The sequence below is a fragment of the Natator depressus genome, chromosome 10 (assembly GCF_965152275.1).
Source record: "Natator depressus isolate rNatDep1 chromosome 10, rNatDep2.hap1, whole genome shotgun sequence".
In the NCBI taxonomy this organism is placed as follows: Eukaryota; Metazoa; Chordata; order Testudines; family Cheloniidae; genus Natator; species Natator depressus.
The window spans coordinates 37,160,177-37,216,843 of record NC_134243.1 but is presented as its reverse complement, the minus strand read 5'-3'; the positions used below and the strand labels follow the sequence as shown (position 1 = coordinate 37,216,843).

The 56,667-nt window shown below is 45.8% G+C and overlaps 1 protein-coding gene across 1 annotated transcript; it reads right to left on the bottom strand.

The window, feature by feature from the left end:
- Positions 1 to 21,242: 21,242 nt before the first annotated feature.
- On the bottom strand, positions 21,243 to 42,574 carry ATP6V0C (ATPase H+ transporting V0 subunit c). Its single transcript, XM_074965749.1, has 3 exons — positions 42,182 to 42,574; positions 23,939 to 24,122; positions 21,243 to 22,114 (listed from the first exon to the last, which is right to left on the bottom strand). The coding sequence occupies exons 1-3, from the start codon at positions 42,255 to 42,257 to the stop codon at positions 21,910 to 21,912; spliced, it is 465 nt and encodes a 154-aa protein (XP_074821850.1). The 5' UTR covers positions 42,258 to 42,574; the 3' UTR covers positions 21,243 to 21,909.
- Between the last annotated feature and the right edge of the window lie 14,093 nt (positions 42,575 to 56,667).

The window sequence follows — 56,667 nt, the reverse complement described above, 5'->3', positions numbered from 1 at the left end:
AATGAAAAAGTCAGACAGGGCTGATGGGTCATCAGCATAGACAATGGACTGTGAAAGAGCTTAGTCTTCATGTGGACGCTCCAGACAGCTTGTGAGTAATGGCTGCTATGACCCTGTAGAGATATGTGACTGAGTCACCTGGTACTGGACCCCACCTTGGAATGCCAGTGTTTTTTCACTGGAAGACAAAGGGTTCCTGTCATACACAAAAAGCTATATAAGGCAGGGGAGTGACATCATCGTGGTTGTCCTCTGCCTCCCCACCCAAAAAGATGCTGGGAAACACCTGAAAATAAGAACTGAACTTGGGGGAAAAGAGTAGAGCCCAGGCTGGAAGGGTGTCTAGCCTGTGAGTAAGAATACCTGAAGTTTCACGCTGCATGCCAGTACAGCTGGCTTCCAAGAACCTTTGCAATCTGCCTGAAACAACATTTAGGATAAGTTTCATAGTTTCATAGATACTGAGGTCAGAAGGGACCATTATGATCATCTAGTCTGACCTCCTGCACAATGCAGGCCACAGAATTTCACCTACCCATTCCTGCGAAAAACCTCTCACCTATGTCTGAGCTAATGAAGTCTTCAAATCGTGGTTTAAAGACTTCAAGTAGCAGAGAATCCTCCAGCAAGTGACCCGTGCCCCATGCTACAGAGGATGAGGAATTACTATTTGTAGCTAATTTCTTTAGTGAATCAAACTTAGTTTATGTGTTTTGTTTTATTTGCTTAGTAATCTGCTTTGTTTTGTTTGCTATCCCTTATAATCACGTAAAATCTGCCGTTTATAGTTAATACATTTGTTTTGTTTATTATTAAACCCAGTTTGTGCAATTTCTAACAGGGCGGGGAGGGGGGCAAGAAGTTGTGCATATCTCTCTTCACATTGAGGGAGAGGGCGAACTTTTATGAGCTTGCCCTGTACATAAGACATATTGCACAAGACAATATACCTTAGGGTCTGTACTCCAAGGGAGGTGGGCACCTGAGTGCTGGGACAAGTCCCTTAAGATGAATCTTCTCAGAGCTAATCTCAGGGTATGTCTACACTATGAAATTAGGTCAATCTTATAGAAGTCGATCTTTAGAAAGCGATTTTATACAGTTGAAGTTATGTCCCCACTAAGCATATTAAGTCGGTGGAGTGCATCCTCAATACTGTGGCTAGCATCGACTCATGGAGCGGTGCACTGTGGGTAGCTATCCCACAGTCCCCACAGTCTCTGCTGCCCATTGGAATTTTGGGTTAAACTCCCAATGCCTGATGGGGCAAAAACATTGTCACGGGTGGTTTTGCGTATATGTCGTCAGTCTCCCCTCCCTCCTTCCATGAAAGCAATGGCAGACAATCGTTTCACACCTTTTTTCCTGGGTTGCCCATGCAGACACCATAGCATGGCAAGCATGGAGCCCGCTCAGCTCACCGCTGTTGTGAGCATTGTAAACACCTCGCACATTATCCTGCAGTATGTGCAGAACCTGACTAGGAGACACCAGCACAAGGATGATTGTGAGGAGGACATGGACACAGACATTCCTGAAAGCATAGGATGTGGCAATTAGGACATCATGGCAGCATTGGGGCAGGTTGATACAGTGGAACGCTGATTCTGGGCCCGGCAAACAAGCACAGACTGGTGGGACTGCATAGTGTTGCAGGTATGGGATGATTCCCAGTGGCTGCGAAACTTTCGCATACGTAAGGCCACTTTCCTGGAACGTTGTGAGTTGCTTTCCCACACCCTGACACGCAGGAATACCAAGATGAGAGCTGCCCTGACAGTTGAGAAGTGAGTGGTGATAGCCTTGTGGAAGCTTGGAATGCCTGACTACTACCGGTGAGTCAGGAATCAATTTGGAGTGGGCAAATCTACTGTGGGGGCTGCTGTGATCCAAGTAGCCAATGCAATCACTGAGCTGCTGCTGTCAAGGGTAGTGACTCCAGGAAATGTGCAGGTCATAGTGGATGGCTTTGCTGCAATGGGGTTCTCTAACTGTGGTCAGGTAATAGATGGAATACATATCCCTATCTTGGCACTGGACCACCTTGCCAACCAGTACATAAACCGCAAGGGGTATTTCTCAATGGTGCTGCAAACACTGGTGGGTCACAAGGAACGTTTCACCAACATCAACAGGGGATGGCCAGGAAAGGTGCATGATACTTGCATCTTTAGGAACTCTGGGCTATTCAAACAGCTGAAAGAAGGGACTTGCTTCCCAGACCAGAAAAATTAACGTTGGGGATGTTGAAATGCCAATAGTTATCCTTGGGGACCCAGCCTACCCCTTGCTCCCATGGCTCATGAAGCTGTACACGGGCAGCCTGGACAGTAGTAAGGAGCTGTTCAACCTCAGGCTGAGCAAGTGCAGAATAGTGGTAGAATGTGCCTTTGGACATTTAAAAGCTTGCTGGCGCAGTTTGCTGACTAGGTTAGACCTCAGTGCAGCCATTATTCCCATTGTTATTGCTGCTTGCTGTATGCTCTATAATATCTGTGAGAGTAAGGGGGAAGACATTTATGGTGGGGTGGGAGGTTGAGACAAATCACCTGGTGGCCAATTTTGAGCAGCCAGACATCAGGGCAATTAGAAGAGCACAGCTAGGTGTGCTACACATCAGAGAGGCTTTGAAAACCAGTTTCATGACTGGCCAGGCTAAGGTGTGACAGTTGTGTGTGTTTCTCCTTGATGCAAACCCGCCCCCTTTGTTGATTTTTAATTCCCTGTAAGCCATCCGCCCTCCCCACTTTGATCACAGCTGGCAAAGGAAATAAAGTCACTATTGTTTTGAAACCAGGGGGAGGGACAGCTCAGTGGTTTGAGCATTGGCCTGCTAAACCCAGAGTTGTGAGTTCAATCCTTGAGGGGGCCATTTAGGGATCTAGGGCAAAAATTGGGGATTGGTCCTGTTTTGAGCAGGGGGTTGGACTTGATGACCTCCTGTGGTCCCTTCGAACTCTGATTCTTTATTAATTAAAAAAAAAAGTGAGATAACTTACAAGGTAGCCCAGGTAGGGAAGGGGAGGAAAGGATAAGGTCACATTGCTTATTGAAGCCACACTACAAAATCAAAGCTGTTTGAATGACAGCTCTCTGTTGCTTGGGCCATCCTCTGGAGTGGAGTGGCTGGGTGCCTGGAGCCTCCCACCCTGCGTTCTTGGGCATCTGGGTGAGGAGGATATGGAACCTGGGGAGGAGGACAAGCGGTTATACAGTGGATGCAGCGGCAGTCTGTGCTCTTGTTGCCTTTCCTGCAGTTCCATCAGATGCCTGAGCATGTCCGTTTGCTCCCCCATTAGCTTCAACATCTCTTCCTGCCTCTTCTCATTGTGCTCACGTAATGCTTTCCTGGCCTCTGACACTGAATGCCTCAGTGCAGGAGGACTGCACAAGCTCAGAAAACATGTCATTGCGAGTGCGTTTTTTCACCTTCTAATCTGCGATAACCTCATGGAGGGAGATGATAGGGGGAGCATAGAAACATTTGCACCTGCAGGGGAGATAAAAAAAGGGAGAGTAAAATTTATGAGGATGCATTTCTGAGAACAAAAGGGAGACTTTCACAGTAAATCAGGCAATTCACAGCAGACAGCACATGTGCTTTAAGTACAAGGTCGCATTTTGCCTTTTATATTGAGTGCCTGCTGGTATGGTGACACATTATACACAGCTGGGCAACAGAATTCAGTTTCCAGACAGCCATGGTAAGCCAAAGGCTATGTGGGGTTGGCTTCTTCTGCCTTCATAACATGTGGGAATGGCTTCTGTCCTAAATATAAAGGGAAGGGTAACCACCTTTCTGTATACAGAACTATAAAACCCCTCCTGGCTAGAGGAAAAACCCTTTCACCTGTAAAGGGTTAAGAAGGTAAGAACCTCGCTGGCATCTGACCAAAATGACCAATGAGGAGACATGTTCCTTTCAAAGCTTGAGTGGGGGGAACAAAGGGTCTGTGTGATGCTTTTGCCAGGAACAGAAAGGAATGCAGCTCAGAACTCCTGTAAAAAGTTAGTAAATAATCTAGCTAGAAATGTGTTAGATTTCCTTTTGTTTAATGGCTGGTAAAATAGGCTGTGCTGAATGGAATGTATATTCCTGTTTGTGTCTTTTTGTAACTTAAGGTTTTGCCTAGAGGGATTCTCTATGTTTTGAATCTGATTACCCTGTAAGGTATTTACCATCCTGATTTTACAGAGGTGATTCTTTTACCTTTTCTTTAATTAAAATTCTTTTAAGAACCTGATTGATTTTTCATTGTTCTTAAGATCCAAGGGTTTGGGTCTGTGTTCACCTGTACAAATTGGTGAGGATTTTTATCAAGCCTTCCCCAGGAAAGGGGGTGTAGGGCTTGGGGGGGTATTTTGGGGGAAGACTTCTCCACGTGGGCTCTTTCCCTGTTCTTTGTTTAACCCGCTTGGTGGTGGCAGCATACGTTTCAAGGACAAGGCAAAGTTTGCATCTTGAGGAAGTTTTAACCTAGGCTGGTAAGAATAAGCTTAGGGGGTCTTTCATGCAGGTCCCCACATCTCTACCCTAGAGTTCAGAGTGGGGAAGGAACCTTGACAGTTTCAAACCGCAGCGCTCTCCTTTCCCATAGCAAGCCATGCTGGTTGAGTTTGCCATTTAAAAGGAGGGGCTGCGGTTTTCAGTTGGATGTGCAGCACACTCCTCTCCACACCCCACCGTGTGGCTATTCTCTGGGATGATCCCTTTTAGCCAAGCGCAAACAGCCCAGCATGAACGGGGTCCTTTTACTGTTCCCTTACAAAAATTCCCCTATTTCAACCAGGTGACCATGAATGATATCACTCTCCTGATGCTGACACAGAAAGATAAAGACCGAATGTTGCTTGAATGCGACCAAAACCCAGGATCATTTGCTGCCATGCTTTGTGCTGCAATGATTCCACACTACTTGCTACTGGCTTGGCATGGTAAAGTGTCCTACCGTGGGGGATGACATAAGGCAGCCCTCCTCAGAAAACTTCTGCAAAGGCTTTCAGAGTCTTTTGGACGACTGGAAAAAGGGCTAATGTAGTGCCCATCTTTTAAAAAATGGGCGAAGGAGGATCCTGGGAACTACAGGCCAGTCAGCCTCACCTCAGTCCCTGGAAAAATCATGAAGCAGGTCCTCAAGGAATCAATTCTGAAGCACTTGGAGAGGAAAGTGATCAGGAACAGTCAGCATGGATTCACCAAGGGCAAGTCATGCCTGACTAATCTAATTGCCTTCTATGACGAGATAACTGGCTCTGCGGATGAGGGGAAAGCGGTGGACGTGTTGTTCCTTGACTTTAGCAAAGCTTTTGACACGGTCTCACACAGTATTCTGGCCAGCAAGTTAAAGAAGTAAGGGCTGGATGAATGGACTATAAGGTGGATAGAAAACTGGCTAGATTGTTGGGCTCAATGGGTAGTGATCAATGGCTCCATGTGTAGTTGGCAGCCGGTATCAAGTGGAGTGCCCCAAGGGTCGGTCCTCAGGCCGGTTTTGTTCCAGATCATTTATGAAGATATTGAGGATGCTGTGGATTGCACCCTCAGCAAGTTTACAGATGACACTACACTGGGAGGAGGTAGACACGCTGAAGGGTAGGGATAGGATACAGAGGGACCTAGACACATTAGAGGATTGGGCCAAAAGAAATCTGATGAGGTTCAAGAAGGACAAGTGCAGAGTCCTACACTTAGGACGGAAGAATCCCATGCACCGTTACAGACTAGGGACCAAATGGCTAGACAGCAGTGCTGCAGAAAAGGACCTGGGGGTTACAGTGGACAAGAAGCTGGATATGAATCAGTGTGCCCTTGTTGCCAAGAAGGCCAATGGCATTTTGGGATGTATATGTAGGGGCATTGCCAGCAGATTGAGGGATGTGATTGTTCCCCTCTATTTGACACTGGTGAGGCCTCATCTGGAGTACTGTGTCCAGTTTTGGGCCCCACATTACAAGAAGGATGTGGAAAAATTGGAAAGAGTCCAGCGGAGGGCAACAAAAAACGATTAGGGGACTGGAACACATGACTTATGAGGGAAGGCTGAGGGAACTGGGATTGTTTAGTCTGCGGAAGAGAAGAATGAGGGGGGATTTGATTGGAACCCCCTTTCAGGTAGTTGAAAGCAGCTTCCAAAGAGGATGGATCTAGACTGTTCTCAGTGGTAGCTGATGACAGAACAAGGAGTAATGGTCTCAAGTTGCATTGGGGGAGGTTTAGGTTGGATATTAGAAAAAACTTTTTCACTAGGAGGGTGGTGAAACACTGGAATGCGTTACCTAGGGAGGTGGTACAATCTCCTTCCTTAGATATTTTTAAGGTCAGGCTTGACAAAGCCCTGGCTGGGATGATTTAGTTGGGGATTGGTCCTGCTTTGGGGGGGGGGGGGGGTTGGAGTTGGACTAGATGACCTCCTGAGGTCCCTTCCAACCCTGATATTCTATGAGAATCTCCAGGAGAGCTTCATGGAGATGTCCCTGGAGGATTCCCGCTCCATCCCCAGACACGTTAACAGACGTTTCCAGTAGCTGTACTAGCCGTGAATGCTTCCCAATTCTTCAGGGCAAATCAAACATTAAACAAAATTGCTTTTAAACCCTGTACTGTAGTTACAAATGTGCACTCACAAGAGGTAATTCTCCAGCTTCAGGGTCCAGGAACCTGCCTTGGGAGGGTATTGGCTCCAGGGTGAGGAAAAGGTCCTGGCTGCGTGGGAGAACAGATTCTCCACTTGTCTGCTGCGCATTCTCCTCCTCCCTGTTGCGAGGGACTCCCCCCTTGCAGGTGTCTACAGACAGTGGTGGGGTAGTGGTAGAGTCCTCCCCAGAATGGCATGCAGCTGATCATAGAAGCGGCATGTCTGGGGCTCTGACCTGGAGTGACCGTTTGCCTCCTTTGTCTTTTGGTAGGCTTGCCTGAGCTCCTTAACTTTCACACAGTACTGCTGTGTGTCCCTGTTGTATCCTCTGTCCACTATGCCCTGTGCGATTTTGGCATATATAGATAGCTTTTTTTTTTTTTTTAATCGGAGTTCAGCCTGCACAGATTCTTCTCCCCATGCAGCAATAAGATCCAGTGTCTCCCATTCGCTTCGTGCTGGAACTCGTTTACGATTCTGGGACTGCATGGTCACCTGTGCTGCTGAGCTCACCATGCTGACCAAACAGGAAATGAAATTCAGAATTTCCCCGGGCTTTTCCTGTGTACCTGGCTAGTGCATCGGAGTTCAAAGTGCTGTCCAGAGTGGTCATATTGGAGCACTCTAGGATAGCTCCTGGAGGCCAATACTGTTGAATTGCATCTGCACTACCCCAAGTTCGACCCAGCACGGTCAATTTTAGTGCTACTCCCCTTGCCGGGGAGGAGAACAGCAGTCGATTTTAAGAGCCCTTTAGGTCGATGGAACGGGGTTGGTTGTGTAGACGCATTGCTTATAATATCGACCTAACGTGGCTAAATCCGGCCTAACCTCATGGTGTAGACCAGGGCTCAGTGTCTGTGTCTTTCTGCAGCTGGGTGTCGCCCTTTCTGTGTGTGGGGCAGAGCAGGCTTAAGAACCTGGCTCAGCAAGACAGGTTAAAGGGGCTCAGGCCAGCAGAACAGGCAGGCTCAGTGGTATCTCAATACATCAGGTGGTACCTTGAAGGGGGGCAACCTGTCGCATCGGTGTTCCTGATTTTTACCAGAATCAATAGAGTTCTGCCCACTGGTGCCTAGAACATCCACTGAACATTTTGGATTGATCAGATATGGTTTCAAAAGTTATCATGTTACACCCAGACAAATAGAGAAATGCCATTGGATTGAGCATAGGACCTTGTTTCATTTGGGCAGTTGTCATTAGTATAGTGATAGTGCTGCTATAGAGCCCCAGGCATACTCTGTTGTGCTAGGCACTATACAACTACAGAACAAAAAGCTGTGTGTTTTATATCATGTAAATGCTTAGAGAGCTGGCTCGCTATGCCCACTAATAAACAGAAATAATTCAGTGAAATGTTAGCCCTTTCTTTGTTTATGGATGTACGGAGTTGGGATTCACCACCACAGCGCCTCCTGCTGTTCACTCGGGGAATTAGCTCAGTTCATGCAGAGCACCCTCTGCAGGTGGTGTCCCGTCCATCTCTCGCCCTAGATTGGCGTCTCAACCCATGTTGCTCCCAGATTGCAGCGTCCTCTTCAGGACACTGCCCTCCAGCAGTGCCCACTGCTCCAGTCTCACCCCCTTCCAGGGGTTTGGTGTTATGAGCAGTCCTCTTCCTCCCAGCCACAATGGCCAACCCACACCCCAAAGTCTAACCTTTTTGGCAGGGGTCTGGTGCAGTCCGTGATGACCACTCCAAACGGCCAGGTGGAAGTGCAAGGGGGGGACCCAGGTCCACCCTCTACTCTGGGTCCTGGCCCAGGGACCCTTTGGCAGCAGCCTTCCTGCCTACCCTCCTTCTCTCCCTTTTTCCGTCTCTCTCCCTGGGCCGTTTCCCCTTCAGCCCCTTTGCACCGGCTAGGCCATTTTTCTCAGGGCCTGCAGCCCTTCTGCTCCCCTTGCCCACCGACTTCCCAGATCCCAATAGGGCTAGTCTCCTCACACAGGAGACTGTCCTTCACCCTCTGAAGGCCTGGGAGAGACTGCCTGCTCCCTTCCTGGGCAGCCTTTATATAGGGCCTAGCCTAGCCCCAATTGGCTGGCTGTAATACTGGCCCTGATTGGCTCTAACAGGCCCTCCCTGATTGGCTGCTGCCCTGCACAGCTGCTCTGGTCTGTTGTAGCCCAATCTGGCATGGGGGTGGGGCACTGCCCCACCACACACCTCCCCCCTTAAGACTATTCTCACAGGAACAGGGGATCCCTATCGCCCCAGCTTCCCTCACAGCTGGGCCCGCAGGGCATCCCTCTCCTCTCATAGGCCCTCCACACTCTGGAGCCACCTGCTTCCCTCTTCTAGGGTCTGGGTTCTCACCATAGACCACGCTGGTTCTATGGGGGTTCCCCTCTCCGTTTGGGTCCTCACTGTAGCCCTCCTGGCCCCAGTGTAGGTTCCTTGGTTTAGGCGGGGCCTCTCTGCCCCAATCTCTTTCTCCCTCGTGGCCCCAGTCTTCACGACCCCTTCCCTGGGGCTGGTCTCAGACCAAGCCCTTGTCTCGGACACTTCCCCCTTCCTGCCTTAGGGAGCAGCATCCCTTTAAGTGGCCCTCTGTGGCAGTGGAACCACCACTTGTGTCTTCCCTTGGCCACGGCCCTACCACAGCCTGTTTGGGCCCTAGCCGTTCCCTCTGGGCTGGCCCGGGCCTTGGGAGCCCTGCAGGGGCACTCCCTCTTGAGGTCTCCCCACAGACCCAACAAGCTGAAGGCCCCCTTCTTGCCCTCACAGGGGGCACTTTGTCTGGGTGGGGCCTCTCTGCCCCTTCTCAGTGGGGATACTCCCTCCCAAAGCGACCCAGTTGCCCACAGGCAAAACAGTTCTTGAGCCCAGGCCCTAGCCTCCCGCTCTTGGTGCCTGGTCTCTTATAGGGCCTGGGTGCCCACCCCCGCAACAGCCAGAGCAACCCTCTCTGCTGCTCGGCAAGCTGGGCCCCCCAATAAAAGTCCAAGTTCTCCACCATTTTCTCCTTTCTCTGTTCTGTCCCACAGTCCATGCCCTGCCCCTTGTAGTGGGGTAGACTGCTAGTGCCTGCATTCTCCACCACTTGTAAAGGAGCAGACTCACCCCTGTGGCGCCTCCTGCTGGCCATTGGGAACTAGCTCTTTTCCAGCTGGAGCACCCTCTGCAGGCTGGTGATCTGCAGAGCTCTGGCCCTCATATCCCTCACAGACCCCAGTGCCCCTTTCTCTGGGGATCTGCCCCCTGTCAGTACCTGTACACTCTGCCTCTGGGTCTCCCCTTCCTGGGGAACCCCCAACCCACTAGCCCCACCTTGCCTCAGTCTGGGCTACTGCTAGTCATCACCAAGCCCCCACTCCCTGGGGCAGACTGCCGTGTAAAGGCCACTCATCGTAGGCAAGGGGGTTCAGACCTGCTGCCTTCCTCTCAGTACCACTATGGGCCTTGGACCAGGCCCTACAGGCTGGGGAGTTACCAGCCTGGAGCACCCCTGCTCAGCCTGCTCCTTGCACTGCACTGCACTGCACTGCACTCTCCCAGCCTGGAGAGAGACTCCTTGGGCCTCTGGCTCACAGCCTTTTTATACAGGCCAGCTGGGGCCTGACTGGGGTGTGGCCCAGCTGCAGCTGCTTCCCCAATCAGCCAGCCCCAGCCACAGCTCTCTTCAGGGCTGCTTTTAACCCCTTCTATTTTAGTAGTAGGGTAGCCACCCCGCTACAATGGAGCAGAGGTAAATATATGATTCCGGAATCTCTAACTTCATTTCTCCAAGAATTTTAGGTCTTATTGGAAAAATATTACACCTTTGAAAATCATGCCCACACGTGGTGTCTGGAACTTGGGCAAGGCAAGTTATTTTTCAATATTATTTTTAACCTGACCGTGTCCCTTTAATAGTGACTTTACCTGAGGTCACACAGTGAGTCAGTGATAGTCTAGAATAGAATCCAGGTGTTCTGACTCTCAATTCTAACTTCTAGTTACCTGCTCTTTTCTCTCCAGTGATTATGATGATAACAGCAAAAGGGCTCACTTTTATAATGTTTTCAGTCTTTCCATTGACTTCAGTGGGAGTTGGATCAGGCCCCAAATATTTCAAACAGATAAATTACAAGCTGGGGACACTTGGGAACATCATCCATATTTCCCTTCAGTTTAAGCAAATGTCCCAAATAGTCCACCTGCTAAATCCTTCGTTTCGTTTATGTTCTTCTTGCCCCTTAATTGATGGCTCCCTGCATGAGATGGTTCCTTCCTTCTCAAGAATTCTTTAATATGTAATTTTTGCTTGTCCATTTGCCTGTTGGTTCACACTCCAACAACACTGCATAGAAAGACAAGTTCCTTAGCAAGTTTTGTATTTGGACGGGGCACTGATGCAATCTGCTGTTTAGTGAATCACATTGCACACAGATAAATGATAAGGAATTGAATTTTGTGTGTGTAACATCTCAGGCTGGCCAGCAATCTAATTTAGGTAAGGTTTTATATTGCGCTCAGCACCATAATAGCTGACAATAATGTCCTCATCTACACTAGTCCTCATCTACACTACGAAAACTACCCCTTGCTGTCAATGGGTGACAGCAGCAGGGCAGCTACAAGTTCAGCCAAGGAAAAGCCATGCTCAGCAGCGTGTTGGAAATCCTTAGTTAAGAATTGCTCAGAGCAGGTTTGGAACACAGTTTCTGAATGTGTGTGTGATACAGGTTGTTCCTGCCCTAATAGGTAGTTAAACCATGTTCAGCGGCACCCATCACTGACCCTTCAGGACTTTTACAGTGGTTTAACCCATTACTGAGCCCAGCTGTTGTCAGTAAGGGTTCATTTTCACAGCATGGTCATAAACTGAAGAAACAGCGCGGCCATTTGGAAGAGAGAAAATGCCATCCACAAATACATTCCAATGCCAGGCTGTTTGCTCAAGAGGGAGAGCGCCTTCTGAAGGTGCAAAATTGTGTGTATGCATAAAAAGGTGAGTATGGGTTCATACTCTACTATAAGATCAAAAGGAAACCTTGGTATACGCAAATAAGCATGAATAGGCTTGTTCTACCTCCAGAGCCAATTTGGGGAGAACTTCCCAGATTATGGAAGAGAAATGTATTTAAAATGTAAATATTCATTGTTTAAAGATGTTTAAACCGCTGTCAGGAATGGTCTAGATATACTGAATCGTGCCTTGGCGCAGGGGGACAGACTAGCTGTAATCCCTTCCAGCCCTACATTTTAGGATTCTGTTTAATATCCATTGATTAAGGATGTTCTGACTTGATCTGGCATGTTAATAAGGCTTTTTTTGACACCTGCATGACATGAGTTCTAAGAAGAGGATGCAAGCCAAAGGGTGATTCACTGAACCTGCTGAAGGGTGCATGCATAATAGCTTGAAACTTCCTCCATGCTGCTGGAAAGAGCAAAGCAGTCTGTGCTTAGATGTAAGACTTTGAATCCTGCCTAACCACTAAGTTGTAACTACAGGATTCAACCTACCTTTGCCCAGTTTCTAGAATATTTGATTCTGCTTAACTTTTATCAGTGTAAATTTTCTATTTTCAATGCCACATTGACTTTATTTGAGAGGATCAGAACTGCCAACTGTTATTGGAAGTTTCTGAAAGACCCAAGATTAATTTATCAGAGGATGCCAATGAGAGAGAAGGATGCTAGCGTGAGAATGGGTCAAAAGCATGGGGGGGCTCATCTCCAAAAGGTACTGATAAAGCTGCGACCTGAATTCTAAACAGTTTGCAATTTGTACACTCTGGATTGCTCAACAATTCCAAACCAACCAACATGCCAAACGGATCTCAGCTTCTGATCTCTCATGTACACTCACTCAGGTATCTAAAAGAATAGTCTTAATCCTTAATATCTCGTCTGAAACTGATTTCATGGATGACCCGGGGAATACATCAGTCTGGGACTCATGCTTTCATGGGGTTTCATCTCAGTATGCATGACCCAAAGGGGAAAAATAGGCAGTAATTATAATTTTTAGCCACTTGGGGTCACCCCTTGTCTCCACAAAAGGAACAGAGGCTGACAGTCAAATTGGCAGCCCCTATGGAGGGAATGGCATAAACATGGCAGCCTGACGTGCTGACAAAGAACCAGTCAGCATAGCTGCTCGGCAAGTCAGAATGAGAGGGAGGATTTCAGCCTACGCTACATGCACCTGGTTACCTCTAGAAAAGATTGGACTTAGCTGACTCTTAACCAAGAGCCTGATCCTTTGAAGTCAACGAGAGTTGCAGATGCTCAGCATTTTGCAGAAGGCATTTTGGACTCCAGGATTGGGACCTGTAAGAATAGCTGTACATACTAGATGCAAGGTGTTGCATTATTAAGCTTTCTCAGGGTTTTCTAATGCTTTTATTAATGTTATTTGTCATTTATTATTTGTATTATCATACCGCCTAGGAACCTCAGTCATGGACCAGAAACCTGTTGTGATAGGTGCTGTGAAAACACAGAAAAGCCAGTCCCTGCTCCAAAGAGCTGACAATCTTGGATTTGGAACATCAATACCAAAACCAGCTTGACCTAGAAACTAGACTCATTCAAAAATTTTAAGGACTTAATGTCTTTAGCCAAAGACGCACTACACCTGGGGGAATTCTGTGCCACTGCGCATGTGCAGAATTTATGTCCTCCGCAGATTTCTTTGCTTCCCTATAGAAAAATGACTTTCTGATGGGGAAGCCACAAGAATGGTCATGCAACCCTCCCCAGCAGTATGTTTCGGTTGCCAGGGACAGCTGGCAGAGAGGTAAATCATTGTGGGATAGGGAGCGGGACTGCGGAAGACCTAGCTGGTGGCTTCTACCCTGCGCCAGGCTCAGCTGCTAGTCCCAGCTGGGCTGGGGAGGATGGGATTTCCTCTTCCCCTATCCAGAATCAGTGGCGGGGTCAGACCCACCCCCAGGTTTCTCCCCCAGCTGCAGGAAGCTCTAGAAACTCCCCCCTTTCCTCCATGTTTCCTGCAACCATCACTCCTCAGCTGCAGGGGGAGGGATCCCTGTACAGGGAGCTGCTCCCCCATCCACCCAACCCCATGCATCCAGACACCCTCATCCCCAGACCCTCCCACCGAGCCTCACCCCCCTGCATTCAGAACCCCCCACGATGAGTCTCACTTCCCCTACACCTGGACCACCCCAAAGAGCCACCTGGATTCCCACCTCACCAAGCCCCAACCAGCTGCACCTGGATCCCCACCCCACTGAGACCCCCACACCCAGACCCCCCTGCCAAGCTCTATCCCCCCCACATTCAGACCTCCTGCAGTGAGCCCCAGCCACCTTCACCTGGACCACCTTCACCTGCAAAGTCCCATTACCGTTGCATCTAGAACGCCCCAACAAGGCCTTGTGCACCCAGGTCCCCACCAAACCTGGATACTCCACTGAGCCGTCTGCACCCAGATTGCCCCACAAAGAACCCTCTCAACCCACAGCTGGCTCCCCCCACACTAAGCCCCTCCACACTTGGATCTTGCCTCGCTGAGCCTGCCTGCCCACACCTAGTGCACCTGGCAAGGAGGGGCAGGGCCCTGGGGTGTTTCTGGGGCAGGCCTGGTTCTTTCATTGTGTCACAGTTGTGTGCAGCCTCACCGCTGAGTCTGTGTCCCAGCGGGGCTGCACAGTGATCTCCCATCTCTGTGCAGCCAGTGGCCTGTGCTCTCCAATGCCATGATGAAGCCTCCACATTTATTTGACAAATAAAATTTGCAGAATTTTAAAATATTGTGTGCAGACATTGATTTTTACAAATTAGAATGTTCTAATGATTTTTTCCTTAAGTAAATTTTCTGACTTTCATCTTAATGATTTCTTGTCTGAAAATTTCCTAAACTTGGGATAAATGTATCAAGGAAGATTACAGGACCCTGCAATGCACAATTATTTATATTAGGTAAATTAGATAGCAGTTAGTCCTATGCATTTCTTAGTCTTTCAAACCAGGCTCTTTACTCCTGAGGGCATTCTGCACCAAAGAATTAAAAATTCTGTGCCAAAAAAACCCCAAAATTTTAGCCTGTGAAACGAATACCTGGGGTGTTAAGCTGCAAGCAAGGGCAGCTGGCCCCAAGAATCACCAAAAACTGCTTTAACCATCATTTAGGGTAAGAATTTGCTACTCATATCCAATTTCTTTAGTTTATTTATTTCGTTCTTTCATTTTGTTTATTTGCTAGGTACACTTCTTTGATCTGTTTGCTATCCCTTATAATCACTTAAAATCTCTTTTGTATTTATTAAACTTGTTTTCATTTTTTCTAAAACCAATGTGTGGACATTATAACTTGGGGCAGAAGCTGTTGCATATCTCTCTCCACACTGAGGGAGAGGGCAAATTTAATGAGCTTACGCTATAGTTCTCTGTGAAGCACAAGCTGGTATAATTTTGGGTTTACCCTCTAGAGGGGGTGTGTGCCTGAGAAGCTGGTAAGTGCCCTAGCTGTATAAGCCTTCCCATGTAGGGGCTGGTCAGAAAGCCTGACTGCCTTTCCAACAGCAGGCTGTGTCCCTGTGTGTATACTGATTGAAAGAGCAAGATTGGAGAATTTAGCAACTTATCACAGCAATTCAGTGTGAGAGGGATCCCAGGCTGGTGGGTCAGGGAGGCTCAGTGGTACCCCAGTTCCAGGCAGCACTCTGGGGGGAACCCATCACACCCAGTAGCACCGGAAAACAGAAGTCCCCCTGCCCCCATTCCCCATCTGTGGTAAAGCATCAGCCACAGGAACACCTCTGTACCATGATAAAATTAATGGCCATTTGTCTGAATGGGAGTTTTATTTCCTTGCAGCTCATTTTAAGAGCCTTTTTAGCCCAACAAAGGGATCCTGGAAAAAGCACAGGGCCTGGTCAGTCACTGACCAAAGTTCTATTAAGCTAGTCTCCAGTGAGACCCATGAATAACTTATTTCCTTTGCCCTTTCCTCCTGGATCTCTAGAGAAGTCAGACACCTGGAAAGAGTTAGAGAGAGGAGGGATAGTCAGCTAAACAAGAACATGGTGTATGTAAGCAGTATCTGACACCCACCATCTCTCAACCTGGCCTAGCCAGAGCCTAGGCTGACTGTTAATGGATGTTTATCACCTCAGATCCCTCTGTTCTATTCTCTCTCCTATCTCTGCAGGGCTGACTCATGCTGCTGTACTCAGAGAATGGCTGAAGTATAGGTTCACAGGCAGGTAACCTGCTGTGGTAGAAAGAACTATTTATATCCCCCTTTAAAATTGGGCACTCCAGAGCCTGTGTATTCTTTTCCAAGGGTCAGGGTGGAGTCTCTATCAGACAATTGTTCAATCAAGATGGATGCTTTGCTAAAAGCTCTGCTCTAGGAATTATTTTGGGGCAGTCTCTGGCCTGTGTTATGCAGGAGGTCAGCCTAGATGATCACAATGGTCCGTTCTAGCCTGGGAATCTATGAATCTAACTAAACTCAAACTCCTCAACACCTCATCCAAACCCTGAGTCGACAAGGCTTATCCCTGGCAGGTAGGTAGGTCAGCATGCTGATGGGGTAGATTGCTGGAGCCTGTTGGGGGTAAAGGAAAGTGAGGGACTGAATGATCCTATAGTTCTCAATGGTCTGAATCATTAGAGCCATCTGCTGATGCAACACATGAAGGACTTGAACAAGCTTATTCCTGCCTGGGAGTGGTCAGTGACAATCACCACAGCGAGGCAGTTAGAGGAACTGCCCTGGCCAAAATATAAATTCAGAGGCACGCCTCTGAACTTGTTTTTCTTACTGCTATTTAACAATTTGTAGGTACACAAAATAAATTACCCTCACCTGGTATCCTCTGCTCTCTAGTCATATTGATGCATGCATACTTCAATATCAATTACATACCATGGGAGATGCCTGGCTTTCTAACCCATTTGAGGATCACAGCTATGTTTAGTTACACAGGAGTCATACTATAGACTTATTATACCTGGTCCTTGTAACCTTTACAAGCTCTTATAAGAAGGTACAACTGAGTCAGAAGCAGTTAAGTTTTAAGACTTCCCTAGACCAGTGCCTTCAGTTTGCTGTGGGGCTCGTTTCATATGCAGCCATTACAGATTAAAGTTACTCCCGGCATTTACTATTGCTATTTCATGTGCAATTTGCTAATATGCTTTCCAATTGTCTAAATACCATCCTGACTCTGTGTATTCCCTGAAGAGCATAAATGTGAAGGATCTTGCATGCATATCCCTAACTACTTTTAGGCCCTCCTCTAACTCTGCCATATGAGCTGTATAAATCTCTCTAAGATGGCTGCAGAGACCATTTTTATATTTATTTTAATATTTGGAAGATTAAATTTAAGCAGCTTGAGATGAGAACATTTTTAAAAAATTCATCTTAGTCACAGTTCTGAACTGATATTCTATGCAGAAGGGTGAGAAGAGATGATGCAGTTATGCTGCTGGAAATGTATAATATAGATCCTGTGCAACTTGAAGACCATTGGTCCAGCAGCAGTTTGAAGATTAGGACTCTGTCTTGGTGTTCTCACTTGGTCTGTTCAGGCTTCAGAAATGTCAGAAAGAATTTTTCTTCATGCAATCTGGTGCTCCTAGTAGAATTGTGGCATTTTCCACATTTTTCTTTGCCCCTACAACCTATGTCCAGGTCTACACTACAGAGTTTTGCCAGCACAACTATGTTGGTCAGGGTGTGAAATTTGATCTCTGACCAACACAGCTGTGTCAGCAAAAGCCCCTAGTGTAGACAGTTATATCAGCCAAACTGCGCTTGTGCCCATATAGCTTACAAGGGGCATGGGGCTGGAACAAACTATGTTAGCAACAGTGCTGCATCCACACTAGGGGTGCTTTGCTGGTATAATATCAGTATCGCTACACTGGCAAAGTGGTCCTAGTATAGATCTGGCCTAAATGTACACTGCAATCAGAGGTGTAATTTGCAGTTTGTGTAGATGCACTTATGCCAGATACTATCTCGCTACCTTTCTGAAAGTAACAGTGAGGATGTGGCAGCAAGGACTTCATCCAGCCCCCTGAATTCATAACATGCATTGCTCACTAGTGCTTGAGCCCATGACACCGTGTCCTCGTTGCCATTTTTAGCAAGCTAGCTCTCTTACAGCTAGTGCAAGTATACCTACACACACTGCACATTACTCTTCTGGGTGCAGTGTAGATGTAGCCAAAGCACACACTTCACCCCAAGAAAGGCACACAGCTACAAAGCATGTGCCTGTAGTGGAAAACTTGTCCATTCCATGTCTTAAAATCAACAAAGACATTGAAATGAAAGCAACTGGAAGGGAGTCACCCCTAGAGCTGTAGTTATAGGATATCTAGTCAGTTCCATGAATCCAGACACAAGTCAGCTTTTAGCAAAGAAGAACTGATTTAAATAACTGGTAACTTAATCTACACACTTGATTCCAAGTCAGGAGCAGTTTGTAACAAACTCAAACATGCCTTTGTGATGAGGCTGTTATTCTTTAGATTAATTAGAGCTTGGTTTTTAAGTCCTCTAGTTAGGATGGCAATTCTATTACTCCTTGTAATCCAGTCACCTTCAGTACAAGGAGTCAAATTTTAAATGCAATAAAAGTTTCTGCATCTTGGCTGAAGGCAGGGCCAGTGGTTAGGACTCTAACTTGGGAAACTGGGGTTCAATTCCCTGCTCTACCACAGATTTCCATGTGACCTTGTGCAAATGTCTTTGCCTCTCTGTGCCTCAATTTTCTCCACAATGTGGATAGCAGCACTGCCTTGCCTGACCTCACTGGTGTGTTGTGAGGATAACTACATTGACTGTGCAGTGTTCAGCTACTATAGTGATGGGTCCAGATAAATACTCAAGAAGCAGCAGCTATCTGAGGTAAGACAGTTGGGAAGCTGCAGCCATCCTTAAAGTATTATGTACATTGGATTCAGAATGTACAGACCCTCAGGGATGGTCCATGCGAGGAAATGTTTGACACAGTAGCTGCATGCATATAAAATCAGGGTTTGAACCAGTATACCTTAATCTGGTTTGTACTGGTGCAGCACAGCTACCATGGGTGCACAACACCCACTACAGACAAGCCCTCAAGTGGCAGAGATTCTGCCAGGCTAGCTCAGAGATTCACTTCACAGCTAAGGTAAAAATGGAGGCGATACCACTTATTAGCATCGTAGTGTCCAGGAAGTGGATCTCGTGTGGACTGGTCCAGGCTGAGGTTGATGGTGGAGATCCACTTCCTGGGACACTACGATGCTAATAAGCGATGGACATAACCACCACCCTATACCAGAAACCTACTGACCGCTATTCCTACCTACATGCCTCCAGCTTTCATCCAGACCACACCACACAATCCATTGTCTACAGCCAAGCTCTACGATACAACCACATTTGCTCCAACCCCTCAGACAAAGACAAACACCTACAAGATCTATGTCAAGCATTCTTACTACAATACCCACCTGCTGAAGTGAAGAAACAGACTGACAGAGCCAGAAGAGTACCTGGAAGTCACCTACTACAGGACAAGCCCAACGAAGAAAACAGAACGCCACTAGCCATCACCCCCCAAATAAAACCTCTCCAACGCATCAAGGATCTACAACATATCCTGAAGGACAACCCATCACTCACAGATCTTGGGAGACAGGCCAGTCCTTGCCTACAGAGAGCCCCCCAACCTGAAGCAAATACTTACCAGCAACCACACAACAGAACCACTAACCCAGGAACCTATCCTTGCAACAAAGCCCATTGCCAACTGTGCTCACATATCTATTCAGGGGACACCATCATAGGGCCTAATCACATCAGCCACACTATTAGAGGCTCGTTCACCTGCACATCTACCAATGTGCCAGCAATGCCCCTCTGCAATGTACATGGGTCAAACTGGACAGTCTCTACGTAAAAGAATAAAATGGACACAAATCAGACGTCAAGAATTATAACATTCAAAAACCAGTCGGAGAACACTTCAATCTCTTTGGTCACTTGATTAGACCTAAAAGTTGCAATTCTTCAACAAAAAAAACTTCAAAAACAGACTCCAAGGAGAGAGTGCTGAACTGGAATTAATTTGCAAACTGGATACAATTAACTTAGGCTTGAATAGAGACTGGGATTGGATGGTCATTACACAAAGTAAAACTACTCCCCCCCACCCCCCACTGTTCCTCAGACGTTCTTGTCAACTGCTGGAAATGGCCCACCTTGATCACTACAAAAGGTCCATCCCCCCCCTCCCCCCCCCACTCTCCTGCTGGTAATAGCTCACCTTAAGTGATCACTCTGGTTACAGTGTGTATGGTAACACCCATTGTTTCATGTTCTTTATGTATATGGATCTCCCCACTGTATTTTCCACTGAATGCATCCGATGAAGTGAGCTGTAGCTCACGAAAGCTTATGCTCAAATAAACTGGTTAGTCTAAAGGTGCCACGAGTACTCCTTTTCTTTTTGTGAATACAGACTAATACGGCTGCTACTCTGAAACCTGTAGTGCTATAGACTCATTCAAAAAAAGCAGGACAAGGACATATTTAGCTTTTTATATATATTCTCATAGCAAAATAACTGATTAAGTATTATATCACTTACAACTGGTTATATTAACACACTTGATTGAACTAATATGCTGCAAAGAGACAATAAGAGCTCATGAGCCTCAGTCTGACCATCACTGATCTACATTCTTCACCAGCAGAAACAATTACAAGAGCTTGTCCTTAGGGCAAGTCACAATAAGGAAGTAGCTGAAGACTTTGGCTCAGTCTGAAGAAGTCTCATGTCTAGGCTCTTTGAGAAATGCTTCCACAGCATAAGAATATAAGTGTAGCCCTACTAGCTCAGACCAAAGGTCCATGTAGCCCAGTACACAATCTTCAGACAGTGGTCAATGCCAGGTGCCCCAGAGAGAATGAACAGAACAGGCAATCAGCAGCACAGATGGGCAAGCCATTCCTGCCACCCCCACAGAAGCAGTATTAAAAACTCTGAAGTGTACATGCAGCATTAGCCTGATCAGTAAGCTACCAGGGGATATTTCTACATAGTAGGGAGTGAACCATGGATAGTCTGTTTAAGGGATATTGTCTCCCTCTGTTAAATGTGTTTTGAGAGCACTCAACCACATACAATTTTGTTCTCTTAGCATGTACTGTGTTTTATTATCCATTTTAGGCTCAGGTTTACAGCAAAGAAGCTACATTTAAGTAGCTTGCACACTGGGAAAGTAGAGGGATGATGCATCAATTGTTAAGTATTGCTAGTCCTGCACCCTTTCCATTGCAGTTGCACCAAGTACCAATGAAGCTTTCAGCCACACTTAACACCCTGTTCACTCTGACTTAATATGCAGCAGGCTGGAAGGACTGAGTGCATGAAGCATTGCTCTAGCCCAGTGCTTTCAGAGTGCCCAGCCAGTGTAAAGTAGGTCTCTGGCTTAGGTAAGAGCTCATTATCCTTGGTAAGGGGACATACTGCTTTCATGTACAGGCTATATTTGATGCACTGCAGTATGAACTCTTCCATTACTATATGCTCAACTGTATTGGAATCCTGCCTGCTCCCATGATTCAGACACAGAGTATGTATGTGTGGGCTGGAGGTGTCTAGGAGGTGGAGTGCGATACCACTTATTAGCCACTGTTTCACATGATTTAAAATAAACCACAAGATCTGCTACAGTAGGGTAGTGGAGGAAGTTTTATTTGGAAACATTGTATAACTGCAAAACCCAACACTGGGTGCACGACTGATGCTGGAGCATAAATTTTACTACTGGAAACATGGGAGTGTTGGACATTTGCTGTATAAGTAAAAACAATTCTCACACTCCAATACCAGGACACAACAGCAATCTTTAGCATCAAGTTACATCCAAGAAATTCTCTGCACTTACAATTAACCCCACAGTGTAATAATCTACCTATATATGATTAATATATATAGCATGGGAAATTGAAAATTCTTGCTCCATAATGCATGAACATGTCAAGTCTTTTATAAATAAACATCCAGTGAAGAGAAAAAAAATTACATTTCTAGTTCCTATTTATACATACTCTAATGGCAAATGGGTGGAAAGTTGAACATAGGTCATGCCAAGCCCTGAAGCAGGCTTGGGACAGCCCATCCAGTTTAATATTGAATTACACACAGGACAGACAACTCACTAACATACATTGCGCATTTACAAGAGATCCACTACCAAATTAAGACAACTGTACACATTGTGGAGACCATTTTCATTCTGGAGCTTTTGTTTTAAATGTGATTTTGTTTGTTTAATTCTTTACATCATACTCTGTGGTGTTTACTTTGTGGAAAGGATCAGGGCAACAATGAGGCCATAGAGACCCAAGACTTCAGCGAAGATCAAGATCAGGATCATTCCCACGAATAACCTGGGCTGCTGTGCTGTCCCCCGTACGCCTGCATCACCCACAATGCCAATGGCAAAGCCAGCAGCCAGACCACTGAGGCCCACACTCAAGCCAGCACCCAGTTGAAGGAAGCTCCTGCAGATCAAGGATGAGACAATTAGTGGTGAATGACAGATCTCAAGTTCAAGGGCTGGGTCAAAAAGGTAACTGCCATTTTTCTGTAGAAACAGCACTTCCATCACCACTTTTGAAGGGGGAAACCACATCCTCCTAAAGGGACAGATATTCCCTCACAATCTCAGCAGGGAACTTCCCAACTGTACACCTAGCTTTATCTCCCACTACACATGTGGGTGTAGTCTTGGAAGAAGACTGATATTGAACAGAGTTGGGAATCTCATGTTCTCAGGTGTCTGCATTTGCAGACCCTGACAGGACATCAAGCCCATATACTATCTGGAAGCATGCTTCTGAAAGAGCATTAGTAATTTAGTCGGAAGCAATTCCAAATACGGGCAGCACATGAAGCTATGTAAGAATCAAACAGTTCATTAAACATTCGAGACTCTGGCAACTATAGCTTTGCATAGGTTTTCTAGGCAGTTAATCATTAATGTGTACAGTAAGGAGTCATTCTGGTATTAAGTTCTATTCCAATAGATGAATGAAGTGAGCTGTAGCTCACGAAAGCTTATGCTCAAATAAATTGGTTAGTCTCTAAGGTGCCACAAGTACTCCTTTTCTTTTTGCGAATACAGACTAACACGGCTGTTACTTCTATTGGATTCATAGTGTGCTGCAGAGCTACAACTTTTGCTCCAAGTTGTTCTAATTCCATTTGTCTGGACACCTGGAGTGCCAGCTTCCTCCCAAGAATAAAGGTAGAGCATAATTTCACTTTCTACTGCTGATGGACAGCATTGCACAGTAACTCCTGCATTGTGATGTAGTCCTATTTCTAGGATCGAGGGGTTTAACAGTATCACACTGGACAGTTGAGGAGTGCCAGTCCCTCATTAACTTGCATAGAGATTGTTTAAGCACTCTTAGTTTTGGAAAAAAATTCCAAATCTGTTAGGGCAGAAGAGTTGCTACTTGAAAGGGAGTTGACAATAAGGACTGCCTTAATTTCAGTATCTGAAGATCCTTCTGCTTCTGTTACCTAGTTAGGATTAAGACAGATTTTAGTGGTCCTAAATAGGACCGACTTTTTAGGAAGTTACAGAATTACAGGTGTTACTGCCATATTAGGGTAGTTTCAGCCTGTCTCAGGAAGCACGGAAGGGATTGGATTTCAGACTGCTCCAGGTGCAAAAAGGCAACTGTTGAGAGATTAGCATAGCTAAAGGATTAATTTACCATCATGCTGGCATGCTCTGAAATAAGCAGTAAGTTGAATTATTCACAAACACCTCCCTGGTAACTCTGGTGCACACCAAAGCTCACAAATTGTGTATTTGACCAGCCTAATTAAGTTAGCACACCTTGTAAGGGGTATGGATTTTAAATAGTCTGTGTTTAATCAGGAGCTGTACCATAAACAGGGACTGTTTGTAAAGTTCTTCTCACTGGCTGATGACCCCTTTCTTGAACTGCTTATGGGCCATAGTGGGACAACTTTAAATGCCAGTTTACAGTAATATATGGAGAGAAACAGAATGGCAAGGTTAGACAACCATGTATTGAAGCTCTCCATTTTGCGTGATGCACTGAGTTCCTAATAGGACAGGCGAAAGTGGATCGGAACTTTGGACCAGATTGTTACAGGATTACAAGCTATTCTATAGCTATAAAATGCTCTAAGTACTTTACTGCCCTTATCACCACTGATTCCAAGTACTCCATAATAAGAGGCTTCTCTGCAGTAGTGTTTAAGTGCTATCTAGTCATTTGACAAGGGTCAAGAGTTTCAGGTTAACACTCCCAACACTGCTATTGACAGGTGTAGCAAAAACTTACTTGAATAGTGTGATGCCAGGTGCAAGGGAGTTGGCAATGAGGACTGCCACTACCAGGCCATAGATAGCTATAATACCAGCCATGACAACAGGGATGATTGACTTCATGATCAGTTCAGGCCTCATGACAGACATGGCTGCAATACCTGTGCCACTCTTTGCTGTTCCATAAGCAGCTCCCAAGGCTGGAAAAGAGGAAAACAATGTTAATGGTATCCCTACAATACCATATGCACTTATGAGAGCATAGTTTTCTAGGCTATTGTACCCTATTAAGTTAGCATAGGGCTTTGCTAGTAGGTAGGTAAACTGGCACCAGCTTCAGCAAATATTTCCCTGATCTCTCATTTGGTGGGGGAATGCTGAAGTAGGAATGACTTGCCCAAAGTAACATTAAGATTAAACTTCTTCCAAGTTGAGCCTGTTCCACCCATCACACACTGTAGCCAGGCTAGGAGGCTAGTTAGCCTGATGTCCCAAGAATGTGCTATGTTACCTGGAAACTGCTATTTCCTACATTTAAGATGGTCTAGTTACAGGGCACTGGCACAAAACATGGGCATCATTGGTGTTCTGTTCCCTTTGATTTACTGTTAATCTAGCACCTCTAGAATTAGGACATCACCATGCCCAGGTCTGAATCCGAATGTCTCCTCCACAATGCATTTAGTCAGGCTACCAGCTTTCAGCCCAAGCAATGACAGTGAAGTAAGTCTCCCAGCAACTACAATTGAGCCGATGTTGAATTACCAAGCAGCAGTAGAGTCACTGTATGGTCATTGAAACCTGATGGTTAAACAGGTTTGGATGAGGTTTCAGTAGAAGGGCATTAGGAAGCAGTTACAGGGTGGTACACATCTATCAACATTAGATAAGTGTGTCTAGGAAGGCATTTAAGATTAATGCCAGAGGCATACAAAATAAGTATCCGGTGTAGCTTTACAGCTTGAAAACTCTGTAGACACCCTTCCTCTTCAGGATTTTGGACTACCAGATCATATTTCTCCTTTACAGAGGAATAGTCTTCAGGTTTTCCACAGTGCATACAACTGAAGAATCCAACTCACACTGAATCTAGCTGCAGGAAAGTTAACTTAGCTAATTCATATTAGACTATTGCACTCCATTTTAAAACTTGCCCAAGTATGATGATCTGGCTCTCCGCTAAGGGGAAGCCTACTGCAGGTCAGGGTATTATCTGCATTGCCCCATAGACAGGTGTTCAGAGAACGCCACTACAAGTGTTTACACAGGCTGTGCCAACTGAAGCACAGTTCTGCTTAGAAGTAAAGATTTTTATGGTTTCCTCTTGAAGTGTGGAACTGTTATAGAGCAAATGTCTGCAACAGGAGCTTATTTGTACAGAGGCTTGTAGGAATCCCATGCTGTTTACAAATCAGAAGAACCAGCTGTTGTCTAGTAACTGTTCACTATTTAAATTCCCTGATTCAGGTTGCCTTACATCTCTTCCTTGTCAGGTGCTGACAGCTGTTGGTTCTTTTACTGCTGTTCTGTTAAGTGCGAATAGTTATTCAAAAAGATAACTCACAGGGTAATAAGATGCAAATGCGGGACATTGTCCTGGTATTCACTTAGTGCCTTGCTAAGTCCATGATTCTGGGTTAGGCCTCCCCACACGCCAGCCACCTTTCAATGGTTTCTTTTGTTGACTCTGACAAACCAACCTAGGAGCTTCTCAGGACATTGTGATCTCAGTACTACAGAGTTCTGAATAAAGGACTTCAAATAAAGCACTTTTCTACGTTTAGAGAGCTGGTACTTTAGTGAAATTCTTCAGGCTTCAGTGTAGAGGCAGATTTAGGCAACAGCTATGCTTTAGAAAGTGGTTCAATACTTCCAGAAGGCCAATGACTTGTTACGTCTTTGTCATTAGAAGCAAGTTCTACTCTATTTTTTATAATATAATTTCTTACAAGTTACAGAAAGGTCAACTGAAGCCTTGGGCTGAATTTATCATGGTAAGTTGAGGTATACATGTTGACAAAGGAGTGGTCTTGTTAAAGAACTAGTTTGGAAGAGTCCATGTAGTCTACAGTAATTTGGTTCATACCACCTTTTACAGTCTAAGGCATAACCTATAACTTTAAACAAACAATGCCAAGTTTAATTATGTAACATCCAAAAGGAATTGGCCCCCAACAGTCTCAACTGACTAAGTTTGTGCCTTCTACCAGCAAACTCAGGAAGATACTATAGTCCATAAGGGCTGGATACCAAGCTGAAGTCTGGTTAGGAAAACACCAGGCAACTAGATATTATGAACTTGTTCAGCTTTTGCTTCCAAATTCCCCATCACTGCATTTGATGTTCCTGTTTAGCAAGCATCTATACTCCTAGAAGTGCTACCTCTAGATAGCTGTTCTAGGCAGGCTATAAGATGAACTTGGACTCAATGCCCAGCAAGACTCAAAGATTTAGATACGGTCCTAAAAAAAAAAGCATGCTCTAGGAATTTTGGGGAAGTTCTATGGCCTGCATTGTAAAGCTTGGGATCATTATGATCCTATAGCAGAGGTGGGCAAACTATGGCCTGTGGGCCACATCCGGCCCACAGGACTGTCCTGCTTAGCCCCTGAGCTCCTGGCACAGGAGGCTAGCCCCGGCCGTCCCTGCTCCCCTGCAGCCACACCACTGTGCAGGGAGTACTCTGGGCAGCAGGGCTGTGTGCTCATGCAGGGCAGTGTGTCTGGCTCCGGCGTGGCTCCCAGACATGCTGCTCTGAGTGGCATGGTAAGGGGGGTTGGATAGGGGTGGGGTCCCAGTCAGGGGATGGTGAGTGGGGACCAGGCTGTTTGGGGAGGCACAGCCTTCCCTACCTGGCCCTCCATACACAGTTTCACCCCAATGTGGCCCTTGAGCCAAAAAGTTTGCCCACCCCTATCCTATAGTCTAACTGGCCTTTGAATCTATGATTGTTGGTCCCTGACAGACCCAGACAGCTTCCACTTCTTGCATAAAATACAAATGTTAAGAAGTCAGCAATATTGTAGCCATTTTACTTATCACAGACCTCAGACATGTAAATTCTGACCTTCCCCCACCGAGGCATAGTTGTAATAGGTTTTTGCTTCAGACTTCAAATCATAGTTACACCACTAGATTTCTAGTTGGCTTAGGATACAATCTGAGAGCCTTAAAAATGAGGGCATTTCTAGAACCATGCTGTGTTATGATTTTAGGATACATTCTGCCCACAATGAAAATACTTTCGCCTAGCTATTTTGCAGGAAAACAGAAGGAAGAGAAGCACTGACAGGGAGTCAAAGGTTTCTGTAGTTTCAACCTGCTAACAAGATCAGTTTCCCACATGCCATATTCTTGTAATCACAGAAGCACTAAAGAATCCTCTCGTGATTATTTAAGCATGCTATTGTTTGAAGTTGTGCTTTTGGAAAGCATGTTTTAGTTATATGGACATGAACTAGTCAGTTTCTTGCTCCTGTAGTTATTAGGTGGAGATAAGGGGTTTAGATTTAGTCAGCCCTTAGTTGGTAGTAGGAAAATTCTACACTGGTAGGATGTAGTAAGCTACAAATATTTAGTTTAGTGTATTCAAAACTGGATTTTGATTTTGGCAAGCCTCAGGAGATGGCACAACTTTCTGCTGAGACTGAGAACATAAGAACAATGGTACTGGGTCAGACCAATAGTCCAGCTAGCCCCAGTATTGGACAGTGGCCAGTGCCAGGTGCTTCAGAGAGAATGAACAGAACAAGGCAGTTATCAAGTGATCCATCCCCTAGTCTTAGCTTCTGGACACCAGAGGTTGAGACATGTAGAGCGTAGGGTTGTGTCCCTGAGCATCTTGGCTAATAGCCACTGATGGACACATCCTCCATAGACTTAGGATTATAAAAAAAGCCTAGTTACATTTTTTGCCTTCACAACATCCCCTGGCAATGAGCTCCACAAGTTGACTGTGCATTGGTTGAAGTACTTCCTTACATTTGTTTTAAGCCTCCTGTTTATTAACCTCATTGGGTGACCTGATTTTTGTATCATGTGAAAGGGTAAATGTTTCCCTGATTTGTTTTCTACACACCATTTGAGATTATAGATATCATTCCCCCCTTAATCAATTTTCTAAGGAGAACAGTTCTAGTCTTTTTAATCTCTCCTTGTACAAAAGACTTCTATACCTCTAATCATTTGTTGCTCTTCTCTGCACCTTTTGCAATTCTAATATATCTTGAGATTTGAGCATGCCATTCTGGTTGCCCTATTCAGTGTGGGTGTACTGTGGATTTATATAGTAGCATAATGATCGTCTAATCTATCCCTTTCCTAGTGGTTCCTAGGATTGTAGTAGCTGTCAAAGCTAACATTGAGCAGATGTATCACCTGCAAGCTTTGTTTACCCCCTTAAGATCACTGTTTAATCTTATCCAGATCTATGAATACGTTGAAAAGTACAGGTCCCAGTACAGCTCCTTGGGCAACCCTCTTTTGCTCTTCATTGTGAAAATGGACCATTTATTCCTACCCTTTGTTTCCTGTCTCTTAACCAGTTACTGAGCTATGAGCCCTTCCTTCTTATTCCATGACAGCTTACTTTGTCATAAATCCTTTGACAAGATCCCCATCAAACATTCTTAAGCAATCTAAGTACTATATCAACTGGATCAAAGCTTGCTGAGATCCTCAAAGAATTCCAATAGATTGAGGCATGATTTCCTTTCACAAAAGTCATGTTGACTCTCCAACATGTGTTCATATATGTCTGATAATTCTGTTTCTTACTAGAGTTTCAACTAGTCTCCCTGGTACTAAAGTTAGACTTACTAGTCTAATCGCCAGGCTTGCCTCTGGAGCCTTTTTAAACACAAAAACACAGCAATATATTAGCTATCCCCCAGTCATCTGGTACAGAAGCTGGTTTAAGTGATAGGTCACATACCCCAGTTAGTAATTCTGCAGTTTCATATTTGAGTTCCTTCAGAACTCTTGGGGGAATTCCACCCGGTCCTAACACCCCTTTATATGGGATGGCAGAAAAGGAATACAAAAGTTGTGCAGATATGCTCACCTGACTGGCAAGCTAGACTTCCCACTGAGTTTCTCAGACATTGTGTGGCTTAAGAATGTGCTGATCTTGTAAGAGTCCAATTATGTTTTCTGCAATGCAGTGCACAATTCCAGCAGGAAGTACAGCTTATTCTGGAAAGGAGAAGTCTGGCAGCTCTTAGCTGATTTGTGATCAAAGTTTACTTTGTCTCACTTTTTTACAATTTCAGTATCATGTCAGAGTGATCCACCTTTCTGTATGCTGAAAGAATCTGTATGCAAGAGAAACATCCTGGACAGCTTCCAAGTCACTCCGCTTCAGCTCAACTGATTCAGAAACAACTAGGACAATTAATTTTTTGGGGGAGGCCAACAAGTGCTTGGACTGCAAGCCAGGGTCAAAGTCTGTCTAACCAGTCAAGTCTTTGAACAATTCTGGAGTGGGTCAAAGCTAATCCAGAATACAGAACACAAGTGACCAGATTTAGTATGTAAACCAGACCCACCACAAGATACTGCCAGTGGTAATACATTACAGAAGTAAAACTGTACCTGCCACTGCATTAAAGCATAGGCTTGCAAGGAGGACACAAGTTGCCCAAATATCACTCAGTGTACAGCAGCTGTTTCAGGGGGGATTAGATCATTGATTTACAACTGCTTAAAAGTGCTTTTTGCAGGCAGACTGACCACCAGGCCTTCACTGGGACAGATTAATGAAATTTGGGGCCCTAGACCTACCAAGAGTCAACTGGTAGCAAAGATATTTTAGAGGTGAGATGCACAGGCACTGACTTTCCAATGTGCTGGAGGGTGCGTGACCCCTGGCTCTACCCCAGGCTCTGCCCACACTTCTTCCCGCCCCCTCCACGTCCCTGCTCCACCCCCCGAGCCTCCTGCATGCTACAAAACAGCTGATCATGGCAGGCAGGCAGGCAGGCGTGGAGCCAGAGGGGGAGGTGCTGATCTGTGGGGCCTGCCAGTGGGTGCACAGCACCCATCATTTTTTCCCTGTGGGTGCTCCAGCCCCAGAGCACCCATGGAGTCTGTGCCTATGGCGAGATGCAATATTGAAGTTTTTCCCCTCCTACCCATTTGAGATGGAATAACTTCTACCTACACTAGGTATTTCACTGCTTGGTCTGGAGGTAAGAGCTATTAGAGAGAAAGTCTGTATTTTAAAATAATCAGATAACTGTTTCCTGCAGCTGTTTGCAACCCCAGAGAGTTTTGAACCTAGAAGTGAAAGTAATTACTGTAAACTGTACCTTGTCTGACAGGCACATGACTAGGATTAGGGTTAGAGGAATGGTCAGTTTTCTAGTTCCTTTTTCTACACCTTCCTCCTCCAGTCTTCCCAGGAGATTAAAGTATGAACTCTTCCTGAAACCAAAAGGAGTTCCTCCTATTGCTGTATGGTAAGTGCACAAAATAGGGGAAGCAAGAATTATATAAAAAGTTATAAAGACAGAAAAATCTTTCAAACAGTGTTAAGTAGAAGATAACATTTGGCGGGGGGGAAGGAAAGCAGTGTTTAATCAGTCTGGCCTGGAGAGACTTTTTGCATCTTCTGCAGGAAAGCAGTACTGTAGCTTCTGGGAGGGAGGAAGAATTCACAGTGGACAGCCAAATATGCCTTTCTGGTCCTACAAGTCTGAGGATCTATTTAGAACATTGCCAAACTGATCAAATATGGAAATGTTTTTCTCCTGGAAGCTAGTTTTGCAAAACAACTTTGTCAACTGCTTAGTTCAGTTCTCATAGCTAACTCATCAGTTGCTGCAGACTTTTTACAGGGCTAAGACTTCAGGGAAGGGTTGGGCAAAACCAGGGTTCTAAAGCAGAACAAGGTAAGTAAAGCCACACTGCATTATCCACAATGTGGACACTGGTCAGAGGAATACTGAGAAGTAGAAAGATGCTGGGTAAAGATTAGAGATGCTCAAAATCTAGGGCCCTAGGCATAGCCATGAAGTCATGCAAATCTCAATTTTAGCTTTCATTTAATAGCCTTCCAATCTTTGCAGCGAGACTTAATTGATGCAGCAGTGTTTGCGGAGGTCTGCAGATTGATGGAGATGATAGCACTGAAGGAGTGGGGGAGACTAGTACTTTCTTTCCATTGAGATGGATGGGAATCTCTGTCCCTGCCATCCTGGCAGGACTGTGTGGCAGCTAGAGTGCAGAAGGTCCAGCCCACCTCAACACCCTAGCTCTAGAGGAGGTATTTGGGACACCCCTGCTGCTACCCCCACTTCTGGTGAGGGATGCTCTGTTGCCATCTTTGCTGCTCCTGATGAAAAGTGGTCCCATACTACTGTCCTCGCATCTTTGGAAGGATCCTCTGCCACTCCAAATGGGCATGGCTATCCCATGAGACAGCCTTACCCTATCTCTGCACCATGCTGTAGCAGGCCTAGGGCCAGATTGCCTTAATGATGAATATGCAAAAAGGCTATTCTTGAGTTTGATATTAGAAATTCAGGTCCTGGCTACATTGGAAGATGATTTCACAAATTCAAGTCAACAACTTGGAATGATTCCAGCAATTGGGGGTGGGGTGGAGGAGGAAGGTATTTTTAGTCCAACTTTACAACTTCAGTGACTAGTTAAGAAAAGAAAGCTTCTCAAACTTCTGGTCCATTGCCACTTAAGATCACACAAACATCCCTCTATCTTCAACACCAGGGAAAGTTGCACTTAGATCTTTTTCAGTCTGTTTAAGCCCTTGATGTGTAACAAGGGCTGATAGTAAGGTTTCTTTGCAAGAAACCTTACGTCTGAATCCATATTTTAAGCCAGGACTTTCCTGGCTTAGTTTTACAGACAAGATTAATCCAATATTTAAAAATGATTTCAAGTAATAGCCACAGTGAGATCCCTTAATCACTAGTGCTGTATACTTTTGGGTGGATGAGATATTCAGCTAGGTAGTCAGCTGAGGATCATAGACTGCAGATGGCCACTCTGACTTGAGCAAGTATTCACAGCAAGACCATACTGAAAGCATAAGCAGTATGAAGTGGAATGATCATCTCTGCATTAAGGTTGTACAAACAACCTTAACTAGTTTAAGTTTGAATTGCAGAACTTTGCAGTTCTGTTAAACTATCAGAAGACATTTGATTCTTCACCAACTGCGCAAGTTAGGTCACTATAATGTTAGTTGCATCCTGTGTTAATGCCACATGAAGTTTGAATCTAGCCTGAGACTTGAGTCTTTTCACCTGTTCTGCTGAAGACTTCAGTGAATTTATACAGGTAGCCTCTATTGATCTGTGGAAGAGGTTCAATTTTGTAGTGTGAGAAGTAGTCAGTACAGACCACCTGGAAGCATAAGAGACTGAACACCCTGAAGTTCAGCAAGGATGCTCAGACTGAAGATAAAGAGCCAGACCAGCCATCCCAAACACATTCTACTCACTTGTTCAATTAAGCAACCATTTTGAGAGCTTTAGGTAAAAATATTTAAAGAGACTTAACTTTCAAGATTTCAGGACTCTGACCCCAAAATGCTCCAAGTTTGAGGTGAATTGAAGAGCAGTTCCATGGCAGGCAGCCATTGAGAAGTTTTATATTAAATGATCTTATTTAAAAGCTGAAGTCCAGGTTAATGGGTAAATAGGCTACAAACGCTGCAGAGCTATAGTAGCAATGCCATCATTCTCAAAGCTGCAGTTTCTCTTTTCAGTCAGGCTTAGTGACTACTCTCCTGGACAGAATATGGATGCAAGTTGAATTGCTAGTGTATAAACATGTGATCAGACTTGGCTACATTAATATCTAATTACGATACTACACAGTTTACTTCTGCCCACCACTAGTCATCAAGTCTCAAGTTCCTCATTTACTCAGACTAGAAGAAATCCTCATTTCTTTACACATTCTAAAGAAATCTTGAGTGTTTGCAAGAGCAGTGCTAATTAAGATTTCCTCCAAAATAGCTTGTTGGAAGGCAAGTGCATGCTTATGTTCTTTGATGAAGGGTTTTCATCAGGACTCTGGAATGAAAGCTACATATGGAACTCAACTGAGGCAAACTTGGATTACAGTTTACATATTGAGACTTAGAGGGAAGGGATCCCACTTCAGATTTGGGTTGTTTTACATCATAAGTGGGTCTAGGAAAGGATTTGGCAGCCAAATGCCTGAATGCTTAGGACAGTATGTAGTCTGCCTGTAAGTATGTAAGTCTTACAAGTGAAGACAAGGTAAATCAGATCACTGCATTTACTTAAAAAAAGTTTCTCAAATATAGTATGAGTACAACATACTAGTTCTCCCTTAAAGTACTGAGGAAGAAGCAGCCATGTTATTTCTAACTAACTAAGGCTACATTTTAGTCACAGGTATTTTTAGTAAAAGTCATGGACAGGTCACGGGCAGTAAACAAAAATTCATGGCCCCATATCAGTCTAACTTTTACGAAAAACATCTGTGACTTGGGGGCTGCCTGGGGGCCCTGTGGGTGCTGGCAGCAGTGCATAGCCTAGGGTCCCCGCTGGTGCTGGGGGCGGTTGGTGGGGCTGGCAGGCTCCCTACCTGGCCCTGTGCTGCACCCATCCCTCCCCCCCCAGCAGCAGAGTTTGGGTGTGGGAGGGGGAGAGGCAGTCTCTGGCGGTGCTTATCTGAGGGGCTCCCCAGAAGTGGTGACATCCCCCTCACTCAGCTCCTAGGCAGAGGTGTGGCCAGGCAGCTCTGTGCAATAGACTACCTCTGCCCGCAGGCACTGCCCCTGCAGCTCCCCTTGGCTGCAGTTTTTGGCCAATGGGAGCTGTGGGGCAGTGCCCCAGACAAAGGCAGTGTGCTGAGCAGCCTGGCCATGCCTCCACCCAGCAGCTGAGTGAGGGGGATGTCATTGTTGCTGCTTCCAGGGAGTTCCCCAGGTAAGCGTCACCCAGAGCCTGCCTCATCCCATCCTGTAACCCAATCTTCTGACCCCTCCTACACCCAAACTCTGCTGCTAGCCGGGGGGGAGGGAGGTGGCACACGAGGGGGCCCAAGACTGCCCCAGCAGTGGCCAGTGCAGAAGTCAGAGTCATGGAATCTGTGACATGAGTTAGAAGTAAGGCTGCAAGTTTGTCACTGAAGTCACAGTGAGCACTCAGTTTGTTTAAAGGCAGTCAAAGACTATCAGGTCAAGCATGATGTGTGAGCAATAGCATGGGAGAGGTCCTCACTTACCACCCACTAAGCAAACCTCCACCCTCATACATTCCTCTATTCAGTATTTCATCTGCTATTTCTAAGATGTTTGTTCTTAGGATAAAGTTACTGGGGTCTTTACTATGCAGCTATCCTGTAGATACTTCTCCCCATCTGTGATTTAAGCAAGCATGTGCCAGATACAGTCCTACAGAAAAGTGCTTGGGCATATCCTTGCCTTGTTCTGGCTGTTGCCATTATCCTCTGCACTAAATGGAGTGGATAATGAACAAGACAGCAGCAGTTCTGTTCCAAAGCCAGGACATAAGCTAGTGTTGTAAGCCACAATGCCAAGTTGTTCTCTGACTGACTTCAGTAAGTGCTAAAGCAAGACTAGTTGTGATCTTGCAGGATGTCAGGAATATGGCTAATTGCCAGGGATCAAGTAGGTTTAATATTTTTGATTACACATTCTAGTCACATTCCCTGGCACTGAATTAGACAAAGGGCCCTAAGATTTTGAAGCATACTTTGCCAGTTCAAGAGATTTAGAGCAGCAGACAAGTCATCTTGGGTCTGCATTTAGAGTGCTTAAGTAATGTTTGGTAATAAGGGTTTGTACTATGCTATGCACATGGAACTCTTTCCAGCAACTGCGTATGTATAGCTGAGTTATCCTAATGACAGTTCTGCCAACAAAGGATGTGCTCCTGGAGGATTTTACAAGCTTCTGTACAGAAGTATTTCAGGAGATACCAGGCAGGTGCCCAATAGTTCTTTACTCTCAGAGAGCTGCACCATTCTTAGATATGCTAAATATTAGGTAGGCAGCCCTATTCTATAGTAAGGATATTTACCTTATAAACAAATAGGTTTGTAAGTAACAAAGTATTAAGCAACATGATCAAGTCAAGAACAGTCATGCCAAGCCACCCTGATTTCCTTCAACAGGGTACTAGAAGGCAGTGGATAGGGAAGCTGTAGATGCGATACCGATTTTATTAAAGCTTCCACAGTCCCTCATGATAGTCTCAATGTAACTAGGGAAGTATAGTCTAGAAAGACAAAGTTACTATAGGGAAGTTGCAAAACCATACTCAAATGATAGCAAACTATTGATATATAACAGGGGGGTATACCAAGTGCAGTCCTGCAGAGGTCTGTCTTGGATCCACTATATTCAATATTGTCATTAATGACTTGGATAATGGAGTGGAGAGCATGCTTATAAAAATCTGAAGAGGACACTGAGCTTGGAGAGGTTATCATCACTTTGGGGAATAAAATTAGAATTCAAATGACCTTGACAAGTCAGAGAATCAGACTGAAATCAACAAGATGAAATTCAATAAAAGCAAGTGGCAAAGAAAAAAATAAATGCACAAATACAAAATGGGGGATAACTGGGTAGCATGAAATACTGCAGAACCAGATCTGGGGTTTATGGTGGACTCACTCAACTTGTGATCAATAATGTGATGCACTTGTGTAAGAGGCTATATCATTCTAGGATTTATTAACCAGAGTGGCATATTAAGACATGGAAAGTAACTGTCCTGTTCTACTGACCACTACAAAGGCCTCAGCTAGAATAGTGCGTCCAGTTCCGGGTGTCCACATTTTTCTTGAAGCACGGCAAACTGGAGACATCCCAGAGAAGAACTATAAAAATTAGAGAAGATTTAGAAAAAACCCTAATCTGTGAGGGAAGCTTAAAAACTAGGTATGTTTTGTCTCAAGAAAACTGAGGGGGGGAATAATGATCAGATAAGTCTTCCAATATGTTAATTGATGTCAAAGAGGATAGTGATAAATTGTTCCCTGTGTCCACTGAAGGTAGAAGTAGTAATTAGCTTAGTCTGCAACAAGGGAGATTTTGGTTAAATACTAGGAAAAAACTTTCTAATTATAAGGATAGTTGTGGAATCCTTATCATTGGAGGTTTTTAACCAGATGGTTAGGCAAACTGTTGGGGATGCTCTAGCTTTACTTGGTCATACTTCAGTGCAGGGGACTGAACTAAATGACCTCTTGAGGTCTCTTTCAGCCCTAAATTTCTAGGATTCTATGTTGGTGGGCAATACTAAAGGTAAGTTCTAATGTGAGCCAGCAAAAATAAAAACCTAGCCAGGCAGATTCATTGAAATTTACCTATCAAGTGTGATGAAAAAATTCCAAGGCAGTCCATAGGTGCTGTGAATTGACAGTAATGAAAACCCATCAGGCAGAGAAATTCTGTAAACGGGCCCTTGTTTGATATAAGTTTTGCAGCAATGATAAAAAGGAACTAATGTGCACAAGACTAGCCATCTGCTATTTCTGAGATACTAAAGTAGTATTTCCTCCATCAGAAATCTTCTATCTGCTTGCAGTCTAGCAAAAGCACGATCCTGTTTCTAGGACAAATTCAAGAGATTAAGTGAAACTTCATATAGGATTATGGCTTTAAATGATTATCAGGGTTGAAAGTGTTTGAGACTCCTAATAACCCTTAACACAGCAACCCTCCATTGTGAAGTCTCCACTGATGAAAATGCAGAAGCAGACCACTTGGTCTTGATACCATGCCTCTATTTCCTTTTCTGATGTAAGGATGTGCTGTAGGAGTTAGAACACGGAAAGGATTATATAAAATTTGACCACTCAACAGCATCTGACATTTAGCCACCCACACATTTTACCCACTGGAAATAGCTTCCCCCCTCCATTTAAACCACAAGAAATGATTTAGGTCCGATTGCTGAGTAAGCAGTCTGAAGATATCCAAATACATGAAGGTCACAGAAGCCTGTCAGATGCTGCTAGTGGCCACCACAGTTATAGCTGACCAAAACAAGCTCTGCTAGCTATTTACTATAATCAAAAGTCAGTGTTCAAACCCAAAACAAAAATACTATATGCAATATTGTTTCCACATCAAGCCCGCCAGGACAGAACAAGCCTTGAACAGGTTTGCTAAAAGACAGAAGTCTCTGAAATACAAGCCTCAGAAGAAACAGTACACAAGACTTATTTGAGTTAGAAATGTATGACTTAGAGTTGTGTAACATATCAAGTCTACTGCATTAATTGACACCGAGCTCAGATGTTCTTTATGCAGTCTTAAAGCCACTGCCTCCCTCCCCAGAGAGAGTCGGTAGCTTCTCGCCTCTAAAATCAGTTTATTTTGAAACAATTAACACTTAGGCAAGAAGCACTGGAACATACTGTAGTGCTACACACCAGTTAAAAGTGCTACATGACATTGCAGATTTTAATGCTACATTTAAATCTTCATATTCAGTAACAGATCACATATGAACAAGATATTGCCTCATTTAGTTTACCCTGAATTGACAGCAATGTCAGCAAGACTCAGTTGATAACCCAGCAGTTCAGAAGCAAATATGGAACTAGAAAAGTCATTTTGAATTAGTGACAAATCTATTATAAGTCTGTATAAATGACTGCAGGTTTCCAGAGCCTAGTTTAGGATCGTTCCCTTAAGAGATTGGTAAACTTCTAACAGTAGTATTAATTCGTTAGCTTTAGGACTCATTCATATAAAAGCTTGGTGAGATGTAATAAAAATATTACTAGTCTTAAAAGCAAGTAATCCCTTTAATCTGTTGACAGGACTAGTTCACAGCCAGGTAGTGCCTAGTACTCTCCCTCACTTCAGCTGTATATGCTCACATCAGGAACAGGTTTCAAGACCCAGTGATTATGTAAAAGTGAACAGCTCAATGCCACAATATCATCTTCCTGCAGTAGGTATCTAACATTCAGAATACTAACATTAGGTATTAACAAGTTACTTGAAGGGTGTTGAGGCATATCTAGTGAACGGAAAAGCAATTAGAGCAGGGGTGGGCAAACTATGGCCTGGGGGCCGAATCCAGCCCCACCAGCTGTTTTATTCTAGCCCTCAAGCTCCCACTGGGGAGCAGGGGTCTGGGGCTTGCCCTCCCTCCAGTGCTTCAGCCAGGGAACAGGGTCAGAGGCTGCACATGCATGCATGTCCCCCCTCCCCTCCCACACACAGGGGGAGCTAGGGGCCTCTGCTGCTGTCTGATTGCATGTGTCAGGTTCCAAATGAGGTGTGTGCTTGACAGGTCAGTTTGTAACTGAGGTTCTACTGTACCACCGCTTGAGGGGGTGGATTTACTAGAGACACAGAACAAAGCCTTCCACCACTGAAGCACTTCAGCAGCATAGGAGCAGTTTTGAGTAGTTTTGGGGCTCAATTCCTTCCAACTCAACAGAACCACCTACTCTTCCAAAATGGGTGTCAATGGTTTAAAGAGATGTGTCACTGGGTTTTGAAATGGAGCAGAAAGCTTGACTGGGTTTGGCTACCAAGCTGTTAAGACCACCACCTTCTGTTTATTCAAATTCTGTGAAATCCTCTTCACCCCACTTCAGCTTCTTTCCCAAGGAAAGATCACATGCCCATCATTTTCCTCCTCCAGCCTTATAAGCCATCCTCTGGCAGATGAGGGTTAGACAGCCATCTAGAGCTACATTATGCAGGAGTCTGACTGTGTGCAGACTTGTTTCTCTATACCCAAGATTGCAGTACACTGGCTTGACATGACTGTCACTGCCGAGCCAGACAACAGCGTTCAAGATTTGGAGATGACCCACTGGCCTACCCTGCCCCGCAGCAGGCAACTTAAGTCTGTGCTCCAACACTTTCTCAGGAATGACTGAAGAGCAATGGCAACCATCTACATCAGTGGTCTCCAACCTTTACACCCAAGATCACTTTTTGAATTTAAGGGCAACCCAGGATCTACCCCACCCCACTCACTCCATCACTTGCTTTCCCCCACCCACACTGGGCTTGGATAGGGGGTGTGGGCTCTGGGCTGGATCTGAGGGGTTTGCAGTGTGTCAAGGGCTCTGGAGTGAGCACGGGGCAGAGATGAGGGGTGCAAGCTCTGGGAGGGAGTTTGGGTGCAGGAGGGGGCAAGGAGCTGGTTTAGGGTGCTGGCCCTGGGAGGGCAGCACTTACCTCTGGCAACTCCTGGTCGGTGGTGTAGCGTGACTGCTGTTAAGGCAGGCTCCCTGCCTAACCCGGCCCCACGCCGCTCCCAGAAGGGGCCAATGTGCCACTGCAGCCCTGGGAAGGTGGGGCAGCACATGGCTCCGCACACTGCCCCTCTCTGCAAGCACCAACCCCACAGCTCCCATTGGGCACAGTGCCCCGTTCCTGGCCAATAGGAGCTGCGGGGTCGGTGATCACAGAGAGGGGCAGTGCGCAGAGGGAGACCCCTGCTCCCATCACCTGCCCAGGGCCCCGCTGGCCACTTCCAGGAGTGGCATGGGGCCGGGGCAGGCAAGGAGCTGGTCTTAGCGGCAGCCCCACTGTGCCGCTGGAGAGTGTGATCGACTAGTTGGTGACCACTGATCTGCATCATAACACTCTACTGCAGAGGATAACATTTATGTGCAGAAGCCCATGAAAGTAGCCAACAGGGGAAACTAAAAGAAGTCTTCTCCTTAATTCAGGGGAGGTAATTATACCCATGAGCACTCAAAAAGGACACCAATGAATTAATAAGGATTTTTCTGTCTACTGCTTGCAAGTGTAGGTCTGACACATTTTGGACTACTTCATACCAAAAGTTCTCCCATCCAGCAAGGCTAATCTTCCACAAGCCTACTGGTACAGCAGAGACCTAGGTGTTTAGCATCCAGATCATGTTGTAGTGTTGGTGACCAAATAAAGAATGAGTTGCTCAGTGTACATTGTGGAAGAGCTGTAACAGATACTTAAGCATTTTTTATTGATTGAATTTAAATTCAGTTGTACAAAGTTGGGGCGTCAGAATTAAATGGCAGCACATGAAATTGAAAAGTTAAAGCTTTGGAACCATTAACAAATTATCATATGCCAAAATATACACAGTCAATATCCTTAAATTGAAGTGGTAAGTTGTCAAGCAGCATCTCACTTTGGACAAAATTCCATTGATTAAAACTTAGGCATTTGTGTACCCAGTGAAATTGATGTTGGCGGGGAGGGATAGCTCAGTGGTTTGAGCATTGGCCCACTAAACTTAGGGTTGTGAGTTCAATCCTTGAGGGGGCCATTTAGGGATCTGGGGCAAAAATTGGGGATTGGTCCTGCTTTGAGCAGGGGGTTGGACTAGATGACCTCCTGAGGTCCCTTCCAACCCTGATATTCTATGTTTATTGACATTTAACGAAAAAATTATGCTTGGAAGGATTAGGTTATCTCCCATCTACAAATGGAAGTATAGAGAGGCTTACTAGTTTCTGCTTGTGTAATGATCTTCATTTTAAAAGAGGTTAATTCAGCTGCCTACTTAAGGAATATCTACATATATTTTGAACTAAGCAAGGATGACTTGTGTCTATTGTAAGTGTCAGACACTGGAGTAAAAAAAATGGCTAGTCATAGCTGGGAAAAGTTGAAGTAGGTAATGCAATGGTTTACATACTATTTGGTCAGTGGCCTTTGCCATATTTACAGTTGTACTTAACAGAACTAAATCTGGACTTTTCAAATACAAGACAGTATTGCGCCAATGTAATCCTCTGTGTATAGAGTACAATGTGACTGGGTGATTGTACAAGCATGTGAAGGATTCGCTGCTTTGAGTTCAGTGGCTGCAGGTGACCAGTGTGGCTTTTTAGATTTTCCCATATATGAAGTGAAAGAAGGTTCCATCTAGCTTTTTATTCTACAAAATGAAGAGAGTTCCTAGAAGGTCACAGTGTGACAGATTTACTTAATGCCATGATTAACAAATCTAATTCATTAGGACTAAAGACCACATACCTCAGAAGAACTTGTTGGTTAACCAAGGTTTACATTTACACTGACATTCAGAATTTGTCAAAGTTTAGTCTGTCAAGTACTAACAGCCAAAGTTAATCCATATCCAAAAGTGATCTTTAGGTTGGATGGAATTTAGTTACTTGTTAAAGCTAACCATAGCTTCATAAGCCTGAAACAACAATTACTAGTAGTCATATGGGCATCTACAACTGACCCTGTACCCACTAACAGCTCTGGGATCACTCACTAAGTCAGAAACTCACTCAAAATGGTCCTCTTTTCTTGGTATCCAGTGGGTTAGCTCATTAGTCAGATTTACAGTAAGTAGTAAATATTTGCCCTGGTCTCCTGAATTGAGACGGCCAGCTATTGTAGATCAGCCACTTACATGCCCCCTCTTTGCAAGGCTTCCATTAGTCAGAAAGGTGGACACCTATTCAGCCATATGGAAACAGCCCCCTTCCCCATTCATAGCAGCATTGTCCTTACAACACATTTGCTAGGAAAGGCCCTCTTGGGAGAGCACCTGCACCAAGCACCCTAGCTGGCTCAGGCCATCCGCATTAGGCTCTTTGCTAAGCACAGTTCTTCCTTACCAGCCCCACACCCTCCCTGCAGTCACGTGATCAGCTGGGGGCTCCTCCACCAGCTGAGAGTCTCCCCAGTGACGTCAGCCTCAGACCCTCAGCGTCTCGCCCCGGAGGCCCCTCCCTCCGGAACCTTCCGAGCGCCCACTGTAGCCCGGATGGAGCAGCTGGGCAGGATGGCGGCAGGAGGCGGAGAAAGCGAACAGCTTCGACAAGGGGGGAGCCGCAGCAGCAAGCCACGGGAACTGCAGGCTCGGCAGGGTCCGCCCCCGCAGTAACGTCCCGAAAGCCCAGTGTACGGGCCACCCCCATACCCGGGGAGCGGCGTCCTGGCTGCCTTGCGGTGGAGCCGCTCCTGCCTCCCCCGACATCCCAAGTGTCAGCTCCCCGGTGGGCGGCGCTGCCCCTAGGCGGTCGCAGAGCGCGGCCAAGGAGCCCCAGCCTGGGGCGAGTCCCCCCTCCAGCCCCAAAGCACTGCCAAACAGCAAGCCCTCTGCCAGCACCCCCCCGTCCAGCAGCTATCACTCCCCCGGTCCCGGGAAGGCGAGTCTCCCCCACAACCCATCGCGGGGTTAACAGAGCCTGCGCCCCCGCCCGAGGGCCGGAAAGAGCCCCCCACTCGCCCCAGGTAAGGGCGCAGGCAAGCAACCATCGCCCCCGGACCGCCGAGGGCTCGGGAAGGAGCCGAGTGTCTCACCACTGAAGACCATGGCGGCGGAGGCGCCCATCACTGCGAAGAAGGAGGCGTACTCGGGAGCGCTGCCCTCGGACATGGCTGGGCGGTGCTGGGCCGCGGTCGGTACTTGCGCGCTGCGGGGAGCGGACTGTCTCCTTCTGCCTCGGGGCTCCGGCTCCTCCTGAGGCAGTGCTCAGCGACAAAACGGCGGAGACCGCGCTGGGACGGGGTCGGGGCGCAAGCCGATCTACGGGGGGGCAGCAGTGGCAGCGCGGGCGCTCGGCTGGGTCCTTACTGATGTGCGCTGTCTGCGGACGCTGCGCTCTAAATACCCAACCTCCGCAGGACAAAATGGCGGTCGCCGACAGGTCACATGACCCGCCAGCCGGAGTTCCCTCCTTCCCCCGCCGCTCGGGGGTCGGACCACTCACAGCCAGGTGGGTTTCACGCCTCACTCATGAACATTCAAACGCCATTCCCCAGCCTACAACACCGTCAAGAACATCATCCCCCGTTACAAACCAAACAGGGTTCCATCTGTCCGTCTCCAAGCGGCGTGAGGGGGGATCTGAATATCATCCTGCCCTTCTTCCATGCGCAGATGGTTTAGTCCACTCCCTACTTCGCTTCCTCCCGGCGCATCGGCCACAGCTGAGCGTGATTCAGCGAACATTAGCATATGGGGCGCGTCCAGCACAGCAAGCACCGCCTCTCTCCGAGCTGTGAGGAGATAAGGCCTGCATGAGTGGCCTGCGGAGCGGGGGCGTTTTTCTTGGGGTTCAGAGAGCGGGGTGAGGGTAATGATCTTCGTAAACCGAGGAAGTGCAGCGCACGGGGCAATTGCCTAGCCCAGCGCCCAGGATTCCCAGGTCTTGGGGACCCAGCCATCCACAGCACGGTGGGTGCCTTGCTGTTGGTGTGCACCCAACCCACTCCAGAGCCCTCCTGGACAGCAGGATGCTCCAGAGGCCTGGGGGTGGGGACTAGAGATGCTGGGCTGATGAGCGTGTAGAAAAGTGGAGTAAACACTGTTATTATTACATGCATAGGTGACAGTCTGCTGGGCACCTTATAGTTGTAAGACCAGCCAGACAGGGTCAGACCAAGTGGCCCATCTAGCCCAGTATCCTGTCTACCGATAGTGGCCAATGCCAGGTGCCCCAGAGGGAATGAACAGAACAGGTAATCATCAAGTGATCCATCCCTTGTCACCCATTCCAAGCTTCTGGCAAACAAGCTGGGGACTGCCCATCCTGGCTAATAGCCGTTGATGGACCTATCCTCCAGTAATTTATCTTGTTCTTTTTTGAATCCTGTTATAGTCTTGGCCTTCACAACATCCTCTGGCAAAGAGTTCCACAGGTTGATGCTGCACTGTATGAAAAAATACTTCCTTTTGTTTGTTTTAAAATTGCTGCCTATTAATTTAATTTGGTGACCCCTAGTTCTTCTGTTATGAGAAGGAGTAAATAACACTTCCTTATTTACTTTCTCCATATCAGTCATGATTTTATAGACCTCTATCATAACCCCCCTTAGTTGTCTCTTTTCCAAGCTGAAAAGTCCCAGTCTTCATGGGCAGTGGGTCGCATAGGCTGGGGGAGGCTCTGTCTCCTCAAACAGCCAGGCGTGGCCCCACCCCCTGCCATGACTGCTCCCCGTGTGTGGCTCTGGTCCTCCAGCTCCAGATCCCATTGCTCCGGCAAGGGCTGGGGAGGTTGGGGCCGTGTACCACGCACCTTCCTGGTGCTCCAGGGCTGGGGCCATGCACCACCTGTGCTCCAGGGCTGGGAAGGCTGGGGCCATGTGCCACCCTCCCTCCTGCGTTCCAGGACTGTGGGGGTTGGGCTGCATACCTTCCCGGTGTTGGGGAGGCTGGGGCCGTGAACTGCCTGCCTTCTTGATGCTGGAGAGTCTGGGGCTGCGCGCTGCCTGCCCTCCTGTGCTCCAGGCTGGGGCCACGTGCTGCCTGCCCTCCTGGCGCTCTTTTGAGGCTGGGGGGCTAGCTGCGGGGCTAGGCCGGTGGCTGCCGGGGGGGCGGAAGGGGCGTAACCTCAGGCAGAAGGGGCAGGGCTGGGGTTAGCCTCCCACCAGCTGGCAGTTCACACGCCACCCATGCCAGTTTTATTAATCTGTCCTATGGAAGCTGTTCCATACCCCTAATCATTTTTATTGCCCTTTTCTGGACCTTTTCCAATTCTAATATATCTTTTTTGAGATATGTATACCATGGATTTATATAGAGATATTTTGATATATATAAAATATCAATATGATATTTTCTGTCTTATTATCTATCCCTTTCCTAATGATTCCCAACATTCTATTCACTTTTCGGACTGCTGTTCCACACTGAGTGGATGTTTTCAGAGAACTATCCACAAGGACTCCAAGATCTCTTTCTTGAGTGGTAACACCTAATTTAGACCCCATCATTTTATATGTATAGTTAGGGTTATGTTTTACAATATGCATTACTTTGCATTTATCAACATTGAATTTCATCTGCCATTTCATTGCCCAGCCACCCAGTGGGTCCAGAGGGAAGCCTGATGAGATTACAGTGCCCATAAGGAGCATGCAGACAAAGGATGAATGGGGGTGGGTGTGCATTACAAGGCTTTGCTGACTTTATTTCTTTTGCTTAAACTGGAACGCCCCCATACTTTCACCCCAGGAGACTCTGCTCTTTCCACCACTACTAGTGAGACTAGATAACACCCCACCCCCATTTCCTCCACCCTTACTACTGAGGCTGGATGGTACCTGCACGCTCCCGAAACCCCTGTGAACTAAGTTGAGTAACTAAGTCACAGTTGACAGAAAGTGGCCACAAGGGAAAGTCCATCTGGACAGGGATCTGGCTGGGCAAATAATACTGTACGTAGATCCTTCAGAACCAGGGACTGACTCTTTTGTGGGACTCCAAGCAAGAGTGGTCCAAGGAAGGAACTGGTTGGAGAGCTTTGTTCTATTATATTCAGGTGCTTATACTGCCCTCATCACTATAATGTTGTTCCCTATTCCCATCCTGCTAGTGGAGTAGGGAGGAGATCGGGCTGATGGGTGCCACTGTTGATGTGGGAAGGAAATGGGAGTTTCTTCTCCCCAAGAAACTCTTGTCTTCACTCCTGACTGGGAATCAGGTATTCTGGGTTGTATTCTTAACTCTGCCACTAACTTTGTATGCAACTCTGACTATGTCACTTAAGCTATGTCCACACTAGCACTTTTGTTGGTAAAATTTTGTCAGCTAGGGGTGTGAAAAAAACACCCCGACCAAGAAAAGTTTCACTGACAAAAGTGCGGGTGTGGACAGCACTGTTAGTGGGAGAGTGTCTCCTTCGGACATAGCTACCATTGCTTGTTGGGGGTGGTTTAATTATGCCAGCGGGAGAGCTTCCCTCCCACCCCTCCAGCATAGAGCAGCTACAAGGGAGACCTTACAGCGATGCAGCTGCGGCGGTCAGCTGCACTGCTGTAAGTTCCATAGTGTAAACATAGCCTTAGCTTCAGTTTCCCTATCCATGAAATAGGGATCATAATACTCATCTGGCATTTAGAAAAAGAGTACTTGTGGCACCTTAGAGACCAACCAATTTATTTGAGCATAAGCTTTCATGATCGATGCATCCGATGAAGTGAGCTGTAGCTCACGAAAGCTCATGCTCAAATAAATTGGTTAGTCTCTAAGGTGCCACAAGTACTCCTTTTCTTTTTGCGAATACAGACTAACACAGCTGCTACTCTGAAGTCTGGCATTTCTGCACAAAAGATACCCTTACCCCCACAGGGCTTCTGAGGTGCTCTCAACTGTCTCTTGGTGGGTATATTCCTTGTTCTGGATCTGTGCCATGATTTTCCCAATGCTACCACTGTTTTCAGCCTGTATTCTCCACTGCTGTGGTAGCACGACTACTGTGTAGCCATCTTTGATTCCCTTTACTTCTGTCCTGACACCTATCTTACAGTGTCCTACATATTTGTGTCTCAGTGTTTTCCGTTCAGGTTTTAGCCAAGACGGAGTCTGGTGGGTTTTAAACATTTTATTATCACATCACTGAAATGCGGTAGGACCCATATTGGGCTAGCTCTTTTGAAAGAAGAGCAGTTCTTCTTTCAAATTGAGAAGTATCATCTTTGTCTGTCATAGTCCTGATGTTCCAAGCAGCAATCTTTAGTACCTTTTTAGTTTTCGACCACATTGAGGATGATCTGCCAGCACGGTAAGCCAGCCAGATTTAATTTGGGCAGGCAATATTTGAGGCACCTTTTCTAGTCCCTTCCCTTAAAAAGGGAGAGCAGTGCAATCCTAAAAAGGGCTGCTCTGTCACCTGGGGTGTTGCCGAGCTTCCTTGCTGCCCTTGGGTCAGGGATGGGAGACCAATGTCCCAGGCCGCCTGTGTGCAGGCTTGTGGCTACGACTGCTAGTAATCATCTTCACCTGTTGCTTTGCCACTTCCCCATTCCCACAGGACTTTTGAAGACAGATGTGCATGAATGACGTGTGCGTGAAGTTGATTAAAATGGGAAAGTCATTGCACTGGGACAATCCCATTCTCCTGGCTGCTGAAGCTTGGCCAGTGACACAAAGGCTGTTACAGCTGGAGGCTTCTTTAGCTGCTGTGGATAGCCATGACTTCTGTAGTGCCCTATCATGCCTTTTGCCCTCCACAATATGTTGCTGCATTGCTTTACAAGCCGTTGGACCAATATATTTTGCCTCGGCTACCAGAATAGTCTTTGTATGCTTGGGAAGGCAATCCCGAAATCACCATCTGTTTCCACACTTCCGGTTACCCTTACATGGTTTAGCCTGCCTGCCAAATCAGTTTAACGGGCTGTGGCCACTGTTGCATACTTACAGCTACTTGGAGCCACAGGTGAGAGCTGGGTGTACAGGGAGGACTGGACCACAGAGGAAAAGAACCACTGAAGTAGTTCAAATCACTCAAAGGTACTACCTCTCCCATACACCCCTACAGTGTAATTAACACATGCACACACTCTCTCAGCCAGGTTGCAGAGTAATTGATGCATGATTTAACAACAATCCTGAATCCCTACAAAATTATACAGCAATACAGTAGAGCCTGAAATATTATTTTATTTCATTGAATCAAAATGCGTGAATGAAGTTTTAAAATTACTCTAATTCTGGTCAGCTTGTAGCTGTTTATCATCATTCATTTCATTTATTAACATTGCACAGTCCATCATATCTCCAGTCCAACCCTTAAATAACAGCATTATAAGAAATCCATAGCTGTCTACCAGTTGTCGTGCTGCTGCTGCCCACCTTTTTGAACCTCACAGTGAAGGTGGGGACAGAACTCAGATCCTCCTGCTCCAAAAATCCAGGCTTCATGATGAATCACTCATAGCTATTAACAGTGTGGGGCCTATAGCACACAGCTGAGCAGCTCTGATTCTGTTCAGTAGCGGGCTGTGATATGCACTCTCACTAACCAGTTCCTTCTGGGCCTGATCTAAAATCCATTTAAATCAATCAAAACAATGGAACTTGGATCAGACCCCATCATAGTATTCTATCTCTCCACTAACAACCATGCAACAAAATGGTTGAAAAATATACAGTAAGGGGAAAGAGACTATATAAGGACACATAACCAAGGGCTACATGGTGCTCTGCCAGAGAACCACACTTAATATGGAAGATAGGTTTCAGAGTATCAGCTGTGTTAGTCTGTATTCGCAAAAAGAAAAGGAGGACTTGTGGCACCTTAGAGACTAACCAATTTATTTGAGCATAAGCTTTCGTGAGCTACGGCTCACTTCATCGGATGCAAGTGAGCTGTATTTCACGAAAGCTTATGCTCAAATAAATTTGTTAGTCTCTAAGGTGCCACAAGTATTCCTTTTCAATATGGAAGATGTTGCAGCCAGCTTCAATTATGTACATACAGCCACAGAGCCTATGGGTTCCAGCATGCAGTGCTGCATCTTAATTTAATCATCCTTTCTCCCAGATCTAGGTGGAGCATTGCATGCTAGGATCTGTAGTTTATTATTAATTGTTATTATTGTTCCCAAAGGTCTCAATTGGGATCTGGACTCCGTTGTACTAGGCCACAAACACATACGTAGACAAGCAGAGCTTAAGGATAATTAACCTGTAGAGTAATTTATCTAGGGAAGTGGTGGATTTTCCATCACATGGGGTCTTTAAATCAAGACTGGGTATCTTTCTAAAACATATGCCCCAGCTCAAACAGTGGTTGTGGTCTTGATTCAGGAATTGCTGGGTGAGGTTCTGTAGCCTGTGTTCTGCAGGAGGTCAGGCTAGATGATCAGAGCAGTCCTCCTGAACTTAAAATCTATGAATCTTATAGTCTAATTAGAAATGAGGCACAAAAAGTGAGCGTGGCAAACAAAAGGAGGGCAGGGATGTGGGTGGTGGAGATAGGAAGATGCAATCACAAAGGTTGGGTATGTGCACAACTCCATATTTCCCAATCATCTGAAAGTTGAAAATATATCAATAAAATTGGCTCTTCCAGACTGTTGCATTACTTGAACATCCTTCATTGGCTGATCTCATGTAGGCATCATGGAGAGGGTAGTGCTGAAAGAGGGGAGGGGAGAGGCCTTACAAATTCATTCAGGAAATGTGTTTCATATATAAGGAGCATTTTGGAAGAAAGCACAGAGACAGTTAAGGGATAAGCAGGCAAATGTGTGTACAAGGCTGGCATTCTTAGTGGCACAAAGGGCATGTAGTCAATGCAACAAGAACCAAGAAGGGATGAGTAGGGACCAACAGAATTGTGAAGGGTCTTCAGTTTGATGCAGATGGGAAACCAATGGAAAGTGTCAAAGATGGGGTCACATTGGAGCAAAAGACTGTGAAGATGACCTTAGCAGTTGCATTTTGAATGGATGGGGGATGGGACAGTGTGTGTGTAAGGGAGGCCAGAGAGGATGAGGTTGCAATAGTCAAGATGGGAGACGCTGAGGATATGGACTAGAGTTTTTGTGGTGTGGATAGAAAGAAGAAGCTACATTTTTTAAATTTGTGTAGGATGCTGCGGAAAGCTTTGGACATAGACTGGAAGTGTGGGCCAAGGGAGAGGGAGGCCTCGTCAAACATGATTCCCTAGGTTAAGAGCCTGAGTGACCAGGAAGTGTTGTCAATGGTGAAGTAAGCATGCAGGGAGAGGGGCTTCAGGAGAACAGATAAAGAGTTCAGGTCTGGCCATGATAAGTTTAAATTGCCGGTGAGGCATCCAGGAGGTGTCAGAGAAACAGGCTAAGATATGGAGTTGGATGGCGGAAGATAGGTCATGAGTGGAAAGGTGGATTTCCAAGTCATCAGCATAAAAACAGCATATAAAGCTGTGTGAGTGGATGAGATCTCCAAAGAGAGGATGTATAGCAAGAAGAGCAGACCGCCAGGGATGAAGCCCTGTGGGCTACACAGAGCATGGGAGAGGAGTGTGTGATGGGTTGGATCACAGAAACCCCCTTGGGGCTGCCAACTGATGTGCCAAGACTACTTCTGTCCCTGATTTCCCTGCCAGCTTGGGACTCCAGAGCCCTGCCTGGCCGTGCCAGACACACTTGCCGGCCACAAACACAGACCCAGGTCTGAACCACGTCCCACAATCTGCAAGCTTAATTAAAAGCAGCTTAAGAAGTGTTCCTGTCTTTAACACTCAGATGCCCAACTCCCAATGGGGTCCAAACCCCAAATAAATCCATTTTACCCTGTATAAAGTTTACCCAGGGTAAACTCATAAATTGTTCACCGTCTATAACACTGATAGAAACATATGCACAGCTGCTTCTCCCCCCCGGTATAAATACATACTCTGGGTTAATTAATAGGTAAAAACTGATTTTATTAAATACAGAAAGTAGGATTTAAGTGGTTCCAAGTAATAGCAGACAGAACAAAGTGAATTACCGAGCAAAATAAAATAGAACATGCAAGTCTATGCCTAATATAGTAAGAGAACCCAATACAGATAAAACCTCACCCTCAGAGTTGTTCCAGTAAGCTTCCTTTTACAGACTAGTCTCCTTCTAGTCTGGGTCCAGCAATCACTCACACTCCCTGTGGCTACTATCCTTTGTTCCAGTTTCTTTCAGATATCCTTTGGGGTGGAGCTGCTATCTCTTGGGCCAGCTGAAGACAAAATGGAGGGGTCTCCCATGGGCTTAAATAGACTTTTTCTTGTGGGTGGAGACCCTTTCCTCTCTCCTATGCAAAGTCCAGCTCCAAGATGGAGTTTTGGAGTCACATGAGCAAGTCATATGTCCATGCATGACTCAGTTTTTACAGGCAGCAGCCATTGCTCACATGCTATCTTGAATGTCTCCAGGAAGACTTCTTATGGGGATTGGAGCCTTCCAAGATCCATTGTTCGTTAAGTGTTTCTTGATTGGGCACTTAATTTGCACATTCCTTTCTCAAGAAGCTGACCAAATGCTTTACTAAGGCTACTTAAAAATCAAGCAAGTACACAGCCAATATTCATAACTTTGAATACAAAAATAATACATGCATACAAATAGGAGGAATGTATTCAGTAGATCATAACCTTTACAGAGATATGTTACATGGCATATGTAGCATCAAACATATTCCAGTTATGTCATATGTACATTAATATGCATATTTCCATAAAGCCTTATGGGGTGCAACGTCACAGAGTGGACCCACTAAAAGATTCAGAGGGAACAGCCACAGAGGTAGGAGGAGAACCAAAAGGGCAGCACCACGAAAGCTGATGGAAGGCAAGATTTTGAGGAGAGTTTGTGGATAGTGTCAAAAGCAGCTGAGGAGTCTAGGCGTATGGTGTAGAGACTGAGATTTGGCTATAAGCAGGTCTCCAGAGACCCTGGAAAAAGCAATTTTGATGGAGTGAGGAGGGCAGTGGGTGCATGCAGGGTTCTGAGGTGAAGCGGGAGAGGGAGATAGGGTGGTATCTGGACAGGTAGATGGGATCAAGGGTGGGTTTGGTGAGGATAGAGAGGCCAGAGTGTGTTTGTGCTGTGAGGAGAAGGAAACAGAAGGTTTGGCTGTTTGGGCTCCAAAAGGCTGTATTTGGCCCATGGCCTGTATTTAGGAGGTCAAAGAGATGATGAGGGATTGGGGTTCCTGCCTGGTGTCTTAGCCCTGTGGATATGAGTAGTGGCTAATCCATTGGCTGCTCCTCCACTGCTTTCCAGACAAACTGCCAAGTTATTATTGCAAGTTCTAACAGCGTGGACATCAGCATGGTTCTGTCCCATCAAGGCATTGCCATGCTCTAGCTGCCCCAGAAAAAGGTAACACAGAGCAAAGCTTCATGGAGTACATGGGATGTAGAGTCTCCTCAGAACTGCAGCAGTGGTGAGAGAAAACTGCAGGGAGACAGACGGGGGAGTAGAAGGGAATGGGGACCAGGTTTAGAGCCCTCCCAAAACAGGGGCTCATTTAGAGCCCTCCCAAAACAGAGCTTGCAGGTGGAGAGGTTAGGGGTTCACCATGGTCAGATTTGCCCTTGTGTAAACTCCAGAAAACCACTTCCTAACTGTAATCAAACTGTAATCAAAGCAAATGGGAGGTGTCCATTCTGAACTCATTTTTCCAGGAATTAAGCTGAAGGGGAAGAGGCGATTTGGGAGGCAGTAATATAAGCAGTGATTCTGCCATTTCAATTCTTGGATTGTGAGGCAAGAACAAATTCCAGCCACACCATTAATGAAGGCACCTGTTACCATTGCAGTGTGGCATGGGTGTGGATTGATTCTGGAAGAGGTTCTCGACTGCACAGTTGCCCTTGTTTTATTCATTGTTCACCATTGGTGATGCACATTCCTTGAGACAAGGACTCCTGTGGAGTCCTGCCGTGTTCCCTACATATTTACAACATTTTTCAGCTAAGGCCCAGATTCAGAAAAGCATGCCCGTATGTGCTTAAGTCCAGTGGGAAGTGCTTAAAGTTAAGGATGTGCTCAAGTGCCTTGTTGCCTTGAGGCCTTAGTTAGTCACACCAAATCTTACTACAAAGTGTTCATATATTATACTAATGCTACAGTGTGATTTTCAAAGGCTCCACAGTCAATATCAAATGCAAACCAGCACTCAAGGAACTTCTCACTGGGGTTATTTTCCTGCCAAATTTCAGCTTTCCACCCCAGCTGATCTGGTGCATGAGCTGTTTTTACATGTCACAACTGACACTTTTATAATGGGAAAACTACTCTGTTTTTTTCACAGGGACTTCGGAGAGTTGGGCTGAGTTCCCTACTCTACCATACACTCTCTCTGTGATTTTGTGCTAGTCACTTCATATCTCTGGGTTTCAGTTCCCCTGCTGTAAAATGGGGATAATAGTTAGAGCCAGTCAGGACTGTACAGACTAAATATTTTTTCATCAGAAAATGCAGATTTCTTGAAACAGAAATATTTTGTGGGAAAAGGTTGGGTCAGACACATTTTTTGATGGACAATTTTTGATTCTCCCCCCACCCCAATTGTCAAAATGATTTATTTTGACATTTTTAGAATGAAAAAATTCTGGTTTTCCATTTGAAATGACTTTTCATTTGGACATTTAAAGCCACTTATAGTAAAAATAAAAATAAATGTTTTGATTGCCCTGAATCAAATGTTTTTGGATTTTTGGCTCAGTAATATTTTTGAGATTTGTAATTTTTGTCCCAGTTTGGGACAGAAAAAACCCCTTTGAAATCTTGAAAATTTTCATGTGACAGGAAAACCATTTCCTGCCAAGCTTTAATAGTAATATTTTCTTCTTTCACCCTTTATCTGTCTTGTCCTTTCAGATCGTGCGCTCTCTGTCTCTCGCTATGTGTATGAACAGTGCCCAGTCCAATGGGACTCTGAGGTGCCTCTAGGCAATACTGTAATAAATAAATAAATACAAATAATAGTTTAACCACTTTCCCAAAAGCTTCATCCTCAAGCAGAGACCAAGTCTGGCTAACTTCAGCCTTAGAGGCAAAAGTTTCTGAAAATCTAGTCCAATAAAAGACAGGTTTCAGAGTAGCAGCCGTGTTAGTCTGTATTCGCAAAAAGGAAAGAAGTACTTGTGGCACCTTAGAGACTAACCAATTTATTTGAGCATAAGCTTTCGTGAGCTACAGCTCACTTCATCGGATGCTTATGCTCAAATAAATTGGTTAGTCTCTAAGGTGCCACAAGTACTCCTTTTCTTTTTCCAATAAAAGAGGGGACTAGAATGAAAATGGTTATGCAAATTTAGCTACAGCAGTCATGGTTGCTAGCACAATAATAAAACACTCTGTTATAAGGCCTGCACTGAGCCTGAGAAATTCTCTTTATTTTCAGCTCCAGTCACTATCCTGCATTTAATATTCCTAGTAACAGAGGCCACTCTTGGAACTTGTAGTGACTGCGTAATTACATTCCCTGGCTGATCTTTGCAAAGATTCTGTAAGCAACCCAAGTGGGAGAGGGAATGAGACTAGAAAGAATGAGGAAGGAAGCTCTGGGGCATGTGCGTGAAATGAAAAGCACAGAAGATTTCTTATATTACAGATTTGGCTATGTCGTTCTGGGCTTTGACTGTGTTCATACACATGGGAAGAACCCAGCACCAGGTGTGTGCAGAATAGACAGCAGCTGGAGACAGTATGGTCTAATAGAAAGCACACTGGATTAGGACTCAGTTCTATTTGCTCTGCCACTGATCTTCTGGGTGACCTTGGGCAAGTCTCTTTCCCATCCCACCTTTTGTCTGTTTTGTCTATTTAGAGTGTAATCTCTTTGGGACAAGGGCTGCTTCTCACTCTATGCTGTATCATGCTTAGCACAAGGGGGCCCTGATATCAGTTTTTTGGAGGGCCCTCTAGGTGCTGTTGTAATACAATAAATAGTAAGGATCCAGAAGTGAGTTCTCTTGCAGAATGGAGACCAGAAAGGAGGATAGTGATACCATGGGCCATTTTGCTCTGGTGGTATGGACCCTCCTCTCACCAGTATCCACAGCTAGGTTGTCCTCTACCATGGCAGGTCTCAATCTGAAGACTGGTTCAACTGTTACCCACACAGGATATCATTTACCTCCATTCCTCTTCTACCAAATGGGGCACAATTGTCATGGAGGTGAGGGAAGAGACACACAAACATGCAGTGAAGGAGAGTAATGCTAACTGCACCCTATCATCCACACACAACATGGTGTGCAGGCTGCATTGCATATGGTAAGCACTCCTGCTCCAGGGGCCAATGTGAAAGTACTTGAAGTGCTACTCATTTATGGCTGCTTCCCAGGCTACAGTGGGTATGGCGCGTGGCAGGAGGGCATAGGCCATGTCAGCATGGAGTTTGCACTGATGAGAGAGGTCCCCTGTCTGGCTATCTGTGAGCTGATTGACTATCAGTGCAGGCATCACATTAAGCCCAGTTTAAGATGGTGGGGCACAGGACTATAGAGGCATAGGAGAGATGGCCAGCTTGCAATGGGTGCCAATGAACCTGGTAGCCACATGAGACCATAATCATGGGGTTACTGTTAGAAAAGACTTATTTATTAATGATTTTTATTATTATGGTAGCTCCTGGAGGCTCCAGCTGAGATTTCTGGGTGAGAGACAGTGCTTGCCCTGAACAGCTTACTAGCTAAATAGGCAAAACAGACACAGGATGAGGTGGAAACAGGCAGAGAGTTGGTGTGACTTGCCTTTGATCACACAGCAGGTCAGTAGCAGAATGAATGGGTGAAGGCCCTAGACATGAAGCTCCAATTTCACACATGCCACAAATATTTCTCTGCCAATGTTAGTGTACAGGTCACAAGTTAAACCAGTTTCTCTGGGTATGAGCCACTGTTCTTTCTGAAAACTGGTCTGGATGTGAGTAAAGGAGAGATCCTGTCTCTCTGACAGCAAAGTGTTCATGTGTGTGCACGTGTGCGCGCAGGGAGAGTGACTAACTTTTTCCTCTTTCAAAGTTCTGACCCAGTGTAATAGTGGGGAAAGGTGCTAGCCTATTTAATTCCTGAAGCAAGAGAAGGCCTGTCTGCTCAGATGAGAGAGGACCCACATAGCCCAGGACTTAAGTGATTACAGGGGCCAAAGAATGAAAAAACGGGGACGGTGCCTGTTACTGGGTCCCTGGGTGCAGCCTCGACTGTGGGACTGCTGAGCCTTCTGTCCCACCAACCTGGGCTGCCTCTCACATGGTAATGCTGATGTCAAGCTACAAACCTCTGGTGTGTACTGCACTTACAGAGACATCCACAGGCAGGGACACACCCAACTGTGTTCCATGAACTATCTCCTAGCCACTCATGAACCATCCATAGGGAGGCTCCAGCCAATTCCCCCCAGCTCCAGCACTACACCGCAGAATTGTACCCTCTTACACTGCTCCAGGCTCCCCTGGGCAGTGCAAGTTCATTAGTTTGTCACTCCTTCAGTGTGGAGTAGACACACGTTAGCCTTTGTAAACTGAGCTGAGATTTCCCAAGCACTTCAACCAAAACACACTGTTTTAGGTAAAATATAAATCAGGTTCAGTAATTAGAGACAGATAGATTTTAAGTGATAAGTGACAGGCATAAAGGTCAGAGTTAGTTACCTTAAGAAAACAAAAAGTAAACACACAGTCTAAGTTCTACAAGCTAAGCAGGATTTGAATTAAACAGTGTCTCACTCTGACAGATGGCACAAGCAGGTTACAGTTCCTCAGTGCACAGACTGGAATTCCTTTGCAGCCTGGGACCAATCTCCCCAGATCCAAGTCTTTGTACAGACAATCTTCCAGGTGTTGAGATGGCGGGGTAATGGGGAGGAAGGAGAGAGGCCAAGTGATGATGTCATTTCCCCTCTTTTATACTTTCTTCCAGCTTGCTGGAAAGATCCTCCTTGCTATGACATGGAGCTCAGGCAGCCTCCATTGGACAGACAGTTGGGACTGTGGATTCCCTTTTAATGGGCCATCAGCACATGTCTGGTTGGCCCTTTGTTGCCACTAAAAGGCTGGCTGTGGGCATCTCCCAACCTCACAGCATATGTCAGTAACACCCACATAGCAATACCTCATAACTCCACATAGTGGGACCAGACAGCAAATGTGAAAAATCGAGACGGGGGTGGGGGGTAATAGGAGCCTATATAAGAAAAAGACCCAAAAATCGGGACTGTTCCTATAAAATGGGGACATCTGGTCACCCTAACTCCACATATGATGACAGCACATACAATCCAACAGGATATTACTGTTCAACAGATCAAGACTTTTAAAATAATACCTCACAAGGCATGCATTGTACAACACATATAATAAAATAATAATAATATCATAGTGGGAAATACAGGGGTTCCAGGGTGCTACTTTGAGGTACAGAGTGTCACAGTGCCATATTGCCAGTCCTGGAGACTGAAGGCCTCTTTCTAGCTACAGAACAGGTACGGTATGGGCAGCAGCAGTGCAAGCTTCTCCCCTAGAGGGATCATGTTAAGGGGGTGAAAAGATATCCCAGTCTCCACTCCATACTCTCCTGGGTTCC

Excerpts from the sequence above, each read along its gene's own strand:
- ATP6V0C (XM_074965749.1), bottom strand. The coding sequence starts at position 42,257 with ATGTCCGAGGGCAGCGCTCCCGAGTACGCCTCCTTCTTCGCAGTGATG. Across the intron at positions 24,123-42,181 it reads CGCCGCCATGGTCTTCAGTG|CCTTGGGAGCTGCTTATGGA; the intron begins GTGAGACACTCG and ends CCTCTTTTCCAG. Across the intron at positions 22,115-23,938 it reads CCTGGCATCACACTATTCAA|GAGCTTCCTTCAACTGGGTG; the intron begins GTAAGTTTTTGC and ends CTTGATCTGCAG.